General features: G+C 33.9%; 2 protein-coding genes across 2 annotated transcripts; one reads left to right on the forward strand and one right to left on the reverse strand.

Annotated features, from left to right (window-relative positions):
• The first annotated feature begins 1768 nt into the window (after positions 1-1768).
• LOC132551090 (cell surface hyaluronidase-like) lies at positions 1769-17691 on the forward strand. Its single transcript, XM_060215198.1, has 24 exons — positions 1769-1888; positions 2954-3179; positions 4066-4229; positions 4527-4680; positions 4998-5180; positions 5559-5786; positions 6850-6954; positions 7152-7288; positions 7487-7559; positions 7900-8039; positions 8378-8508; positions 8926-8995; positions 9576-9710; positions 10017-10146; positions 10550-10610; positions 10827-10862; positions 11187-11306; positions 13359-13539; positions 13756-13962; positions 14905-15101; positions 15281-15436; positions 15832-15970; positions 17020-17085; positions 17662-17691. The coding sequence occupies exons 1-24, from the start codon at positions 1769-1771 to the stop codon at positions 17689-17691; spliced, it is 3189 nt and encodes a 1062-aa protein (XP_060071181.1).
• Positions 17692-19051: 1360 nt separating this feature from the next.
• Positions 19052-42282, reverse strand: LOC132551091 (cell surface hyaluronidase-like). The gene is made up of 25 exons (XM_060215199.1): positions 42178-42282; positions 41554-41788; positions 37721-37884; positions 37019-37181; positions 36385-36576; positions 35833-36063; positions 34933-35031; positions 33987-34120; positions 32625-32697; positions 32174-32295; positions 30204-30349; positions 29701-29770; positions 29138-29272; positions 28653-28782; positions 27821-27884; positions 27436-27471; positions 26764-26856; positions 25589-25769; positions 24057-24272; positions 23606-23802; positions 22333-22479; positions 21675-21843; positions 21035-21064; positions 20101-20184; positions 19052-19075 (listed from the first exon to the last, which is right to left on the reverse strand). The coding sequence occupies exons 1-25, from the start codon at positions 42280-42282 to the stop codon at positions 19052-19054; spliced, it is 3240 nt and encodes a 1079-aa protein (XP_060071182.1).
• Positions 42283-52819: the final 10537 nt, after the last annotated feature.

The following is a 52819-nucleotide window of genomic DNA, read 5'->3' on the forward strand; positions in this document are numbered from 1 at the left end:
ACAAAAGAAACACAAATAGATAGACTTTGTTACATAAAGTTAGAATCATATACAGGATATTTTAACAATGACATTAACTGCATCATCAGGTTGTTTCGTCATCGGTAACGCTAAAGGCCTATTCTGTCATTTCTTAGGATGGAAGCGACAAAATAAAAAGAAATGTTGAAACAATAATGAAAAACCAGATGGGGAGGTGCATTAGTAATCGATTAATTTCAATATTGCATGATAAAAAAGACCCACAAAAACAGAAAAATCTTTATAGTAAATATGTACATATCCTTAACCGTGTCACTATTGGCATGACTGTAGTAAAATGAGAAAGCTATTAATTATTTAGAATAACGATTAACTGTTTTTCTTTTCCCTTTATTTAAAGTGTGGAACGCACTCCATTTGGTAATTTGGCGAAACTTATGATTCGAAGTAATATGAAACAGTCTCGATTAGATTTTTGCAATCAAGCCTATACTATATCTATTTCTGAATTTATCTATTTTTATTAACATGATTTAGGAAAAACAGCATGCTGATGACGTGCTGTCCATGAGTCGATCTTGACACGATTCTTCGGTGTGCTTTGAAATTGGCAATAAAGTAAATTGAAAATTAACTCTCCGATCGCTGTAATACAGGTTTTTATATTTATTTATATAAACCGATGTTGATTTATAAGCCTTTACGATTTCATTGACTGATGTAAACCGGTTACAGAAAGCAAGGTGCATAATTTATGGCGAAAATAAGAGAAAATCGACATGACAACAAAACTACAGTAAATTCATAAAACAAAAATATCATAGTGCGAAAAATCAATTACAATAACAAAAAAAATTAACAACTTTATCAATACCAAGTGTCCAAAGAAAGCAAGTGTCTTCTGCTTCATTTACAGCATTCTGTTATGTAAATAATTGAGAAAACAAAGAAATGACATGTTCTCAATTATAATTCGATCTCTGCGTGATAAAAAAAAAAAATCCTGCAAGATGTTACGAAGAAGGTTGTGCAAAAAGTTTACAAAACTTGCATTTTCAAGAATGGTTTATCAATGAATATTTCATTTACGACAGAATTTTTCATAATTGCCTTACTAAATAAATTCTCTTAATTCTCATATTTGTTCCTATTTTGTTTCAGTCAGAGTTTTGTCATGTAACTTATTGAATTTAAAAAATATACGAAGAATAAAAATATCGCAACAACACAAAAATACCTTGAACTTTTCATTAACGGTTGGTTCAGCTCAGTTTGTATCGTTTCGTCAATATTCAAGACGAGATTAATATTTCGTGACAAAATGCGTCATTGTATCTGAAGTGGTAATTAAATCTGTATTTGTTTAACAATCCTGTTTTACAGGTGATGGATTCCATTCCAATCTCGTACAAAAACAAACCACAATTCCATGGCTAACGGACGTATGACTACTCGGTAGGCGTACACAACGCCAATAACAATTTAATGAATTACCCCCCGGGGCAATTTGTCCAGAGAATGACCAGGAAACACGTTCGGCACAGGTACGCACATCACTGATGCTATTTCACTGTGGTTTATACCTGAAGGCATGTGTAAGACTGGATGTGTATCGTGTCGTCAGGATAATGGAATTCAATTATACATCCCAATCACTAAACAAAGGTAATCCAACGCTAATCAGGCTTAAAGATCACCATATAAAGGCAAACTGACCATAGCACTGACCAGTCGATCTTTGGGTGATATCGTGACTGTCGACTCTTACAGAGATATGACTCGAGGAATGGCGGCGTTTGGACGTCTCGTTCTAGTGTCAGTTTTTGTTTCAATATCTAATGCAGCATGTCCAGACAAAGAACCTGGTTTAAAAAACTGGTCCGACCCTGCGACATGGCCAAACGGGGTACGTACAAGTTATTATAAAATATAGTGTTTCGATACCCAATATTTTATATATCATTTATTAAATAGAGGTAATGCCTAACTATCACTATAAAATACGATGTGAATTTTCTCACCCATTATCTACGGAATCTTGCATTGATTTAGATGCATTGGACGCAATTGTTAAGTTACGTATCGTAGTTATACAATTGTACAATGTTAACGCTGTCAGATGCTGAAATAACGGTGGTCTGAAACATTGTATATAGTGCACAAATAATACTATGCTATAACATGGCACATTGTATCTGAGAATATAATCTAAAGAAAAAAAAAGAAGAAAAATACATACATTACCGGAAAAGATAATACTTCACCTCGATACACCTTGTTAACATCGTTATAATATATATTACTGTTTGTCACTTAGGAAATGTCGCGTTAATGATTGTCAAAACAATACTTCTTTCTTATGTACTTCCCAAAGTTTGTATCCTATACAGTTAGTTACATATAAAACCTGGACTGTTAAGAAAGATAATTCTATGACATATAACCCACAACGTCAAACCGTTTATCAACATATAACCTCCTGTGTTAGCAAAATGCCCGCACCGTCATATGAAATATTTGTATATTGTTTGGCTGACTGCCAACAAGATATTGCTGTTTCGACGCATTGCCAGTTGTAAGTACTCTTAGCTTAGAAATTAAATTTGTTTGTTCACCGTCCATATACATCAGTTATCACTACAGACAAATATATAATAATGTGACATAGATGTAACTCTTAACTATTGATTCAACAATTAACATCACTGCAATCTAATTATAGATCATAAGATCAATGTTTAAAGGAAAAAATCTTTAATCAATGAAATATGGCAAGTAGGATTGATAAAAAAAGTAATCAAGTCTCCACCCCTAGAGAGAGAAAAAAACTAAGATTTATTCTAACTATTCATATATTTGTTTTATATGAAATATTTTACGAAGTGAAAGATGTTTCACTGAAGATAAATATTTTAGCTATTGTTCAAAGCTAGAGTATGAAGATATTTTAGAGAAACCATTTTTTTTAAAGATTCCAGGTAATGGTGCTGACGTCATTATTAATGACAAGATAGCCTTAGACGCGAGTCCCGGTGTGGATCTTGGCAGCGTTATGATAGTTACAGGAGGTCAACTGGTATTTTTACCAAACAGGGACCTAATTCTTAGAACGAAATTCATCGGGATAAAAGGCGGACGAATGGACATTGGATCTGAAGATTGTCTTTATGAAGGAAAAGCAACGATTCAGCTACTAGGTATCATATAATTAATTTCTATCTCACTGTAAAGACTATATATATATGTGTTTAAGACGTAAACATCGGAAGCCCCTCGTTGTTTGCTATGATTGTACAGAAGAAACGCACGTGAATAACATCGTTTAATACAAATCCATAATTAGATACAGCACAGCTAAATAATGAATAATGCTGCACCAAACATCACTTTCCTCCTCATCAAGGATGCTACGCTGACAAAAAGAAAGTCCAACTTCAATAAATTTAGTAATTTTCATATATCTGATAATTTTTGAAGTACGTCATATCTATTTGTTTATTTTAAATCGTATTATCATTGGTATGAACTAAAACATAGAATACAGTTTATTTTATACCTTAGAGACAAGTTGTCGTATGGTGATCTGTATAAGAACCCTACCAGTTACATATACTTTTGGTGAGTTTTCACCGGCAAATGTAAATGATAAATGTGGTTAGAAAAGGTGACAAAGAGTCTTTTCTCGTCCAGGATTTTATAAGATGTAATGAACAAGTTTATGTACGAAAATTCATAATGTCGTTACCATATAGTTTGGAACTATATTTCTGCGCGAAAAAATCATTTTGGCGTACGCCATCAGACAAACTTCAGCGTAACATCAAAGTCAGGTAACAAAAGATTGAACAAAAACAGTTGAAGTTTTGATGGTCTAATATTCAGTCAATGTTGGAAGATAAATATAATACATGGTCAGTGTTTTAAGATATATAAGTTGCATTTTGGCTCGGGACAGAAAGATGAAATACAGCTGATATTTTAAGACACTGACCATGTATTCTCTATATATATGTCTGGTATCTAAGTATTAGACATCTACTATGATTCCACATCTTGTGTTCATCACAGCTTTTTTTATACTAGGGACCTCCCAAGATATTTACTCTGTACCTGGATTTGGAAGGAAGTTCCTCGGCGTGGATGTGAATGGTACTCTAGAGATTCATGGCCAAAAAAAGCTTCCGTGGACTAAACTCACAAGCCCTGTACCCAAGTTGACTGATGATGCATACGCCTCTCGTGATGTTGTAAGATATAACATAAATCATATGAATATCATTTCTAAAACCAGTTAATACTTTTTTTTCGTCGTTGTGTTTATTCTTTATAGTAATTATATCTTAATATATAAAGGTAATGCCCGTTTTATTTCTTTGAATACGCTCTACTACCTCTCGAATGGAAAACTAGTCATTTTATTTTGCAGAGATTTGATGAAAGTTCCACAAAAATATCATGTTTTAAAAATGTGAATGCGTAATTAACTATGTTAGCTCTCCTCAAGTCTTTCCTATTCCCTCTATGTATAACTTATTGTATTAAAGGTAGAGAAACACACAACAACGAGAGGTTTCATGGTGAATTCCTACGACCCTCAAACTGGATTTAGGGACAGGCCACGTGGAGAATTTATGATTGGCATGTCTCACCAGAAAGGCATTGAAAGAGAAACCGGAAGATTGATCGACTATGTGAACGGTAATAATTACATTGAAGTAGATGTTGATATAGTCTAATGGAAATATTTTGATATACTCTCAGATTAAATGTTTGTAATAGACAACAGAAAAGTAATCTGGTTTTTAAGAAAATAGATTTGGTAACCATATCAACATTGATCCTTATAACCATCAATATTTATTTAAATACTACAGGAGAAACCCGAACACATGAAGTGTTTTGAAGATTGTTATATATTGTATGTTATATCCCGCATCGATCAAATGCCGCTTAATTATTACTAAATTGAAGGGACCAATATCCCTCCTTCATATAAACTTCTTTCTTATTTTCAGATATTCCCAGTGGCAACGTGATAATGTTAGCCGTTCGAAAATTCATTGTTGACAAGGAAAATATTTTTGACCGAAGTCAGTTTTATGACGCAGTTGAAATATTAGGATATGGAAAGGTTACCGGTACCAGTAAGATCAGGGATCTGCGCTTTTACGACAGTTTTGCCATGATCGTGGTAAAAGGTAAGTCTTGAGCATGTCTATAACAGGTAATGGTGTTTAAACATGCACACCTGTAGGAGGTATATTCAGTTTGTTTAATATCATGTTATTCTTTAGTTGAAACTTTCTATTGAATAATTACACGTAAAATAGTGATACATAGATATGATTCACTACAAGATAGATAAACCAGTTAAATATGTATTTGTTTGCTTTGTAAAATGTATGTTTCACTAAAGGTAGAAAACTTTGAAGCAACAGTAATATGAAAATTCAATATAAAGGATCAATACTGTGGACTAGTCCAGTTTAATCAGTTTAAATGTTTCACCTGCCACATGTCGTTTAATCATGTATTCACGATATTACGGTTAATTACTTTTGGTTTGACAATTTTAGGAGATACGTCCAAGACTGTTGAAGGCTTCGACCCATACAGAGCTGGTGGAATCCACCAAACTTCCACAGCCACACTTCTTTCTGATGATATGCGTCTGAAGTTCTATGTCGAAAGCTACACGCGGTCAGTGGGATTCGGACATTCTAACGCGGTCTTTGAAGTAACGTATGCTGACCGCTCCATTCCTACACTTGATGTCAGTGACAACGTCGCTTCCTGGCAAGCAGGTATTTAAAATGTCGAGATATTAGCAAAATCCTCTCAACATTAGGGCAAGATTATTGTTAACTAGTTAGGAATATTGTAAAAAAATCGTTCTACCTGTGACTGTTTGGGATGAGGAAAACATGTGAAGGTCAATTTCTCAAAAATGGATGGAAAGTTAGCTCAAGATTCAACGTCGTTCACTTTTTTTTCTAATTCTCAGTATGTTCAGCAAGTTAAGTTTTCCAAATTAATTCACATTGACTTTGATGGTATCCCTCTGTAATTGAATTTTGAAAATACTATTCTGTGTGAGCGATCCCTTCGAGTTTGGGTTCCAATAGTACAATGACTTACAATGGTATCGCTCTTCAATTTCGTTTCCCATCGTACCATGTATATACAATTATCATCATTCACTTTGGTTTCCTACAGTATTACTGCTTAACAATCGTACCTACCATAAACACCATCTAAAGGTTAATGTATAGCTCTCCCCTGTGACATTATTTCAATATCGTACCCCATCAGGTACACAATCTAAAGGCACACGGATAACCATCCTCCGTGACATTATTTCAATATCGTGCCCCATCAGGTACACCATCCAAAGGCACATGTATAACTTTCCTTTCTCATATTATTTACCATCGTACCCCACCCCACATTATACCCCTCTAGTTTTCCCCATTCTTGTTTTAGGAATACGTTCCCCACCAGGTACGGGATTAAATATTTTGTTTAAGTTTTGCAAACGTTTACTTAAAATCCATATTTAATACACGAAGTTTTGATGACATTCTCTTATGTTGAAATGTAATATTTCGACTGTTTTTGTCCGATACTGTTAATATATATTGGTCTGTAAAAATAGACCCAGTGTGTCTTTAATCTAATATTTGATATATTTAACTTCATCATTGTTGTAATTGCATGTACTTATTTAGCATGATCATTATGAGATGCAACGACGAAGACAATGATAAATTTTACCAAGTGATATACCCAACGTATGTGTAATGTTACTGAGGATGTATTCATAATGAACAAGCAACTTACTCTGTTCTACCTGATAATTGATTTCAGGTGATAAAATCTTCATTACATCTACGGACTACGATTGGAGGCAGGTCGAGGTGGGCACAGTTTTCCCATGTGACAACTGTAACAACAATCAGATCAAAGTCGACTGTAAGTTGTTATTATGGAGAGGGAAGATCGAAAGTTTTGTGTCTTACATTACCTAACATACTTGTCTCCCTGTAACGACAGGTCCACACCGATGGGTTTGTGCTCTCAATTTAGAACAAGTTCATGGTGATTTTTCTATTGTTGATGTGACTTCTCTATTAGGTATTGTAATATGTTTATATTCATTATGTTAATAGTAACTGCAAAATTCAGTCACTATGGCGCTATCACCAAGAACGTGGACATGCGTGCTGAAGTAGGATTACTTACCAGAAACATCGTCATTGAAGGGGATATGACGAATGGCGACGATCAGCTTGGCGGGCACATCAAGGTGAGCACTGTCAACAAGTATTGAATAAATGAAAAATTCTCTAAGAGATCATATATTCATGGTATAGAAAAGATTCCCAAGAAAGGCACAATTGTGACGATTTGTTGACATACTTCTACCTGTCATATGATTTGATTTATGAAAAGACGTCAGGCACAAACCAATATAACAATATAGTTTATTATCATATACGTACAGGTCTTGAACGGATTCAGAAACTTTCATATCGAGGGCGCAGAATTACGACGTATGGGACAGTCTTTAGAGCTCGGTAAGTGGCTTATGTTAGTTGCTGTAACTGTAAAGAAATCAAGACATCCGATTGTATTTTTTTTGTTTATGACAGAGCGTATAAAATATTTTGTTTCATGTATTCATTCTATTACACTTGCAAATTACATTTCGCAAAGTTGAACGTTTGAAAAAAATAGCTGCAAAATGTTTTGTGGTTTTAAGACTTCATATAGTGAGTTCAAAACCTGCGTTCGAAATGGAGATTTTAAGACTTACATTTAATTAATGTTAACTTAATCAAGTAAACCAAGTAAACAGCTCGAACAACTAATACATCTATATACCTGTCATCTTTAGTATGCTATATTCTTTGGCAGGTAATTACCCTATTCATTGGCATATGTGTGAGGACGTCGACGATATTGAAATCTATCCTAAACCGACATATGCCCGAGAAAACTCCATACACGAATCCTATGCTAGATGTGTAACAGTCCATGCAACACATGGTGCAATGGTAATGAAATGTATAGTATATTATTAAAATTAAATAGTGCCACTGTTAAGAATTTACTCATGTAACAGGATTTTTATCGAAATCCTCCTATAATGAAAGAAAGTGAATCCCCTCACCCACAGTTTATATTTCTTTCCACTAGTTGGGTTTAAAATTCCAATTCTATAGGCCTCTAGCATCACTGACTAGTCCTTGTCTGTCGAAATATCTGTATGGCGCAATGATAAACGTGTCATTTTTACAATCGACTGAATCAAATACTGATAACATACATAATTAACTCATCCGTGCGTAATTATGACAATTTTACTAGTTACATTTTCTTTGCGTTACTCTAGGTTGCGGACAACATTTGTTTCAAAAGCATCGGCCATGGCTATTTCCTTGAAGATGGCGGAGAAAAGAGAACAACCTTTAGGGGCAATCTCGGCGTAGGACAAACTAAAGGCAACCTTGTACCAACAGACGTGTAATATATTCACCTAACCTTTGATTATATATCAAAAGATTGAAATCCGTCTAATACTCACAGTTCAAGAAACGAACACCAAATTGTCATTTCTTGATCTATTCTGATAGTTTCAATAAGTTTTATTTAAGTGTTGTTGATAAAGCAGAAGTGGATCACCCTGGTACATATTTTTGCCGACGTTTCATTTATTTTGAGTTTGCCGTTATCGTTTCGTTGTTTCATTTGAATTTTTTTCCTTTTTTCATCTATCAATTGTTGATGTTAATTAAAAAGCTGATCAAAGAACATGTTTAAGTAAGTCAGATGGCAGTTTGGTATTTCAAACGGATCAAATATATTTGAACAAATGTAATAAAAAAAGACCACTGCATATGCTCGTTTGGCACCTTCACAACTTGTTCTTAAATATTGCAGCCGTCCGACAACTTTCTGGATAACCAACCCACAGACCATCATGGAGAACAATGTGGCAGCTGGAGGAGACGTAAGTCTAATAAGATATTATAGTCTTGTTAATAAAAGAAGAACGTTCACATTTTGAAATCATGTCCCATCCGTGTCCTTTATTTACGACTTCAAAACCAATTCATGTAGCCAAAACATATCTATCGTTGTTTGTTGAACAAATTTGCCACAAATACATGAACACTTATATTTTTCGGGATTTCGAGATATCATATTACAGAAGTTAATAAATAATAAAAATTGTTTTGCTGATCTTGTCCCATTTTTTATCTTAAATATTTTTAACTTGTGGATCACCTGGTCTTATTATCCTTGTACTTTTTCAGGAGTCTCCGTGTTAATATTTCTTTTGTTCATATTTTCCCCTAGTTTTATGGAATTTGAGTTTGAATTATGATTATCATGGCATGTTGGTATTTTCTGATGTTTCTCTTGATTTTCTCGATGTAATAGTGTATTGACCTTGCATTATGCTACTTTTAATAGAAAAAGTGGAGTCAGTATTATTACTAAGCTAATCAATTTGAATATACTTAATTATCTTGAAGGCGAACTTTCCAAATTTATCTCATGTTTATCATTATCATGTATCCTTTTAGGGCTTTGGGATTTGGTACATTTTCCCTGTTGAACCTATTGGTCCATCTAAGGGACGTGGTTACATGCTTCCGGAAGAGGCTAGTCACACTGCAATTACGTGGTTCTACAACAACGTAGTACATTCAAACAGTCTCGTAAGTTATGCATTGTATAACCATCACTAATGCATGTTATTACCTTGCCTTCGTAACTTCAATGTACGACTTAAATCATTAGCCTGTACATACAATATTCGTATAGGTGTTTTAAAAAATTGCATTGACACATTATTTTGGGTTGTGAGAAAAATAAATATATCTTTACTAATTTATGTCAAATTTAAACGAAAAATTAAATTTGATTAGGATTTAGATATTTCAGCAAGCTAGGTGTGCAAAGTACATCACAAATAAGATACTATATACTAAGAGCTGGTATTTGTTCACGTCAATATTATGTAGGTCGGACTCAAGATTGATGATTCTATGGATGAGAATGGCACAAGAGTAACCAACAATAGATACGAGCCATGGAACGACCCTACCGACGAATCATCTGGCAGTAAACAGGTGGAAATAGTTAAGCTGACAGGTAAATAGAAATATTTATCAACCAGAACGAAACAGTAATCGATTATTAGTAAAGTTTTTACTTGTGATAATGTGGTTATCGTCCAAGAATGAAACGTCACTCTTATGATATTTAAGGGCAAGAAAATAATAGTATCACTCCGCATCGATGATGTATTATGTTGAAATATGTCCATAGCATTTGTACCAGGTATAAGTGAAATTTCACATATATATGTATATATATGTGTACGGCAGATATACAATGTATATTTTCGATACCATACAAAGTATGATAAAGTTCTGTTAAATGAAGCTCAATAAAATGCATGTTTTGTCCTTATAGGACTCGTCAGTAGAGGCAATTGCAGAAAATACACGTTTCCTTCGTCTTCGCTATTAACATATTTTATTTTGTTTTCCAGCGTACAAGAATAGATATTTCAACGCCTACATGAGAGGTTTCATAGAGCTCGTCGATTCTTCGTAAGTTAAAATATTTTCATTATCACCGTTATATCAGTGGTAATGATACAAGTATTTAACAACTTAAACACATACCATGTGTTTATAATTATACCGTTTTCTCCGTCGAAGTGAAGTAATCGTCATCAATTACAGAAAAGAAAGAAACGACAAAATCGATACATCATGTTATTACTTGCATTTATTTATAACGATAAAAAATGTTATCTATTTTAGCCTTGCTGATTCTGTTCATGGGCTGCAGATAGTAAGGTTTGTTGAAAATAATCTCCTCCTTATTAAACTAAGTTTTCCTGAGCTCTCCTCTTTAGTATTTTTTTTTTATAAAATGTCAAGAAAACGTCCTTGTTATTTGAAGTGTCTGCACTATATCAATTGAGATTCATATATCATAAGTTATGTTTCCGCTTCCGGCAATTAAACATATTAAGTTAAAAAAAATTGTGTATCTCTTCCATGTTTATTTCTAAGATTGTGTCTTACATTACATAATGTTTTTTTAACGTTTACGGGATATTGAGGTACTTATTTATAGATGTAATTATCAAACGAGTATTTTCATTTTGTCAATAACAGGTGGCGTACAGGAGGACAGAAAGTAACTAACACTGTTATAATAGGGGATTCTGAGAATTTAGGAGAGCCTGATTCCGCAGGGGCGAGTCGGTCTTTACCTAATGCAAACCCTATGGCTGGGTAAGTATTGCGTTACCTGCTGAACAAAGAAAAACAAAGAAATTCCCGAAAAAGTATAAGGAGATTCAGATCAGTAAGTGTCTTTAGCTTTGTCGACGACACACGCCATTTAAACCTTGGTCAATCCAAATAAGTTATGTCAGGTTCACAAATGAGAATAAGGTAGCCAACAAGAAGGGAAGCAACAGGCAAAATAAAGTGCCTCAAACACGTTCATCTTCATATTGCTCATGGAAATAAAATATTTCTCAATGAGTCCACCTTAAAGACAGTTAAACCCCCATAAGGCTTTATCAATCTTTGATTCCTCATTCGCCTCCAAGGCTTCAAAATTGAGATTCTTAGAACCATTGACGAGACTTAGAAGGATGGAACTGCTGTTTAACTCATTGATAAGATAGAAATAGATTATTTCTCAATGAGATCACTGTGACTACTTTATAGCTTCCCCGTAATTTTCATCAACCTGCATCTTTTGATTCCTGTATTACGTGTTAGTCCGTCAATTCACGATGAACGAAAATTGCTATAATGGTAAAAGACCCTTGAATATCGCATAAACTGCCATAGGGTGGGGATACAGGGATATTGCTATCCAGAATTGGAAAATTCCGAGTAAGGAAACTGAAATCATCATACATCTTTGTGGAAATCTATCTTTGATGGTCTCGTTGTGGGTAAAGACTATTTTAAGCGACTGTTGAAGAAGAGTCTTGTCGGGTCGTCGATTCCAATTATATTGGGTGTACAATGTATATGATAGACTTGGTCAATTAAATTCTTGTTTTTTAAAGTCAAGACGTCAACAATATATTTGAAAATGAAATTTAACGACTTTGCAAAGTCTTTGTAACATGTAAGCTCTTCAATAAATTCAACCTTAAAACAAGTCAGACAACAAAGGGACGCAGTCATTTCCCGTAGGTATACTAATAAAATAAGATCCTATCACCAAACTCGACGATGTTGCCAATTAGAAATTTGGTCATTTTTATGATTTTTTTCTCCGTACAATTGGAGTTTTATTTTTGTCTATATTTACGAAATATATTTCAGCATAGTTCACCACCATACATTGTAACGCCGTTTACCTTTCTAAGAAAAGTAAGCTCTAACGTTAGAATGGGGTATGGTGCTGTACAGGATACAAAAATCACCTTTTTATCAGAAAAAAATGTTCTTTAGAATAGAGAGTTGAAGATTGACAGACAGCTTTTGTGAGTTCTTCAAAATCCACACACTATTAATTCCACTAAGCAGTATCACAATAAGACTGTAACCAAGATTTGTTTGTACAAAGAAGAGTGGCTAGTAGTTTTGGCAAGGGTTTGGTTAAACAGCTAGACGAGCAAGCATAAAACTTTGTTTATATGGATTCTTGTGAAGTTTTTGAATGCAATATAAACGGAGGAGGTCCATATCATTATCATTCCTAGGCAATCTAAATAATTCTTATACCGTAGCATCAGTAAAAGCAATGGTTTCGTCTTTGAACAGATCGCATAATGTATAGGCATAAACTAATTTGTTGAAAAGTAACATTGATTTTCATTGAGCTCAATTCCATAAAAATGAAATGGTCAATCTCAACTAGCAAGAACATACGTTATGTATCTCTGTAAGGTCAGACTCCCTATAACTTATTTCTTATAAATTTCAGTATATTACTCATACGATTTTCCCTTTATCATACCATGATACAAAATTGTATATTTATACTTTGAACCGATAAAGTGTAATACAGTATCTTTTTGCGACAGAGTTACCGATCAATATCCATTTATTTATCTATTTCAATTTGGAATCAGATGCATATTGCTCTTGTAAGAATATATTCATCGTTAGATACAGTCATTAAACTTTCAAATGGAACAACGGTAAACGTTTTTATTGTTCAAATTTTCGTGTTGAAAATAAAAGTATTTTCTGATATTCATACAGAATTTGGATTTCTGTATTTTGCGATATCATTCTTCAAGGAATAGAACCCCTTGACGAATACAAGATTATCTTAATCGAACGCAATACTAAATATGTAATAATTATTTGAAGGCCTTTGCCAAGAAAAGGACTGATTTTTGGGATTGGACCAATGATCGTGAAGAACGTCTGGTTCGATGGTTTTGCAGACACAGCTAATGCCGAGTCAGGGGCGCTTGGTTTTCAACCAATTAATGGGATGTACATTTCCACGGATACAGTCTTGGAAGGCATTGGTTTCGGCTTCGATGACGTAAGGCTTATATCTGTTTTTGATAACTTATCATAATAGTTTGTTCATATACTCAATAAAACAAAATGAAGTAGATATCAAAATTATGGATAAAAACAATTAAATAAACCCCTAAAAAATCTCAAAAATCAATGATCGCATTCTAGATTGAACCTTTCACGGTTCCAACCTTAAATAGCACGGGAATCTTCATTTCTTCATTATTCTTGTTTACAGTTGTCCGAGGGAAATCGAGTGTATCAAGGTCCAATTCCTGTAGACTATCGAGACGGCAGTAGAGTTGAACGTTTATTCGATCCTACTGGCTCTATTACCTCTGTACCAGGTGCCACCATTATTAGGTCGAATCCTTTCCAAATGACACCTAAATGTGTGGAGAGAACAAATTGGAGGATGGCTGTCTGCAAAGAAAATTTTGCAATGGTAGTTCTGAGAAAATTTAATAATTTTTTGTTTTGTGACAGGATTTTTATTTTTAAATATGGAAAATGATATATCACTACTTATGCAAATGCTCCCATAACCACTATAGGTAACTATATGTTGTGTGCTTAAAATTGCAGGGGAAGTCTTACTTGTTAACAGAACCGATTGCTATTGCCTACAACTTTATAACAACAAAAGCTGAATACAACTACATGCATTTTTTATGTTTACACAAAGCTAATAGAAGCATCATAAGCTACACTCTCACACTCTATTACCAAACACGACGGTATATAATATTTACACAGTATTTATATATCTACACTATATTACACTATATCCTAGTTAACATATCAGGGATCACAGTCTGTGGCCTTCAATCACTGGTCTCACAACTGGACTTCACAAAGAAAGTGAGAGTTCTAACCTAGATCATATATAGGCGATAATACACCGTATTACATCGTTTATTACACTGAAAACGATGCACATAAGCACATATAAACTATTCTAGCTTTAAATAAACTGAAAAATGAATTAATACTTACCGTGATCTATGTTTCACACTAGTATTACCTCAAACCTGTTTCTCTGTATATTTCAAACCTGTTTTCAAATCTCCTCTATACATGTGTTTTTGTCCTCTACAATACTAAAATAAGTAACCCCACAAGATCACAGGCGCTATTCAAACATTACGTATTTTTAATACTAACATAACGAAGTATGACACTTGGAGTTGCTATCGAAATTTTCTGATGTATCCTGATTGAATGCTTGAAGAAAAATATATATCCTGACTGATGAGGAGGTTTTCAAAATCCTGCATGTTTATTAATTAGCATAGTCATGGTGTAAACACTTGCGGTCTGTTGTCACCTGCCCTGTAACGATCATGTAGCTTGATGTAATCTTGGTTTACGTATCTCTCTTTCGTAGTTGTTTGTTAAATTGGAGACGAAAGACAGTGCAACAATGATGAGGACGGACGATATAAAAACAAATAGGCAGACATCAGATGACATGGGACAAGCTGTGTTCAATGTGGTGACGAGTGGAGCGTATGGTTACCTTCTTAAGTTCAACAAAATTTTACCTAAAGGCACTTTCTCTCTTCGTGGAACGGGCATGGCACCGTAAGTAAATGGTGTAATAAAAAAAATATCGAGGTAGATCAATGTAATATATTGCCCTGTAGCTAAACGAAAAACATGAATACAAGGTAAAAAAAATTGTAAAAATTAAAAACTCCTCCTTGTAGTTCAATTTTGATACCAAGGTAACAGTTATTCTTTTATCAAAAAAATGATTGTAGGGGTCACAGTTTTATGATTGGTGTGTGCGTCCCTAAGGACCTAGTATTCATGGGTATGGTGAGAAAACCTGCACCTGGGAGGATGTCAGAGGTTGACAGCGTTGCGGGTGTTACTTCTGGTGACGGATCCAAGTATTATATTGACCGAGATGTTGGGTATGTATACGTTAATATATATTTGTTTTTGGTACAAAAAGAGTTCTTGTCGTGATAATGTCAACGTCGAGTTTTGTGAAAAATAATGGCGATAACTTACTCAGATTAGCAATCCGCGACAGGAGAATATAATAACATGAACTCATCTATGAACATTAAAAAAATATACAATCAGACAGACAAATTTCGTTAGACTACTTGATGTTATTTTGCATCGAATAAATGTAATGTTTCTGTTCTGCATTTTCGCGATGAATACACAGTAAGTTGAGAAAAGAACAAATTTGTCGGAAATATCTGTCTTTTCTTTATCTGCATATATACTGATGGAAGGTTATCAGAAATACATTTTAGGGTTATCTGATATTGTCCCGTTTCATTTGTGATCCTTTCAGGGTTCTGTTCGTGAAGTTTTCTTACGACAGTGGCAACTCGCTGACAACTGTGATGTTCTTTGTGAAACTGCAAACTTCAAACCGCATGGATGTTGACTGTGAGGCAGCCTACAGTGCTAAATATGGTGCTACACAAACGGTAAGTGTGAAGTGTGTTAGGATTAGAAGTAGAAAGATTATGAAATAATACCGATTATGTCGGTGAGCTTTGGATTTCTTCGCAATTTATGAATATCATGATTTTAATCTAACAATTAACATCAAAATAGTTATATTACAATTAATTTCAATTCTTATATAATGACTAAAATAACTAATTCAAAGCTTTTGCTGCAGTCTCCCATGAAAACAGTACTTTTAATATAATTGGAAACTTTTCCGAGAGATATATCAATAACTTGATTGGAAAAATTGTAACTACAGTATATTCAACGCAAAATCCAATCACTTTCACGATTTTATCTGTATAGATTTGTTTTTTTCACCAACAAAACGAGATAACGTTCGTTGATACTTGCATTTCGGTTAAAATAACTTTCAACTCAATATCATCAAAGTTTTGTCATCAAAATTCAACAAATATTGAATTAAAGAGCGATTCAATTCCGAATCCTGATATCTTGAAGTCAGGTTGATATTTTAGTTCAAAGTTCGATTTTTAAACAATTATTGTGATGGTAGAAATTTAATTTTTATTTTCTTAAATATATATATATATCCAAAATAGTTGTTTTTTTACTTAATGAATATGGAAAGAACCTCAATTACTAAAACGACGCCCCATACAAATGCTGTACTGATCTAGAGTAGTTGTGTAGTAAATCTGCTGATTTTCAAATGCTGTTTTTAAACAATCAATGTCAGTAAGATAGTATCAGTTTTCAATTTATGTTTGCCAACTCAGTCATATTTTACAAAACTTTTGAGGTTAAATGTTGTCACCTGGGAATTCCGTAATTTTATGTAAGCATATTATGAAGTAAGAAAGACAACTATTATTTTAGTGGAAACATCATTCTATAGAAATTGTTGACAGAGTTCGCTTTACTAATGTCTGTTTTACAAAAAATGTGTTACCCAAACAGTGACTTCAGCACTTCTTGTGTATACCTTAAAGACATCTTATTAAAAGAACACAATCAATATGACATCATATAATAGGACACTCGACGTTTTGTGTGTTATCAGGTTGTTGGTCAAAGTCAACTGCAGTTGCCAGCAGAATTGGTTCACTCCTCGCGTACTCCTCCCCAGGTAATGTTTAATTATATGTATCAAAAGTGCATAAATTAGTAGGAACATCATACTTTAATCATTGATAAAATTTATCTAAACTCTCAGTTTGCATGCCATTTAGCAACAATTTAAAACCCTGTCTTGTTTTCCTTATACATGTTGTGCACAAATTCTATTGAATTTGGATTATGTTCACGTGTTGGTATTCCCTTGTTAATTGTGTGGAATTAGAACTGGTCATGTTCTCACTAATAAATTAAAAGATACCTCTTATTAAGGTTATATTCTATTCCGAGGTTAAAACAACTATCAAAATGCACAAATCACAAGTTGATACGTGTGAACTTCTCTCAAAGCAAATCATGGAGGAAGACCTTGTTAGTAATAATTTCTTTTATCCTTTGTCGTATACATGCGGTGGGATTTTTTTTACTTTGGCTCGATTTAAGACTGAATATGCTTAAGTGAATGCCGTAATCTTAATCTCAGTAATAATACAACCTGACTAAACTGTAATAAGTCGAAGCCCATGCATTTAGGAAATTATTCCATGCTCCATATTTACATTGACCAAAATTTTCCATTTACTTCCAGAACGCAGGAGCAGGGTCCACACGTGCTTAAATTGAACGTTTCAAAGAAGAAATCCATTTATCTATTTTTGTTTGTTTTAACTTTTGACTAATATATGATATTTGTGTACAGATGATGTAAATATTAGTGTACATAATAATACTATTTCTAAATAAAGATATTGAGCGTATAATTGGTTTGTGCTGTTTCAGATATACGATATTAATACCAATTATACCCAATACAAAATATTGCCAATAGTGGGCATTACTGTGTCATTTTAACACTGAAATTCGGACATGTATATTAGATTAGAAGACAGTGCTTAACGTTTCATCCATTTTAAAGAAATGCTTAATTGTATATCAAGTTCATGTCGAAAAATAGGATTTGGTGCGCTTGTAAAAACAAGTGGTCGAGTGTTAATGTATTTGACGTAACTTCCTGGGTACCTACATACTGCTTCCTTCATTTAGGTAGTAACTGTGGACATCTTGTATGGTGGTAACAGCAACGCAATTAAATAAATCACCAACTTGGTAATTACTTTCTTAATTGATCTTCTCGTGAGTTGTATGTACTAGTTTTAAAGTTAAATAAACACTAACCTACATGCGTATGAAATCAGAGAGAGTTGTCAAACTGTACACTGTATGTATTCATTATGGAAAGAAAAGTGCTTGCTGACGTGTTTTCTTTAAATTGTTTTGACGTAATCGTGAATCAGTATTATTATACCGACATAATTACCTAAGGAACCACTAAAACTAATTTTCTAATCAAATCCTCTTCTGAAAACGTTAGTTTAAAGATAATGTTAAAGTTTTTAAAACAAAGAACAAATATAGACTGATATTATTTGCTAAATTTAATAAAGAAAAAGTGCATGAATATTCAACAAAAGCGAGAAGAGTTGGATTTGCTAAGTATTCGATATATATTAGTATACATTACACTGAAAGCAGAAAATAGAATACACGACATATTCGAAGTCATGTTAACGTTCGACAGTAAAAATTTCGTCAATCCAGAAAAACGCCAAGATTTGACTTTGATTCTTAAACGCTGATCGGGTTTAAAGTTGTAACATCAGGATATTAACATTTGATATTTCTGAACTTCACATTTTCATTTGATATCTGCTTTTTTCCTTCTAATTATAATAAATAAAAAGCCGAAACGATGATGGGTGTTATACCTTTCATTCACTATTACTTTGTGTTTCTCATATCGAACAAAGTGAAACGTATTTGCTTATGTTATCTTTCCTTGTGGCTTTGATCTGGAAAAAACTCAATCAGTCTTTACAAGTTGAACGGCTTCGATTGCTTCAGAAAATCGATAGGAAGGGCTGTCCATGGGTTGTTCGGTATGTTTTCCGTATGTTCAAGTGGAACATTTACTTCCGTGTTCAAGCATCACAGGTGCCATAGCCCTTAATGAATGTATCAATCATAATTAAATGTAAGCAAACAATCAGAAACCCATTACTACATAAAACGAAAATTAAGATCAAACAATAATTTTACTTCAAGCAAAAACAAATTAAAAATTCCTCAGAAGCAAGAGCAGGGTTTTTATTTTTTTAAAGCGAACGATACATATACACGTAGTTTGTAGTAGTTGGTTAATAAACTTTAAACAAAGAAAACAAACTTACGTCTGGTACACCATCGGTGTAAGCTGGGAATTCTCTATCAGGATCAGAGACACTCCTCCTTAGGGTTTTCTGTCGGAATGTATATAAATTACTGTGTTGGTCACATGGAAATTATTTCTATGTTATTGTTATATGTGCCATCCTATAAGTAAGTGGTCTTAAGTATGACGTTTGATATATGGTCCCAATATTTTCCACGAAAACTTGGATACTGTTATGGCAATTGTATTTCAACCTAATTGCTTTTCAATTAAGTTTTAACGACTACCATTCTGTAAGAAGTCGTATATCCGTAAAGTATTAACTAAAGACACTTACTTTAATCTATAGCTAGTTTCTTTATCCAGTAACTTCCCGTTTCTATAGAAAATGATTTAGCGAACAAATAACCTATTTACCCTATACGATCTAAGCTAGTTTACTCGTCAGGTTACTGCGTTATCTGTATCTTACCCTATTGATTATTACTAAATATCATAATAGCAAATGACATGTTAGAAGTATAGCAATGTGTCTATGACTTATCCATCATCATAAATATAATAACCATTCACGTATGATAACAATCATCTCGGGTAAAGGAATGCATCAACATTTTTTCATGAAATATGAACAATGAATTAGGACAAATTAATTTACAATTGGTAAGGGCATTATTGTCAATGGAAATTAGCAAGAGTACTTTCTATAAGCACAGCTAAAAGAAAATTGCCATATATATACCTATACATCTTCAAACCATTCCATAGAGAATGTAAATATACTACATAAATTGACAGACTATGTTTTAATATACTTACAGATGTCTTATCAGAAGCATTGTATCTCCTGTTAATGAGCTGCTGAATAAGGTCTATTAACCCCTTTTCACCTTTGGTCCCAAGCTGCAATTAAAAAAGAAAACTTTATGACACATACTAACTGTTTGCTGTTTATGTCTATGAGTTTGAAAGTGACATTATCTCATATAAAGTAAATATCATTTCAAACGATAAACCGAAAAATCTATGTAATAGATATAACATTGAGGCCGATGGGGAGAAGAAATGTTATTTAAAAAATCAGAAAAAATAAAAGCAAGAAAAAACATTTCTGTAATGGATTAATCAAACTAATACGTAGGCGGGAAATAGATCCAAATGCGAAATCAAACCACATTTCAATTATATTCAATGATTGCAGGAAAAAGCAGTTTTTAAACGTATATGAACGGCGGAACTAACTCATAAACACGAATAACACAGGGAGTTAAATAAAAGTCAAAAGAATAGGAAAATACCACAGGGAGTAAAATAAAAGTAAAAAGAATAGGAAAATACCACAGGTAGTAAAATAAAAGTCAAAAGAATAGGAAAATACCACAGGGAGTAAAATAAAAGTCAAAAGAATAGGAATATACCACAGGGAGTAAAATAAAAGTCAAAAGAATACGAAAATACCACAGAGAGTAAAATAAAAGTCAAAAGAATAGGAAAATACCACAGGTAGTAAAATAAAAGTCAAAAGAATAGGAAAATACCACAGGAAGTAAAATAAAAGTCAAAAGAATAGGAAAATATCACAGAGAGTAAAATAAAAGTCAAAAGAATAGGAAAATACCACAGGGAGTAAAATAAAAGTCAAAAGAATACGAAAACATCAGTAGAAAACGAAAAGCAATTAACATATAATTCAACTACAGAAAAGGTGATAAATGTAAGAACCAGCAAAACGGGAAAATTAATAAAGACGTACCTTTTGCTTCGGGCTGAGTACTCTCCTCACCTAAAACGAAAATGGTTGTAAAATTATTTAGATGTAGAATGCTTTTCGACTATCTTCATTGTCTCGATTTCATCAAATTTGATACGATTTTACAAAATGATAAGATAAGGTAGGTCACATTTGCTTTTTAAATTGCGATCATTTGACAATGCAATGTTCATATATCTTTATTCTCAGTAAACTTTCACAGAATTTTGTAACCATGATACATCAACAAACAAAGAATTATATCAATTTTAAGTATGAAATACTTGATCTCGCCGTATCTCTTTACTACATTAATTAAACTAATCTATGAAATGAGTCTTTGAATCTATCAATCAGGAAACATTTTAAAGACCCCATATGTATCATGAATGGGAAAGATATTAATAGCAATATTCGTCTCAAATTGCTTTCTTTAACATACAGAAAAGGCATGTTGTTTATATCATTTCATGATTTATTAAACATTAAAGTCCGTCTGGAATTATAAACACAATTTACGTTCTAAATATGATGGTTTTCACGCTAACTGAAATACTACAAAGATATGAGAGAATGTATGGCATACAATCATTAAAATGTTATCAACTTCAGCATAAAGTAACGTGATTCAAGGCTAACATACCTGTGGTGATGGTGGTTTATACTTCAGTGAATTCTGGATACAATCGTTTTCTCCAGTGACACTGTTTGTTACCTTGATCTTTATACTACGACATATTCCTTTATCTTCGTAATCGTTCAAACAATATGTTGCGTCGTCATCTGGTCCAACGACGTTTACAAAGACAATCCTAAAAACGCAATGCGAACAATACATGATTGTATTAGTTTACAAGAGGAAGCTCTCAGAAAAAAAATCATGGATTGTGAAATATTGCAAGTACGAAAACTAAATACACCCTTGGTGTTAAATAGAAAATTATTTACTTATATTCGACTTATCACAATTGAGGTTTTTGAAAAAAAAAACAGTTTTCTTTTTTTTTAAAGGTAATCGCTTTAATCATTCAGAACTTCATCTCATTTTGATATATTTAAGTTTCTAGCTTTTCTTGTTTTATCGTAAAAAAGGAGTGGAATCGTGTTAAAAATCTGAGTGCATTTCTGAATCGCATACTGATATTCCTATATTGTTTAGGTATTTAAACATATAACATATACCAATATCATGTATAGGTATTCATGAAGTGGCACATACTACTTCAACCTTTCTAGTTGCTATTTGTGGCGATCAATTTTCTATTTGTACTTAATGAGTTCAATTCCTCATGATTGCTTACCCGGCATTCTTATCATGGAAGTATATGTTTTCAGAACTAGTTGCTAAGTCATCGTAAGAAGGCGTATAGGAAAACCTGTCCGAGGCGTTATACTGGATTCTCAGGTCGGCAGAAGGAGGTACACAGAAACCAACAATCACACGTTCACTGTTTGAATTCAAGAAAAAAATTTCGAAACCCATGGTTTAAACTTTTAAAGAAATCATTAGGGACAGCACAAGAAATAATTTTTTAAATGCATTATTGCACTCGATACTTTCCATACTTTCCAAAATTGATCAGTATGATAGTAATAATAAGTAGTGATTTACCTTTGAAACTTTGGAAGTTATATCAACATTTTAAAAGTAACCAATAATTGTAACAGAACTCAAAATGGAATCTTCTTTTCAAGACTTATTCAAATTTATAAGATCATTTGGTAAAAAAATAACGCGTTTATCAAATTAATCCATTTTTTATATCTTTGAAAAAAATCTATTGGGAACTTCAGAAATTATAATAATAGCCAACAGGTTATTTTGAGACAATATTTGATTCTCTCATTAAGGATGTAGGATATTTAGACGCCGAAATTTCAACAAATAGTTTGTCAGAATGTTTGTAATTGAAAATATACATTTTTGCTGCTTATATTTCTTATTTTTGTGAATAACATGGATCCTTGTTTATCTTATATGGCGGACTTTTTTCAACAATTTTTTATTCTAATTCGGATGCAATAGGATAACATTGAAATAATCAGCAAAAACGTTGAATTTTGCCCAAAATGTCTACACTAGCAACCGCATAACGTTAGAATTGCTTATTTCACAAGCCTAAATTTATTCACACAGTACAGTTAAAATTCTAATATTTACCATCAGTAATTTTAAAAAATTCTTGAAAAGATGGAAATATTTTTTTTATATAGTATTGTTATACTCAAAAGAATATCATAGCAACAATATAAAGTTTGATATATTATATATGTTATTATATATTATATTTTATATATTATTATATATAATTTTTAATTATAAAAAGCATCACAACGGTCAAGAAATGTATTCCGTTCAGACGCAAAAAAAAAAATCTTCCACAAAAAGTCTTGTTAAGCTCTCTGTTTTGCAAAAAGCAAAATACTTATAAAATGCACAAGTCGCAAATATTATTAATTTTGTATTTAATATTTTCCTTCTTCCGACCAAACATGACCTTCAAACATCTCAATATTCACACATTTGTTTTTAAATCATATAAATACTTATCAGAATAAAAGTTAATATCTTACCCTTTATTGCTTTCAAATGTCTTAAAGTTCACTGTTTTTCCAAAATCAAAACCATCAAAGCGCATTATATAGTGGTATTGCTGGTTGTTGACAATAAGGTTGAATGGAGTATTACTTGGGGAGATTCCTCCTTCAGATTCCAATGTTTCAGTTTTACCTTCATGATCAACTCTAAACACGGAAGCCGGTTTAGTTACCTTCGCCTATTTTGAATAAGAAATAAATTATTATTCTTTTTTTTTTAGAAAAGCTATCAGTCGTAAAAATAAAGAAAATGGAGAAATTTTTGGTAAGCATGATAATTTACGGAATCGGTTTTTGAAAACACGTTACTCCTTTTTCTAATTTTACATTCCAATGGGCCATATTATAACATTTTAATTAATTTACAATTACATAACGATTACATGACCAAATCTTTCATTTTCATTAAGTTATATCTACGAATAACTTTTACCATTGCGTAATTTTCATCACAGACGGAATAGTTTCCCCAGTTTTCCCTTTTATAGCAGTTTTCTGTTAACTGGAAATCAGTACTTCTTAGGACAGTCACTGCTGAGTCTGAATCCGTAACAGATCCGGAGTCATCACGAAATGATTCAACAAGGTTTCCGTCAGCGTCTTTAGCTGTGTTTGGCTTAAGCACTCGGTTACCATCAGTGGGCTATTGTGAAGGTTAGCATTGCATAGTTAATGTCGATGTATATGAGTAGTGTCTCTCAAATCTGTCTAATACTTATTTTTCAAGTAAATCTCTGTCGCATACAACCATTAAATCGGACGCAACGAAGTTATCAGTTAACATTACAGCGAAGTTAAGATGTAATTGAACGAGTAATGATTAAATATATAATATTACACAAAGTGATAACCATTAACCTATCTTCCCATAACAACTAACCGCTCGAAATATTTGATTATTTTATCTTACAGCTAAAAATACAACCGTTTAAACTTACCTCAGTTATGTTTCACTATTGTTTAAGGTTACAATTGAATATCCAACCATATGAATTATAATTTTTCATTTTTGTTTATTAGTTCTTCCCTAACTCAGTCAATGGATTTACATTACCATATTTGTTGATATCAATCATACGCACGTATATGCATTTGGCATTTTAACATTTAGATTTCTACTTATGACTAATAAGAAAAATCAACGTAGTGGTTATTGACCAAATAGCCTCTTAACTTTGAGTTAATCTAACAATAACTATTAATTTTGAAACAATTAAAAAATCATTAAGCTTGATTAATTGGATATTACATGACTAGTTTCAGAATTCAGATTGTATAACAATGTGTTCATTTTATTGTAATCTCAATGTCGCTCCGTTATCCTAAGGCATTGTCGGTAGTACATATTACCATGGGTACACATGTCCAATCAATTGATGGGGGCATTTTAAACATCCGTAAATTTGGGACTGAGTTAGTCCGCAAGAGTGCCAGAATAGAGATTTTCTACTATACTGCATTTAATACAAATTTAGAGTTAGATACAGATTAGTCAAGCAATGAATAAGAAGGCATCTCGCAGCCGTTTTGTCGATGTTCAAGATGTAGGTGGCGATCGAGGAATAGTAAAATTGATCAATCGAAATATCAGAATCTATATGGGGAGAAGCATTAGTCACTTATTATTTTAAAAAATCATTTGTGAATAACGTTACAAATACGTATATTCTAAACCGTGCCACTATTCAAATAGATTAAAACGTACATGAAAGTTATTGCAAATTCAGGGACTTAACGTTCACCATCAATGTCCTAATTTTATACTTATATGTACCTACTTATGTGTACCCCCTCAACATAACAATTCACCACTTCATCTTCAGGCTGTATTGTTTTCATATGATAAGAATGGTTGGATTTCATGGATCAACGATATTACATTGTATGAGCGCGGTCATGTAATGTTATGGAAAGTGCAATGTTGGCGAATAAATACAGATAAACTTAAATAATACATACGTCCCTGAAGCCGAAATACACATCGTTTCCTATTATATTCCCAGCAATTTCTTCATTGTTGTCCGCTACAAAAGCGATGGCCCCTGAGTCGTAAACGTCAGTTGCATAGAAATCGTCAAAGTATACCCCACTCAAATTGACTGGTCCAGAAAACCTCAACCCGGCTCTAGAGTCTGAGTCACTGGAACAATGTAAAGACATTCAACGATTTACACTCAACAAGTTCTATGTATTCTTTTTAACAGACGTTATATTAAGATGTTTAGATGGTACTAAAAAGACGACAATGTTTAAGTCGATACATAGGACTATATTGTAACAGGCAAAAGTTATATACAATATTACAAGCTTTAAGTTGATAGCATGTATACACAGGTCTACGCCGTTACTTGACAGTAGCTGTCTTCAGTTGTGGATTAGCACTACGTTACACAATATGCAATGTGCGCGCGATAGGAAAATTGAACGAATTAAATGTACGATTCCATCGTGAGTGATATAAATTTAGAAACGACTTACAAATATTAATCAGCCAACAATTTTTACCAAACCGCACAAAATGTGAAATATCCTATCGCACAGTTGTGCGCAAGAAACTATATCGTGCTTGTGTGCGGACGAAGCTTTTGGCACGTTACCACAACTATACAATATTGCAAGGTGTAAGTTGACAGCAGGTATACACATGACTACCCATTTAATTGACAGCAGCTTTATCTAATACTAGAAGGTTTAAGTTGACAGCAAGTATACACAGGTCCATGCGTAGCTTGGTTATGTTGCTCCTGATCAGCATGCATCAACCCCTCAATAAGTACATTTCTCCACCCGCATAACAGCCGCCTTAAAGTCATACAGTTCAATTTAAAACTTTATCTCTATAAGAAAAATGTAGTTTCAATTCAAAATGTCAAACGTTTTTAGCTTCTTTTGGAATCAAATCGGATACCGATGTTTTTAGTCCAATTTGATGAATTCAGTTCAACGGTCAGAAAAAAAAAAGATTTAGAGATATTGAGCACCTGATAACTCCATGTGATTGAGGATTATGTGTGTACTCAGTTTTTTTGTTATAATGTAGAGTATATCCCAGATAGATGTATATAAATGTCATGCAAAATAAAATATATACATTCATTTTGTATTTAACACAATGACCGAACTTGTATACTAACGTATCGTTACTCTCCACTACATCAGCGCTTCCACGCTCACCAATGATAGAACTTGTCTTTAATTCCTGATCGTACACTTCATTCCTTGCTCCTCTGAAAATGAAATTGATTTAAAGGTAATCATTAAAACCTGAAAGAATTGAAATGAGAAATTATTAAATTTAGCTATTTTAACACGAGAGTCCGATGCTTCATGACACATGAATATTATGTGTCAAAACCACGCGGTAAAAATGTCGGACACAAGACTACTTGTGAATATCACGGATCTTTTGAACCATCATAAATGTCGGTTTAAAGGAGAAGGGAAGACAAAGAAATAATATCATAAAGATAGTGATGTTATCGTAAAGAAAATGAAAATGATAATCATACAGCAGGCGTATTAAATGGCCATGTATCTGGTAGATCATCAAAGTGATACTTACTCTGGCCCATTTTATAGTTTTTGTTCAACAAATGGAAATGGAAGTCAAAAATTGACCGTTTCAGTGTTTGTTTTACATGTTTCATTTACGCGGAAGTATTATGACAACTATAAGACACTTCGATGTATCAATCTATGTTTTGAATGATTTTCTTAATATCTGCACTATTGAAATGTTCTTCTTATATGCCAACATTTATAAGGACATTAAAGTGTTTTAAATCTTCTACATCTGGCATGCTCACCTCAGAAGTAAAAGTCCCGTTTTGCTCTTTGCCAACCTAAGGAAAGAAATATATAATGTTGATTATTTCAAGGGAGCTTGATTCTTTTAACTGCAGTAATTAACATGTTATGTTATAAAGGATAATGTCTTTTGTGGCGTCACATAACAACACTTTTTTCTTATCTTAACACCATCTTATCATTTTTTTCAATACCCATTTGAATATATCAATTCAGTGCAAAAATTATAAACAGATACAAATTTTGAATAAAACTGAAGATAGTTACAAAAAAGTCTGACCATATATTTAATTTTGAAAATCATTATTTATTTTATATTGATAAAATCTTGAGATAAGTAAGTAATTATACATTGCTATAATGGGAACATAGAACAATACGTACGCAATATTAGAGAGTGATACCTTAGCTGCTCTTAGCCGCATATTGACTTTGCCATTGGAATATCCTTAAAGTGCAAGAATTGTAGTACTTAAGACATATTTCTCTGTATTCACGTCATATTATCAACAATTAAAATGATTTTTGTATAAAATATATACAGAACAAATAAACAAACTTCATCTCTTACAAAGATTTTACGAATAAAAGAGAATAATACATTTTAATTGTCATTGCAGACACTTCAGAAAAAGTGCTATAATTCAATAATAATGCTATATAGTTGACAACAAAATCTTTGCTTTGTCTTGACGTAAACTGTCATAGAATATGTAATTTTATTGAAATCCGTCGTGTATGCTGTAATAGCTCAAAGTTTTACATCCTCATTTGGTAACTCCTCTGTGTAACACTGGTGAATTTAAATGCATTGTATAGAAAACGCAGTTCTGGTTTGTCAATAGATATATGATTACATGTTGGCATTTTTACATGTTCTCTGATTATTACTGTTATTAGGGACATTTGGTATTCTAATTTATGATTTTTTCATTGGAAAAACCCAGTGCCAGTGCATCTTCCGACCATCGTTTCATGTCATGGGAAGCATTTATGTGTCTTATGGGGTATCATGATATCAGCATTATTTCAACAATGTTATTGCCAAGTAATTAATTACAAGTAAGGGATTGTAGGCCTTTAGCATCACTGACTAGCCTTACACGGATTAAATATGAAATGATGCAGTTTAATTTATTATTTAGCTCTACTGTATCTCACAGTATTGAAAGAGGCATTTCACTTCTGTGTCTTTAGTACAATCATTGTAACTCACCAGTCAGGCAACTAAGTTCTAGTAGAGCTAGCTCAGAACCACTGTCATTCGGGGCGACTCGTGGGTTGTAACCACTGTTTGCGATGATATTACCATCAGTGTCCATGTGATCATCAAAGTATAAACCAGTCTACAAGAAAAAACAGAAATAAAAAGTATGTTTCTCATCCAGGCACAAGTACATGTGTTATGAACGTCTGGATCACAGTTTCCCGAATAATGTTTAGATGTAAACGTGCTAATGTTGAGTAAATTTCAAGTTTAACCAGGTACAGCGGTACAATGGAAGGAGCTCATTGATACATGTAGGAAATGAACTCCATTATACGTATTTTATCAAAAACAGATTGCAATCTCATTGCGGTGAAAAATAATTTCTGAAACCAGAGACGACAAATAATGTTACAGAATGGACAATCTAAATAAGCATATCAAAAAGGACGGACTGCACTATTTTCCAGGCATGCAGTTTCTGATCTGTTTACCTCTAAGTTTGAGTGGAACGTGTTCCCTTTGAAAAGCGTAATTTTAGTTCTGCTTGCTTCATAGTCTTTTAAACCATTCAGCGGGTCTGCTGTACCAGTCGGTGATATTGGAAACACCACATAAAATCCAATGCTCTTAAATGAAACATTAAATTGTGCATAGCAATGATAAACGTTTTTATTCAGAAACAAGTTGACATCAAATATAGAATACACATTCGTAATAATTTGAGCAGTAGATACATATGCTAATACATATATTCAGACGCAGCGTTTATAGATTGAAAAAATGACAGTTAAATATTACTTATTACTAAAAATGAGAAGAGTGGAAGAAATTTAAAAAAGCTCAGTTGTTTTCAAAATAATTGCAATCTACATTATATTTCCGATGGTGTAGAAATCTGGAGAAGATCGATGACTGTTATATTTTATCAATGCAGTGATATACAGTGATATACAGATTGAATACTAATCATTTCGATTTTCTTTGGTATAAGCTTCAAACATTATAAAACCTGATGTCCAAGCTATTGCTTTTTCATATTGTGTGTGAAACTTACTTCAGACCCTACTGCTACATTTCCCTCAAATTCGTTGTTAGGATTGGTAATGTAAAAACCTGATGGATTTCTGCAAACACAACATGTCTTTTAAATGATACATAGAAATTTGATACCGAAAATGAAATTTCTCGTAAATAGCATTGAACAATTACCGTAGATAAAGGACAACGTCATATATGATGAATGTCTAGTGTATGTCTAAGACGAAATTCGGTGTTGTAAATGAATTAAATGTTCTGATTAAACATTGAATAGAAGTACGAGACTCAACAACACAAGTGGTTGAAATATCATTTTGACGAAAGTAATTGTTAATATATAACTAACTTGTATGATTGAATGAAATGAAAAATTTTAAGGTACATGACAGGACATGGAATTGGGATATCTGAACTAAAACGAACGAGTCTTAAGGTTTATGGTTAATTAGATAACTGTCTGTTGGTGTAACACAATTTTTAACGTACTGCACAAACTTCAAAGGCGATTCAATAACCTACTTATCTGATGGAATGAGAAAAACGCCGTCATTGTCTGGTTTTCGGATAAGCATGGCAAGATTGTTTAGAATCTTGTTATATTGCTCGTCGCCATCCTCTAGAAAGTACCCGTGTCCAGCACTCTCTATACATACGGTGTTTCTCACCTGCAGATGCATTTAGAACTTATCAGATATCTAAAATAAAGACAATCTTTTATCCTTTTGTCAAATAATTGCTAAAATTCTATATAATTATATGAAAGTTTAAATGGTGTCAATACTGAAAGATGATGTATCAGTAACATTCTTAAAAACAGCAACACCTATACAAAATACGTACACAAATTGAGTTTTGGATGTAAAGCACATATGTTTATTATTACGTTTTATCCATTAATAAAGATATTTATAACATTTACTAGCACATTCATTTCATAAGCTGCATGACAGATACAACATTGCCTATGTTTTAACTTGGAATGAAATACATATGTAAAACATAGCTGTTTAGATACGGAAATTTGTGCACACATTTCAATAAAAAATGGTATTAATATTTTGCAATTTCTATAAAAGATACGACGACCTTGACCTGATAGTTCTGAAGCACACGACATGTATACATATTGCGATTGAAAGCGGTAATTGGGGTTTTCATGCATTCAAATTAACTATAATTAAGCGAGGATTTGATGAAAGAAAACTTTTTTATGTCACTTGTTTTGTTAAAAGGTTGAACAGAATATATGAAATACTGAACTTGTTAAAAATTGGCCCTTTTTTCAATCATACACCAGGAGATTATATATGATGTAATACCAGTCAAAGGTAAGGTTTCTAGCAATGCTCATCTCCCACTGAGGTCAGCATAAAGATTTTTTTTACCCTATGAGATCATTCACCGATACATTGCTTTGTGCGATCAAAGTTAGTTCCCTTTGGCTTTACATTTGATCCGCATTAATCGTTTAAGCACTTGCCTGATTAACTAATTACGTAACTAACTTACTAAACTATGACCGCCGATTGTCACAAAACAGTATAAGAAATTATTAGTTTAACGAAGTAGGAAAGTTCGAACCATAAACTAAATAACAAAATATTAAAACAGTAAGTATACCGCCGATATTACAGATTTTTCAAGCAATCTGTGAGAAGCATGCCATTTTTTTTTTATTAACAATTGACATTTTAAATGTCTTCCGTATTCAGTCCAATCAAGCATATAGATAGCTTTATCTGTAACCTTAACCCTGCCCAAAGATCGAAACTGCACCATTTGTGGAAAGTGTTGATTTTGGCTTTAATTTGCATCATCACAATGACTCGCGGAACGATATTGGACATAGAAGACCACCATATTACACTCCAAACCTTCATGTACACATGTTCCTTTCCTGATATATAACAAACTCTCGCACGCATACATATAATACCGACATGTTTTGAATAACTATATCTGTCAATTATAATTAGGACGTTTTATACAATATATTATATGACCGATAGTTTTAATACCAATATTAAAACACATTAAATCCCATATACCTCAATGTCATAAATTGTTCTTTTGACATTACTTTCTACATATTCTACTGAGACGGATACTTTAACCAACTAATAAAGTGCTGTTCTCACAATGAAAGGTAGGTGCGGGTTGTAAAATTATCTTTAGGAGAGTCATTAAAACCAAGATCTCTAACATGGTATTCGCAGCATGTTTTCTTAAAAAACTGATATTTTAGCATTTCCCCAAAAAACCAGACATTTTTATTTTTCATTCTTGGGACACAAAAGGGCGCTATATCCTTGCATGTGTACATGTTTGGAATAAAATGCTTATTTGTAAACGTACGACTACAGATGCTACTAATTGCACATACAAGCTGTTCTTCGGCCATTTTGAAACCCCACCTTTATGATAAAATGAATAACAATCAGTCAATAGTCAAACTTATCTGTGTGACCATGACGCATTGATGTACTTACAGTTAAATTGTTTGTGCGATGAATGGTGACACATCGGGCATACGTGAGGTAGATGACCAGTGAATCAACACTAGCTTTTCCCTCTACATCTCCTGCTAGGTGAAAATGGACAGGGTACCTTCCTGCAAACATCATCAAAAGATAAGTGGTTGTACAGAGTTAACACCTGAAATCATTCAAGGTCTAATGAGTTTGAGTTCAGGTCACTTAAGTTCATACATTGGCAAAGACAATCCATGGTATCGAAGTTCAACACCATATTGGCATTTCACATGGTAAGTTATTCGTGGGATGGTCATACACTGCGGCGTTGCGTTACAACCTTAATAACTATAAAAGAAAATTCGTGTAATTCATCTAATACAATGGAGAGGGCTTGGGGAATAAAAATATGTGGTAGAAAAGTAAGTCTCTGCGGTTTGGGAGACATTTTGTATTGAAATTAACTTACCGATAGGAAATTGTTGACCCATATGTTTCAGTTCTATGGAATTAAGATTGAAGGAATTGAAATCAGCCACACACTGTATAAAATAATGAACATATATCAATTGATCATGCAAAACCACGTGAAGGATATGCAGAGCATAATATCTCTTATTGGTGAATAAACGCATTGAAAACATGTATATTTTACAGCAATTGAAGTTCAATGCTTCATCTTGACACAAAACTGTTTGCCTTTTGGAGAAAATGAGCGCTCCAAAATTAGAATTAGAGTATTGTTGGCGGCGTGTTCCATGTTAATATTTTCACCATATGCAACCGAGGGTGGGTTAGACTTCTCAGCTGAAGCCCTTCATGGACTCACCTAACCAGGTATGTCGATTACCGGGTGTATTTCAATGGTTTCCTATACATTTGTATACTTAGTTTTGATCAGTATTTTATTGTTAATCGATTTAAAGCACCATTATTAGCTGCAGAATTAAATTGGTCTTATCTCGAATACAACCTTTGAAAATGACATTAGAATAATGTTCTCACGTATCTTATTTAAACTATCTTAGCAGTGAAATGTATCTAGCGTTAAGTGGATTATGTATTGTATGTAATTCCATTCTTCAAAATAATAAAAAAAAAATGTAAAAAGACACGGCCATATACATTTTACATGCATTTGAAAAAATCATTAAAAATAAAAAACGACTAGAATATCAGTGAAAACCTGACTTAAATGAAAGCAAAGTTATGCTCTAAACAAAACATGTTTACCAAAGGGCTATAACTCTGTAATTGAGGGATCGAGGGGCCTGAATTTGATACCCTGGACATCCCCAACGTATATACCAATTTTCCGGACACTGCCTTAAATGAAGGCAAAGTTATACTCCAGACACGAAATGACGGACGGAAAAGGCAGCATCTAAATGCTCTCCAGAAACTTTTCAGGGAGCATAAAAATTCACCAATTGGCTGCACAGGTCTAATGCAGAGAAAAATATAAAGCTAAATATAAAACTAAAGACAGATATCCCTGTTGTTTGAATACAATTGAAAATTGATCCATTTGTTTTTTTTTCTTTAACAGCTATGGTATAAACATATATAAAAACAGTTTTTACGAGATGATTCATATATTTTTTAGAAAACATAATATATTGTATACATTTTGATGTTGATATCAGTGACTGTCTGGTAAGATTCTTCTTGTCGAAGACTCAGCTGCTGTTAATTATAACTCAAACAAACTATTATATTTGTGTTGAACTGTCAAAAAATCTCTATCCATTACATCGTACGGACAATAGTGAATGCTAAAAATTTGCTTCGAAACTGTCACGTCTTGCCGTAACCATGAAACCGTACTTACCTTAATATGACCGCCATATTTGTCCGCACCAAATGTTACTCCTTTCACGACCACGTTGCGGTTTAGTAGTGCCACCTCGGCACACATGAAAACCCCCTTGTACGTTTGGCACAAGTGTTCGTATCTGGTCACCACTGTGGAGTATAAAAAGAATCCAATGCAATATACTTTAATGTACATCTTAAAAGTATGCTTATATTCTTCCTCTAAGAAACATACCATTCTTTTATTTCTTAAAGGCATACTTCCAGTCTCATTGTCCTATCTCAAGGGTCCCTATGTAATCATCTAACTTTATATATATTTTTGATACCATTGAAGATATTGGAGTCTGATATAATTAAGGGGCTTGGTAGACATGTCGATATTTTCTTATTGTTTACATAGTAAGAAAAAAATATATAAATTATACATAACTTTCACATTCATCTGGCAAAGTAGTCATGACATATGATTGAGTTGATCTAGTAAACACAAATTTATCACGTTCTGGACAAAGAGAACGCACACAAAATATGTTTAGTTCATAATAATATACAGGACATCTCGCATGTACTTCATAAAAAACATCTTTTGTATGACGACACTATTCCAATACTCATTTTTCAATAATTCATTGAGGTGTTCAATATTACAAACTTGGATATGCTCCTATTATCATGAACCTTTCATATTATAACTATATCTTTTTTCATCTCACAAGACTCCACACAAAACATGATAATTTAGTTGTAGGTTAAGGTATTTTATTTTGAGCACGTCCCTATCCTATCTAGGTTCTGATATTCTTTCGATCATTTTGGATTTTCTTAGTCTTTTCCTATGTTTCAACATTTTCATTCCTAGCATCAGTGACGAGCCTTAAAAGGACGAAACAGTTGAATGCCAAGGTAGTATTTGCTATCAATTGTTTGGTGCAGCTGTATCCACGAAGAAAGACACTTACACCGAATCTTCACATGAGTAGAATCAACTAGTTCCGTGATCGTTGCATATTCATGTTCTTCAGGATCCTTGGATGTAGATGCGATCATAATTCTGTCGTCTTGAACAGAAAGTGCGTAGTGAAGTGGATGTATGAATACATATATATGATTAGAAAACATTATGGAATTATATGCGCTTTATGTTGTAAAAAGTTGAATATTGATTTAAAAGCGTGGGCGTCTATAAATTGCACAGCTATGAACATAGAGAACTAATATTGTTTGAAACGTACACTTCAGACAAGCACATATTCACTCATATATCATTTGTGCAATCATTTAAATGGAAATGTATGTAAAATACTATCCTTAATAAGACATCACATGAGTAATCAATGAAAGGCAGGAAATGTTATATGTTTTAAAAAGACACGGGGGAGGGTCAGTATAAAAGAGTTTAGTGATAGGATAAAATGGAGTAAAGACTTTACGACATGAAAGTATCCTAGTAAGACGTAGTTATATATAAATTGAATTAATACACCCTTTCAGTCACACATGAACTGGTATGAACTCTCTCATCTGTTTAGCATCAAGTTATATGTAAATTGAATTAATAAACCCTTTCAGTCACACATGAATTGGTATGAACTCTCTCATCTGTTTAGCATCAAGTTATATGTAAATTGAATTGATAAATCCTCTCAGTTACATGAGTTGTATAAACTCTCAAACCGATACACACAGGCACAATCAATAGTCATATATATACTCGTATACACAATTTTACTTTTCGCTGAAGATTTTTTTTTTAAAAATCGAAGAATTCAGATTTCGCTATTAACACAATCGGCAAACATATAATATGGATACTACTCATATCAAATAAATATCTTTTCATTAATTCGTAACATATTTACCTACGTTCCAGGTGGAAACGTCATCGGCAAGTTCTATAATGTGCTCGGAATGGTTGCGGTAGGTTACCTCTACCCTTGTAAAGGACTTTCCATGACCTTTTAAGCTAATGAAACTCATAGCTGTCAAAGTACGATCCTCAGTAGACATCGATGCTTCAGATATCTGAACAGCATTGTCCTTGTTGTAATCACTTTGTGCCTCAATCCCGTCTGCGCTATTTGAGTTGCTATCTATATTAACATCGCGAAAATGTAGATATGTTTACATACTTTTTATGATCAAACTAAAATCAACGAAAAGAGAGTAAAATTTCACTAACAGAAATGCAGATTTACACTGCTAACCCTTACGGAATGGTGGAGGTAAATCGAAAATACGATCTGTGTTGTCGACGACACTTTTCATATAAATCTTGGTAATTGCAATCCAAATTGTCTAGATTTTCATTTGTACAAACTATTTTTAAAGTGTTCGAACTCTGTAATAATGATTCGGAACATAATGATCATACCTTTTATCTATAACTTTTCATTCAATATCAAGCAACTGGCTCATACCTTTCCTTTTAATACCAGCATAACCATCATAAAATTCCAGTTGGCGGATTTTAGACATTCCTTCTTCTAAATTAAAGAAATCTTCGACCAAGTTGTATAATGCGGTAAGGTTAATTCCTTCACTGTTATTCGGTGTTACCAAAGATTTCCGGATTGCGAAAACAACTATATGTTGTTCAGGAACGCCTGAATAAAACACATTTTGAGTATTAATTCATATCTATTTCGGATATTGAAAAAAGCAAACAAAATACAACAAAACATATAATATAAAGTTTCATAGTTTTATATATGTATTTTACAATCTTAATGTAGAATACTAAAACACTATCGGCAAGAACATCATCAATAAACAGGAGTACTGTGTGTGTATAATTCAAATAAGAGAAACGGTTTGTGTATCCTATATATGAATACAAAAGCAGAATATCAACATGGCAGATAAAGTTCCAAATCACTAACGCTCTCCAGACGAAAAATGCCATAGGTTCATTTCATAATCGTTGCATATATTAGTATATATTATGTTTATTGGACAATAATGTTACGTCATAATGTATGTTATTATGTAACGTACCTATGGCATCAATTGCCTGCACATATTACATAATTCATATACTATTCTTACTATCTAAGTAAGCTGCAAGTTGTTCCACTCGTTTATCGAATGTTTTTTGTGAGATTGTCCTAAAGTTGATGATCGTCTCATTTACATCTGCTGCAGTATAAGTGTCCAGTTCAGTATCAAAGTGGTACACGACCAGACCCTGCACGTTATTGTCTTGTGTTACCTAATACAGAAAAGAAAGAGAACAAAACACAGGTTTTCACTGTTTGTAGTTGAATGAGAATTCTATGTTGATGTTTGCGCAAACTGAGACAAGTAGATAGCACCTTTAATACAAATCTAGAGTGAGACACAGTAGAGACAAACATACAGATTTTTCGTCCTTCTTAGTCTCCTCAGTGATGCTAAGGGCCTAAATTTTCAATAAAAGTAAATACGCTAGCCCCATATTTAGATAAATCTATTACTTTCATATAACAGATAATTTTAGTACAGCGTCAATTGAATTGAATCTTGGCGCACGTGCATGTTACGGCAAACCTCAGCGAGTCCACCAGCAGTACCCTATGAAAGATTGTACAAATGACACACAAGTGAATAGCACCTTTTAATACAAAGTAATAGTATGTTATACCTGAAAGTGTAATGTTGTTGAAACGCTGTTTATTTCTTCAAACACTCCGCCACTTTAAAAGGTATAATATTCAATATGGAGTTAAAAACACGACAAATTTATATGAAATGATAATGTATCAAACATACTTCCGAACGGTAAGCAAATCCATCATCCGACATTTTGGACAGAGTATTTTCTATTCTTGTCCATGGGAGTTGGTACTCTCCATACATATTTAAATCCGCATCTCTTTCGACGCCTATGAACTTGTCTCCAAAGTTCTCTATATCATAACCTGGATCCCTTTCGCCTTAAGGAGAGAGAGAGAGAAAAAAAACATGTCAAGCAATTCATAATCCAAACTCAAATTAAATAAAACTAAATATGAACAAAAGAAAGCTTTAAACAGATACAAACAAGCCTAGTACTAAATGGTCTATGTTATGGCTACCGATCCAATCATAACTTTGAAAGATGTATATATGTAAAATTGTTCTCCTTTCTAGTTTCTTTCAACCTATTTTGTTATCTTACATTAATATTAACCGATATTGTGCGAATAAATTCTTGGAAACGCATTCTCGAATTGTATATACCCGTGTTTTATTTTCAACATCGATGCATGCACATACATAATATCTGTTAATCATGCAGATACAACTTGTGACGGAGATGACGTCAATATCCAAGAGTACAGAGATGACGTCAATATCCAAGAGTACAGAGATGACGTCAGTATCCAAGAGGACAGAGATGACGTCAATATCCAAGAGGATAGCTTTACAATTAGTGATGAATTCGGTAGAATTTGCGTTGCAAACTATGGCAAAACAACCAAACATTCATGCAGCTTTATAATCAGTTTTGGCAGTTGCTAGCAACACAATCACCTAAACGCTTAAAATGACAAAATGGTACCTATAGCACATGTAGGATTTAATATGTGTGAGGAAATGTAATGAGAAACATGTACTGGAACCATGCAAAGTACAACTAAGCCGAATATCTAATCACCAAGTGATAAAACAAACTTCATCCGAACATTACCTGAATGGTCAGATTTCTCATCAATTCAGACCACAAGAAAAAAAAAAACTAAAAAACATGATCTCAATTATATACCTATCGAGTAGTTGGATGGTCAGTTATAAACTACAGAGTAGCTGGATGGTCAGTTATATACTACCGAGTAGCTGGATGGTCAGTTATATACCTACCTAGTAGCTGGATGGTCAGTTATATACCTACCTAGTAGCTGGATGGTCAGTTATATACCTATCGAGTAGCTGGATGGTCAGTTATATACCTACCTAGTAGCTGGATGGTCAGTTATATACCTACCGAGTAGCTGGATGGTCAGTTATATACCTATCGAGTAGCTGGATGGTCAGTTTTATACCTACCGAGTAGCTGGATGGTCAGTTATATACTACCGAGTAGCATGGTGGTCAGTTATATACCTAACGAGTAGCTGGATGGTCAGTTATATACCTACCTAGTAGCTGGATGGTCAGTTATATACCTATCGAGTAGCTGGATGGTCAGTTATATAACTACCTAGTAGCTGGATGGTCAGTTATATACCTATCGAGTGGCTGGATGGTCAGTTATATACCTACCTAGTATTAGGATGGTCAGTTATATACCTATCGAGTAGCTGGATCGTCAGTTACATACCTACCGACTAGCTGGATGGTCAGATATATACTACCGAGTAGCATGATGGTCAGTTATATACCTATCGAGTGGCTGGATGGTCAGTTATATACCTACCTAGTATTAGGATGGTCAGTTATATACCTACCGACTAGCTGGATGGTCAGTTATATACTACCGAGTAGCATGATGGTCAGTTATATACTACCGAGTAGCATGATGGTCAGTTATATACCTACCTAGTAACTGGATGGTCAGTTATATACCTATCGAGTGGCTGGATGGTCAGTTATATACGAGTAGCATGATGGTCAGTTATATACCTACCGAGTAGCTGGATGGTCAGTTATATACCTATTGAGTAGCTGGATGGTCACTTATACAATACAGAGTAGCTGGATGGTCAGTTATATACCTATCGAGTAGCCGGATGGTCAGTTATATACCTATTGAGTAGCTGGATGGTCAGTTATATACTACCGAGTAGCATGATGGTCAGTTATATACCTACCTAGTAGCTGGATGGTCAGTTATATACCTATCGAGTGGCTGGATGGTCAGTTATATACCTACCTAGTATTAGGATGGTCAGTTATATACCTACCGACTAGCTGGATGGTCAGTTATATACTACCGAGTAGCATGATGGTCAGTTATATACCTATTGAGTAGCTGGATGGTCAGTTATATACCTATTGAGTAGCTGGATGGTCACTTATACAATACAGAGTAGCTGGATGGTCAGTTATATACCTATCGAGTAGCCGGATGGTCAGTTATATACCTATTGAGTAGCTGGATGGACAGTTATATACCTACCGACTAGCTTGATGGTCAGTTATATACCTACCGAGTAGCTGGATGGTCAGTTATATACTACCGAGTAGCTGGATGGTCAGTTATATACCTACCAAGTAGCTGGATGGTCAGTTATATACCTATCGAGTAGCTGGATGGTCAGTTATATACCTATTGAGTAAATGGATGGACAGTTATATACCTACCGACTAGCTTGATGGTCAGTTATATACCTACCGAGTAGCTGGATGGTCAGTTATATAATACCGAGTAGCTGGATGGTCAGTTATATACCTATAGAGCAGTTGAATGGTCAGTTATATACCTACCTAGTAGTAGGATGGTCAGTTATATACCTATCGAGTAGCTGGATGGTCAGTTATATACCTACCGAGTAGCTGGATGGTCAGTTATATGCCTACCGAGTAGGTGGATGGTCAATTTTATACCAATCAAGTAGCTGGATGGTCAGTTATATACCTACCTGGAAGCAGGATGGTCAGTTGTATACCTACCGAGTAGCGGGAGGGTGAGTTATATACCTATCGAGTAGCTGAATGGTCAGTTATATACCTATTGAGTAGCATGATGGTCAGTTATATACCTACCGAGTAGCGGATGGTCAGTTATATACCTATCGAGTAGCTGGATGGTCAGTTATATACCTATTGAGTAGCATGATGGTCAGTTATATACCTACCGAGTAGCGGATGGTCAGTTATATACCTATCGAGTAGCTGGATGGTCAGTTATATACCTATTGAGTAACTGGATGGACAGTTATTTACCTACCGACTAGCTTGATGGTCAGTTATATACCTACCGAGTAGCTGGATGGTCAGTTATATACCTACCGAGTAGCTGGATGGTCAGATATATACTACCGAGTAGCTGGATGGTCAGTTATATACCTATCGAGTAGCATGATGGTCAGTTATATACCTACCGAGTAGCTGGATGGTCAGTTATATACCTATCGAGTAGCTGGATGGTCAGTTATATACCTATTGAGTAACTGGATGGACAGTTATTTACCTACCGACTAGCTTGATGGTCAGTTATATACCTACCGAGTAGCTGGATGGTCAGTTATATACCTACCGAGTAGCTGGATGGTCAGATATATACTACCGAGTAGCTGGATGGTCAGTTATATACCTACCGAGTAGCTGGATGGTCAGATATATACTACCGAGTAGCTGGATGGTCAGTTATATACCTATCTAGTAGCTGGATGGTCAGTTATATACCTACCTAGTAGCTGGATGGTCAGATATATACTCCCGAGTTGCTGGATTGTCAGTAATATACCTATCGAGTAGCTGGATGGTCAGTTATATACCTATCGAGTAGTTGAATGGTCAGATATATACCTATCGAGTAGTTGGATGGTCAGTTATATACATATCGAGTAGCTGTATTGTTAGTTATATACCTATCGAGTAGCTGGATATATGCCTACCGAGTAGGTGGATGGTCAGTTTTATACCTATCAAGTAGCTAGATGGTCAGTTATATTACCTACCTAGTAGCTGGATTGTAAGTTTTCCGGAATACCGACAGTCTTTAGATCCGACATCCATACGGCCGCCTGCCTTGATAAGAATATAGTTTGTCTTCAGTAGAAGCCCACCAACTACGTTAGGCTTGAACACCAGCTTGGCACCATTTTCAATCACGATTCCTGCATACTCGTCAGTTGAACTCGTGTCATATAGGATTCCAGTGGAGATTGTTACTAAGTCATTGGTCCCAACATTCTGAAATAATCCAATATTTTTATAGTTAATGCAACTTGATACGATCAAACGAATAATTTGAAATATTTAGAAAGATCCAATCTCCAAACTTAACCCATATGTAAGCAACAAATGATATTGTAAAAGATTCTGTCCTAAGTTTACATCCATTTAGTCTTCATCATGCTTTTCATGAATCACGACTATTTTCAAAGTATATGGCAATGTAGATAACGATAAAGCAGGAGTTCGTTCTTTGGAGTCTTTAAACTCAGCGTCAGCAAAGACAAAAACAAACGAGGCAGGTCCGTAGAACCATCAACAGATGGAAAAGTGACTTTAACGCCGAAACAAGATCAGCAATTTCATCGTTGCGATAGTGCGAAATATTTACTGGTACGTAGGCTTACCATAACAAAAGTTGTTTCTAAAAGTCGTTTATCATCGGGCTGTAATTCTAATGTTTCAGTATGTACTGTTTTACTAAACACATTGGACTGGAGCTTGGAATACATTCTTTTAAGCTGTATTCTTGAAAGTCCCTGTTTTAGCTATTCCTTGAATTATTTTCTAATGTTTATAAGTATATAGCAAGGATCACGTATGGGGTATTTACTGCTTTCATACCTGGGAACATGACTTTGCTGTTAAAAATTAAGACATAAAAAATCCCGCACAATAACTGCAACATGAAATAAAACGAAAATAAAACCGATGAAACTGGAACTTAATAAAATAATGGTTGATAAAGATTTATACGCTTTTAAAATGTACGGAATTTTCTTTCCAAAAAAGGCCCGAGTGTCAAACCTATGTCAAACCTATGTCATGCGCTATACATATCAATATTGGTATTGAACGTTCTGTCTCTTTACATGAACATTTCCTTTCCCAGCAAATGAAATCTATATGTATTCCGTTTATAAGGTTAAAAAAAGAGAACTGAAATTCTACGAAAAACTATTTATAACTATGTGAGAGGAGGATGGCAATTCAGTCAAGTCAAACAAATTCGTCACTCGCAACAAATGTCCCGACCCTTTTATAGATAGGACAAAATGAACGTAAGGTAATGTCAAAAAGGAGCCTTAGTATGTGGGGCACGCTTTGTAAACCTATAGCTTCATTTGTCACAACTCTACACACACACACAAATAAAAAATTAATGAATAAAAAAAAATTAAAATGATAAGTATCTAAATTAAAAGGGGACGATTTGATAGGAAACAAGAAAGATGGATGTTTTTCAGTTATTGGAACTAAACCACTGATGCAGATCAGTATCATCTGAATTCGATTAAAAATACTAATGATACCGAATGACATCTTTATTTCGCCATTTTCCAAACCCCGCGCTAATTTCTCCAAAGGAACAAAAACAAATACATGACAAATACTCGACACTGGTTATAGTATCTATAGTATTGTGCCATAGTTGCAGGGGGAGAGTAATTGTACTCACCAGTGATGACCAAGGCGAAAGATTGGTATCATCGGAAGGACAAATTGCAACGCAAGCCGCCAGTAAAGATGTTACCACCAACAGAACAAAAACCGGATGAGACATCATCACCATCTCATCCGTACGTCAAATACACAAGTGTCGTTGTCTGGAAAAATAATCATACATTTGTATAAATCAAAAATAATATATATACGTTACCTGTACATAAATAAGTTTTTGTTTCTTTTTTTTCCTTCAAAGTTCCACTTCGGTTTGCATTTATAGATCTATTATGATGGGTAAATCTTTGAAATAATTATACAGGGGACCAAGTGTGCGCAAAACATGTAAATTATTTTCTATAGTCTATCCATCTGTACATTAACTTAGTCAAGACATGACCCGACGGAAGGGGCTCATATGTGAAATCAATATTCTCCTCAGCTGCTACACATCGTTGTCAGATATTTAGCTAGATAGTTGAAATAATATCTATTGATAGTGGAACATTTAAAGACTGTAATTATCAGTTTATAAGTGTCTAAACAAGTGCCAATACCTGGTTGATAGTTTAATATTGGTGAGTTATCATATATCACAGCAACCTATACGCTATAATTTATTAAGAGTTCCTTTATGAAAGGTTTGTCACCTATCAGAGGCGAAAAAGATGAATAGATATTGCAAATTTTGTTATTTACAAATGCTTATTTATGTCACTCTCTCGAACGAAAAAAATAAGACGTATGAACCAAATAAAAGTCGTACGAACGAGATAAAAAGTCGTACGAACGAGATAAAAAGTCGTACGAACGAGATAAAAAGTCGTACGAACGAGATAAAAAGTCGCAAGAACGAAATGAAAAGTCGCACGAACGAGATAAAAAGTCGTAGGAACGAGATAAAAAGACATACGAACGAGATAAAAAGTCGCAAGAACGAAATGAAAAGTCTCACGAACGAAATAAAAAGTCGTACGAACGAGATAAAAAGTCGTACGAACGAGATAAAAAGTCGTACGAACGAGATAAAAAGTCGTACGAATGAGATAAAAAGTCTCACGAACGAAATGAAAAGTCGTACGAACGAGATAAAAAGTCGTACGAACGAAATAAAAAGTCGTACGAACGAAATAAAAAGTCATAAAAAGTCCTACGAACGAGATAAAAAGTCGTAAGAATGAGATAAAAAGTCGTAAGAATGAGATAAAAAGTCGCACGAACGAAATAAAAAGTCATAAAAAGTCCTACGAACGAAATAAAAAGTCGAACGAACGAGATAAAAAGTCATAAAAAGTCCTACGAACGAGATAAAAAGTCGTAAGAATGAGATAAAAAGTCGCACGAACGAGATAAAAAGTCCTACGAACGAAATAAAAAGTCATAAAAAGTCCTACGAACGAAATAAAAAGTCGAACGAACGAGATAAAAAGTCATAAAAAGTCCTACGAACGAAATAAAAAGTCGAACGAACGAGATAAAAAGTCATAAAAAGTCCTACGAACGAAATAAAAAGTCGAACGAACGAGATAAAAAGTCATAAAAAGTCCTACGAACGAGATAAAAAGTCGTAAGAATGAGATAAAAAGTCGTACGAACGAAATAAAAAGTCGAACGAACGAAATAAAAAGTCATAAAAAGTCCTACGAACGAAATAAAAAGTCGAACGAACGAGATAAAAAGTCATAAAAAGTCCTACGAACGAGATAAAAAGTCGTACGAACGAGATAAAAAGTCATAAAAAGTCGTACGAACGAGATAAAAAGTCATAAAAAGTCGTACGAACGAGATAAAAAGTCGTACGAATGAGAGAAAAAGTCGTACGAATGAGATAAAAAGTCGTACGAACGAAATAAAAAGTCGAACGAACGAAATAAAAAGTCATAAAAAGTCCTACGAACGAAATAAAAAGTCGAACGAACGAGATAAAAAGTCATAAAAAGTCCTACGAACGAGATAAAAAGTCGTAAGAATGAGATAAAAAGTCATTACGAACTAAATAAAAAGTCGAACGAACGAGATAAAAAGTCATAAAAAGTCGTACGAACGAAATAAAAAGTCGTACGAACGAGATAAAAAGTCATAAAAAGTCGTACGAACGAGATAAAAAGTCGTACGAATGAGATAAAAAGTCGTACGAACGAAATAAAAAGTCGCACGAATGAGATAAAAAGTCGTACGAACGAAATAAAAAGTCGTACGAATGAGATAAAAAGTCATAAAAAGTCCTACGAACGAGATAAAAAGTCGTAAGAATGAGATAAAAAGTCATAAAAAGTCCTACGAACGAAATAAAAAGTCGAACGAACGAGATAAAAAGTCATAAAAAGTCCTACGAACGAAATAAAAAGTCGAACGAACGAGATAAAAAGTCATAAGAAGTCGTAGGAATGAGATAAGAAGTCGTAAGACGAGATAAAAAGTCGTACGAATGAGATAAAAAGTCTCACGAACGAAATGAAAAGTCGTACGAACGAGATAAAAAGTCGTACGAACGAGATAAAAAGTCGTACGAACGAAATAAAAAGTCGAACGAACGAAATAAAAAGTCATAAAAAGTCCTACGAACGAAATAAAAAGTCGAACGAACGAGATAAAAAGTCATAAAAAGTCCTACGAACGAGATAAAAAGTCGTAAGAATGAGATAAAAAGTCGTACGAATGAGATAAAAAGTCGCACGAACGAGATAAAAAGTCATAAAAAGTCCTACGAACGAAATAAAAAGTCGAACGAACGAAATAAAAAGTCATAAAAAGTCCTACGAACGAAATAAAAAGTCGAACGAACGAGATAAAAAGTCATAAAAAGTCCTACGAACGAAATAAAAAGTCGAACGAACGAGATAAAAAGTCATAAAAAGTCCTACGAACGAGATAAAAAGTCGTAAGAATGAGATAAAAAGTCGTACGAATGAGATAAAAAGTCGTAAGAATGAGATAAAAAGTCGAACGAACGAGATAAAAAGTCGTACGAACGAGATAAGAAGTCGTACGAACGAGATAAAAAGTCGAACGAACGAGATAAAAAGTCGCACGGAGGAGATAAAAAGTCGTATGAATGAGATAAAAAGTCGTACGAACGAGATAAAAAGTCGTACGAACGAGATAAAAAGTCGTACGAACGAGATAAAAAGTCGTACGAACGAGATAAAAAGTCGTACGAACGAAATAAAAAGTCGTACGAACGAAATAAAAAGTCGAACGAACGAGATAAAAAGTCGTACGAACGAGATAAGAAGTCGTACGAACGAGATAAAAAGTCGTACGAACGAGATAAAAAGTCGTACGAATGAGATAAAAAGTCGTACGAATGAGATAAAAAGTCGTACGAACGAGATAAAAAGTCGTACGAATGAGAGAAAAAGTCGTACGGACGAAATAAAAAGTCGCAAGAATGAGATAAGAAGTCGTAGGAATGAGATAAGAAGTCGTAAGACGAGATAAAAAGTCGTACGAACGAGATAAAAAGTCGTACGAACGAGATAAAAAGTCGTACGAACGAGATAAAAAGTCGTACGAACGAGATAAAAAGTCGTACGAACGAGATAAAAAGTCGTACGAACGAGATAAAAAGTCGTACGAACGAGATAAAAAGTCGTACGAACGAGAGAAAAAGTCATAAAAAGTCGTACGAACGAGATAAAAAGTCGTACGAATGAGATAAAAAGTCGTACGAATGAGATAAAAAGTCGTACGAACGAAATAAAAAGTCGTACGAAAGAGATAAAAAGTCGTACGGACGAGATAAAAAGTCAAACGAATGAGATGAAAAGTCGTACGAATGAGATAAAAAGTCGTACGGATGCGATAAAAAATCGTAGGAACGAGATAAAAAGTCAGAAAAAGTCGTACGAACGAGAGATAAAGTCGTAGGGACGAGATAAAAAGTCGTACGAACGAGATAAAAAGTCATAAAAAGTCGTACGAACGAGATAAAAAGTCGTACGAATGAGAGAAAAAGTCGTACGAATGAGAGAAAAAGTCGTACGGACGAGATAAAAAGTCGTACGAATGAGAGAAAAAGTCAGAAAAAGTCGTACGAACGAGAGACAAAGTGGTAGGAACGAGATAAAAGTCTTATGAATGAGATAAGAAGTCGCACGAACGAGATAAGAAGTCGCACGAACGAGATAAGAAGTCGTACAAACGAAATAAAAAGTCGTACGAATGAGATAAAAAGTCGTACGAACGAAATAAGAAGTCGTACGATCGAGAGAAAAAGTCGCACGAATGAGATAAGAAGTCGTACGAAAGAGAGAAAAAGTCGTACGGACGAGATAAAAAGTAGTACGAATGAAGAAAGAAGTCGTACAAACGAGATAAGAAGTCAGAAAAAGTCGTACGATCGAGAGAAAAAATCGTACGAATGAGAGAAAAAGTCTCACAAACGAGATAAGAAGTCGTACGAATGAGATAAGAAGTCGTACAAACGAGATAAGAAGTCGTACGAATGAGAGAAAAAGTCGTACGGACGAGATAAAAAGTCGTACGAATGAGATAAGAAATCGTACGAACGAGATAAAAAGTCGCAAGAATGAGATAAGAAGTCGTAGGAATGAGAGAGAAAAAAAGTCGTATGGACGAGATAAAAAGTCAGAAAAAGTCGTACGATCGAGAGAAAAAATCGTACGAATGAGATGAAAAGTCGTACGAATGAGAGAAAAAGTCGTACGGACGAAATAAAAAGTCGCGAGATAAGAAGTCGTAGGAATGTGATAAGAAGTCGTAAGACGAGATAAGAAGTCGTACGAATGAGATAAGAAGTCGTAGGAATGAGATAAGAAGTCGTAAGACGAGATAAGAAGTCGTACGAATGAGAGAGAAAAAAAGTCGTATGGACGAGATAAAAAGTCAGAAAAAGTCGTACGATCGAGAGAAAAAATCGTACGAATGAGATGAAAAGTCGTACGAATGAGAGAAAAAGTCTCACAAACGAGATAAGAAGTCGTAGGAATGAGATAAGAAGTCGTAAGACGAGATAAGAAGTCGTACGAATGAGATAAGAAGTCGTAGGAATGAGATAAGAAGTCGTAAGACGAGATAAGAAGTCGTACGAATGAGAGAGAAAAAAAGTCGTATGGACGAGATAAAAAGTCAGAAAAAGTCGTACGAACGAGATAAAAAGTCGCAAGAATGAGATAAGAAGTCGTAGGAATGAGAGAAAAAGTCGTACGAACGAGATAAAATGTCATAAAATACCGTATGAACGCGATAAAAAGACATACGAACGAGAGAAAAAGTCGTACGAACGAAATATAAAGTAGTACGAACGAGATAAAAAGTCGTACGAATGAGAGAAATAAAAGTCATCTGGACGAGATAAAATGTCAGAAAAAGTCGCACGCACGAGATAAAAAGTCGTACGAACGAGATAAAAAGTCGTACGAATGAGATAAAAAGTCGTACGAACGAGAGAAAAAGTCGTACGAACGAAATAAAAAGTCGTACGAACGAGATAAAAAGACATACGAATGAGAGAAAAAGTCGTAGGAATGAGAAGAAAAGTCGTACGGACGAGATGAAAAGTCAGAAAAAGTCGTATGAATGAGATAATAAGTCGCAAGAATGAGATAAGAAGTCGTAGGAATGAGATAAGAAGTCGTACGGATGAGAGAGAAAAAAAGTCGTATGGACGAGATAAAAAGTCAGAAAAAGTCGTACGAACGAAATAAAAAGTCGTACGAATGAGAGAAAAAGTCGTACGGACGAGATAAAAAGTCGTACGAATGAGATAAAAAGTCGTACGAATGAGAGAAAAAGTCGTACAAATGAGAGAAAAAAAAATTCATATGGACGAGATAAAATGTCAAAAAAAGTCGCACGCACGAGATAAAAAGACGTACGAACGAGATAAAAAGACATACGAACGAGAGAAAAAGTCGTACGAACGAGATAAAAAGTCGTAGGAACGAAATAAAAAGTCGTACGAACGAGATAAAAAGTCGTACGAACGAGATAAAAAGTCATAAAAAGTCGTACGAACGAGATAAAAAGTCGTACGAACGAGATAAAAAGTCATCTGGACGAGATAAAATGTCAGAAAAAGTCGCACGCACGAGATAAAAAGTCGTACGAACGAGAGAAAAAGTCGTACGAACGAAATAAAAAGTCGTAAGACGAGATAAAAAGTCGTACGAATGAGAGAGAAAAAAAGTCGTATGGACGAGATAAAAAGTCAGAAAAAGTCGTACGAATGAGATAAAAAGTCGTACGAATGAGAGAAAAAGTCGTACGAACGAGATAAAAAGTCGTACGAACGAGATAAAAAGTCGTACGAACGAGATAAAAAGTCATAAAAAGTCGTACGAACGAGATAAAAAGTCGTACGAATGAGAGAAAAAGTCGTACGAATGAGAGAAAAAAAAATTCATATGGACGAGATAAAATGTCAAAAAAAGTCGCACGCACGAGATAAAAAGACGTACGAACGAGATAAAAAGACATACGAACGAGAGAAAAAGTCGTACGAACGAAATAAAAAGTCGTACGAACGAGATAAAAAGTCGTACGAACGAGATAAAAAGTCGTACGAATGAGATAAAAAGTCGTACGAACGAGATAAAAAGTCGTACGAATGAGATAAAAAGTCGTACGAACGAAAAAAAAAACTGAATTATTTATTCAAGGATATCCCTAGTCAACTTAAAATACACATCACAGTGACTGGAAAGTAAGAATTTTAACTAGATAAGACAGGTTGGTGTCGACCCTGAAAAAAAGGCAAATCATAAGTTTGACTTGTGGACCTGTGAAGATGAAATGCCTGCCTAGGTAAATAGAAACCACTGAAATGAGAACATTGACCAATATTATCACACAATTTATCAATAATACAACACGTAAACCACAATGTGCAATTTTCCATTGCTTTAAATAAAGAATAATATCTTGCCTAGGAAAAATTGTGTCAAACTATGCCATAGAGCAGAATCTGTCTTGGCTAAATAACATACATACATCACTTAAATATACGTGTGTTTTTTTTTTTTTTTCCTAAAATAACAACTTGTTGAAATATTTAACTGAGGAACGGGGAAACTGTTAAAATATAAATCAAAGTACTTACATTTCCAGATCTTTGATGTTTTCAGTCTCCCTTATCTCACGTAAGTGGTGGCCAGAAGGTTGCGGGGTCGTTTTATAATGGACCTGCGTGACGTCGTAAAAAAAAGGAGCTTCCTGGCAATCAGAATGTCGTATTTTTGAGATTTTAATCTACACCAATACACAGTGAAAGTAGTCCAAGCATTGATGGTATAGGCAGGTCAAGAAGTGACGAGAAGTAACATGATTGACAGGTATGAAAATAAACCCAATAAATTCGTGGCTAGGTTTTTAATAATTACTTATTACACCAAATACAACTAAAGTTTGAATACTGTATTTAACAAATGAAATATCATTATGTGACGCATTTAAACTTAGTTGTTCGCTTTCTTACTAAGGTTCATATAAATCAAACAGACTGAACCAATTAAAAATAACTAGGTATCTCGTTTATAGATTACTCCCTCAATAGTTTTTAACCCAAAGAAAACGTTGAGGGGTTGGGAGGAGGAGTGTGAGCCCTGCTGTTTATATGAAACACGTGATTACGCGTCAAAGCGCTTAATAAGGCAAAATAAAAACGTTATAACACTGAGTAATACGTTATAACTCAAACTGTAACACGTGATTACGCGAAGTAAAACAAGTAATATAACGCAAACTTAAACTCGTAATTAAGCGAAGTAAGCATGTAATAACACAAACATAAACGTGTCATAACACAAAGTAAATCGGTGAAAATATCAAACTTTAACTCGTAATTACACAAACCCGTTACGCAAAATGAAACATGTAATAACACGAACTTAAACTGATAATTACTCAAATTAAAACATGTTCAGATAATAACACAGACTTTAACTCGTGATTACGGAATGTGAACATACAATAACTCAAACTTTAACTTGTGATTAAGCAAAGTAAACATGTAATGATGCAAACCTTAACCCGTTATTACGCGAAGTAAAACACAAAATTAAACTCGTAATTAGGCAAAGCAAAACACAGCGTAATTCCGTGAACATTTAATAACAAAACTCAAACTCGTAATTACGCGAACAAAGTAAATGACGTAATATAACGCAAACATAAACTCGTAATTACGCGAACAAAGTAAATGACGTAATATAACGCAAACATAAACTCGCAATTACGCGAATTAAAACACGTTATAACGCAAACCTTCAACTCGTAAATACGCATAGTAAACATGTAATAACTCAAACCTCAACACATAATAATGCAAACTTTAACTCTTAATTGCGCAAAGTAAAACACGTTATAACACAGGAAAAATCAGCAAGAGAGAATAGAATTAGGTGTTTCAGTAAGTCTTTTGATTGGCAAGTTAAATCTACCTGTATACATTGTTTTATATGATGTTGTATATATAAAATAGTTGGTTCAAGCATATCTTATTGATTCAAAAATAATCATAGGGATTGGGCACATGTTCTGACAATTTACTTGGCCCTCTCCTGACAGTATAAGACATAACTAAATATATCACGTGATGGCAAAAAGGTTCAATATATATACAAACTAATAAATAACATGAAAAAGTAAGAAGAGAAAGAATGGAGGTGAAAGAAGGGGACAGGAGGATGCAGATACGTGGGGGTTAGTTAATGTCAGACCTCTATATTTTATAAATAATTGTACAGCAAGTACTACGTTACGATTTGTTTCACTAGGAAGATCAGTATCTCCCCATATGAGTTGGGGACTGGATAGATACCAATGTATGACAGAAACAAAAACAAAACTAATCTAGATTGACGGATTCAGTTTTTTTCTAATGTCAAAGGTTAAAAATAAATGTTGTTTTAGGGAGGAGACGTGTCGTCGGCGCTTTTTTTAAACAAATTATCAGTACATCGCATAGTGGTAATGTATTTTTTTCAAAACACACGCCCTTTTATAATGCGATGTTGATTAATGGAGAGAATCGAGCGAGCGAGAGAGTGGTACTGACTTGTCTGTTCATACCCCATCTCTGTATCTACACATAGCAAGTAAAAGTAGTGATTAACAGTATCGATTTACTCAGAAAAATAGATCACATACCATAATAGAGTGAAGTGCTTAACTTTTAAAACAGAGAAAAGAAAAATATGTCTTAAATATACATCTGGAAAATGGTTAACTCTTTGGAAAAATCACACTCATGAATATATAAGGATAGTAGATACTATAGTTATTATTATTATTTTCAATAATAGGAATACCTCGGAATAATAGGAGAGGCGATATAGATAAGACAACGGAAGCAATCCACAGTAAAAAAAAACAATAAAAAGAAGGTGATAGTTACTATATTTATATCAATATTGGTTCTAAAAAAACCCAACCCAACAAAACAAAACAAAACAAAATAGAGTATAACTTCAATTGTTTATCAATCAAACTAAATAAGGTAACGAAAACAAGGAATATTAGTCAAATTTAGAAACAGGAAAAAACATACGGAAATCTATATCAAACACAGTTATAATAACTAAATACTAGATAATTTAAAATCATAGGCTCAGTCAGGGATTTATTTCTGGAGTAATTACCGGG

This window comes from Ylistrum balloti, unplaced genomic scaffold, assembly GCF_031769215.1.
Source record: "Ylistrum balloti isolate Yb309-2 unplaced genomic scaffold, AGI_CSIRO_Ybal_v1 Utg370176, whole genome shotgun sequence".
Lineage (NCBI taxonomy): Eukaryota > Metazoa > Mollusca > Bivalvia > Pectinida > Pectinidae > Ylistrum > Ylistrum balloti.

Bases quoted from the DNA above. Each gene is read 5' to 3' on its own strand.
- LOC132551090 (XM_060215198.1), top strand. From the start codon at position 1,769: ATGGCGGCGTTTGGACGTCTCGTTCTAGTGTCAGTTTTTGTTTCAATA. The intron at 5,181-5,558 runs GTAAGTCTTGAG...TGACAATTTTAG, and splicing joins TGCCATGATCGTGGTAAAAG to GAGATACGTCCAAGACTGTT. The intron at 5,787-6,849 runs GTATTTAAAATG...AATTGATTTCAG, and splicing joins CGTCGCTTCCTGGCAAGCAG to GTGATAAAATCTTCATTACA.
- LOC132551091 (XM_060215199.1), bottom strand. From the start codon at position 42,282: ATGTATTCCAAGCTCCAGTCCAATGTGTTTAGTAAAACAGTACATACT. The intron at 35,032-35,832 runs GTAAATATGTTA...TTTCTGTTCAAG, and splicing joins CGTTTCCACCTGGAACGTAG to ACGACAGAATTATGATCGCA. The intron at 28,783-29,137 runs GTAAACAGATCA...TTTTTCTTGTAG, and splicing joins CGTTCCACTCAAACTTAGAG to ACTGGTTTATACTTTGATGA.